Source organism: Leptonychotes weddellii, chromosome 8 (genome assembly GCF_054177405.1).
Source record: "Leptonychotes weddellii isolate Sample4059 chromosome 8, ASM5417740v2, whole genome shotgun sequence".
Lineage (NCBI taxonomy): Eukaryota > Metazoa > Chordata > Mammalia > Carnivora > Phocidae > Leptonychotes > Leptonychotes weddellii.
Window position 1 is genome coordinate 17,044,235 of NC_138376.1, and position 72,089 is coordinate 17,116,323.

Consider the following 72,089-nt stretch of genomic DNA (forward strand, 5'->3'; position numbering starts at 1 on the left):
TTATTAGGTAGACATGTTTATTCGTAGTGAGCCAGTTTTCCTAATATCAGTTACCTAAAAATTCCATCCTTTCCCCACAGATTTATAATGCTTCCCATATATCTCTACCATAGAATAAATTCCTACATTTACTTGGATTTGTTTCTGGGCTTCCTATTCCATTCCATTGATGTCTTTGTCTTTTCTGATGCCAATACCACCCCTCCCCCTGGCTTTTTTTCTTTTTAATTACTTCATCTTTGAGGTATCTTAATTTCTGGTTGGGCAATTTTCCTTGCTTTGTTCTTCTAGACACCTTTTTAAATAAGTTTATCAAGGTCATACAAAATCCTACTGGAATTTTGATTGGAATTGCATTTGATTTATAGATCAATTTGGGGAGAATTGTTTTGTTAAAACAAACTCTTTGAGAAAAGAGACAAAGAACTCTTTGTTGAAAGTGTATAAAGAGTAGCTTCTGAGGTCAACATATTGGAGCAAACTTCTTTGGGTTAAATTAGATACTCTTTCCTAATTGTCTGGAATAAGCCTGGGATCTCTCAATGTGTTCAGTTTGTATTATCATGATAGGAACAAAACCATAAAGAGGACATGTATGTATTTTGGAATTCAATTAGTTGTAGGTGACAATCATTTCTTAACCATAAGACTTACCCTCTTTTCTTTATAGTATCTGACCATAAGTAGTAGTGCTTAACTTCTTCAGTGATTTGTTTAGTTCTTTAAGGGATACTACCACTTCTAGCTTTATAGTTACGATTCCTGGAGCTGTTTATATCTCTTCAAACTTGCCCAATGTTGCATTTGTTCAGCTAGGTAACCTAATTATCACACTATGTTAATGAGACCAAGCTCATTAGAACTGTCTCTTTCTGAGTCTTTCAGCATCCTAACCCTGGTAAACCATCTTGCAAATGTATGCTATTGAAAACAAGGGAAACCTAGAGAGTGTGCTTAAGAAAGTTCAAACCCTTCACCACTCCTGGAAAACACCTCGAGAGTCACAAGCTTACTAATAGCCTAATTTTCATATAGAAAGGACAGACCTGATCATTATTTGTAGCTCATTTAGGGTAGTTAATGAGGAGTAACCTAATGAAGAGGCTAGAAAAATATAGCACAAGGATTGTCTTGAATTGGCTTACTCCTCTTTGTCCAGTGAAAGTCTATTTATCTTTTTAACCCTCCAAAAGGGAGTCTAAAGGGGTGACTCATTTGAATATTTAGCAACATCTTAAATACAGTTTAGATTCAGTATTGTACTTAAAAAAAACACTGTTTAATGAGCGCATTTCTAACATATAACTCACTGAGAGGATAAACATGCCTTTTCAGTGTGCTATTTAAGACAGAAATGTATTAAATGAGCCCAGAATTGTTAAACTTAGCTCTATATATGTACAGCAATTTTCTACTTTTCCCTTGCTTTGTCTGCATATCTCCCTTTTCTTTCCAACCTCAGCTGAGTTCTTTTTAAAGCTACTGTCTTCTAAATCATGTAATTTTCAGTAACAAGACAGCTAGGTGACATATTGCAATATCGGAATTGTTGAGTCAGGGCTCCGTCATAATTTCACAACTGTTAAAATCCCCACATTGGAAAATATGACTAATTTCTTCTAATTCTCAAAAGTCTTCTCCAGAGAAAAATCGCGTTTTGTGCTACTCGAATGTCATAAAAACAGCTCCCTCATGGCTCCTAACTTAGTTCATTGGGGGCTAACCTAATAGTAAGTTGATGTTCATAACCAATTGCATTAAAAGCTCTCCTCATAATTCTGTTTAAGAAATGAACAGGGCAGAAACCACCGTACAAACCCAAGGTTGAATTTTATCTAAAAAAAAAGTTTTGTGTCCAGTTCAAACACGTGTGTTCATGCTTTTGAAGGTGCTTTTAAAATTCCTCATAGATGTTGCCCAAGTTCTTCTTGCCTTGCTGGGACCTGTACTTTCTAGGTAACTCCAAATGCATTCTCCGAATTACTGAGAGACAAGAGAACTCTGAGATATTTGGGTACATGGAAGGTCACCACATTTCTTTTGGCAAAATAACCAGAGCCACAGGCCCAGGTGAAATTGCTGTTATAATTGCTTATAAATAATTGTAACAGCTGGTATTTCTCAGTGTTTAATATGCACTCCTCCTGAATTGTCCAATCCTTACAACCCACTGAGGCAGGTGTGATTACATTCCGCATTTTATAAAAAGACACCAGGTGTGCAGGGTAGTTAAATGACCTCATTCTGTATATGAGGAATTTAAGTCTCTCTAATTGCAGTTGTTGCTCCTTATAGCCGACAATGTAAATGCTTTGCTCAGATCACCTGATCTTTTCTTTATGCCATTGTCGTGTGCCTATTGGTTTTGGAGTGCTTTCCTTTTCCACAGCCTCAGGGCACTGAAGCACTCCTGGCCTGCACAATCTGGAAGCGGGAGGTGCCACGGGAATTGGTGCCACTTATCCACTGGATAATGGCTACAGAAGTATGAAAGCTCCAGCCCCTTGTCTTGCAGAACGCACCTTATGCACCTTGCACTCCTAAGCTCCCTGCTGACTCAGGCTAAGGCTCCTTCTGCAGGATTCTGCTTCCATCTGCCTTCTGGCTTGGCCTCTTTCCTTTGCTGTCCTGTTCGTCCACTCTGCTACTGGTTTTCCCCTTTCCTCAGAAAGTTGTTTGCTCATGAATCCTCATCTCAGGATCTGTTTCTGGGGAGCCCAAACAAGGTGCTAACTCCTCTCTCCTAGAGTTCCACAGCACAGACTTCTCTTGGAACATGAAAGGGAGATTTACATTAATATGCTCAAACTCACTTGCAGAAGCTGTGAGTCTTGGAACTTAAAAAAAAAAAAAAGGAAGAAAACTAAATCACATCTTTAGATGCCTTTTCTGCAGTGTGCACCTTACGGGGATACCTGAGGGTTTTGTTTAACCTTCCACTGCATCCTTCCAAGGACTAGCCATGTACCTTGTGGTTCTCATGAATTGTTCTGGGAAGACAAGTCAGATCTTTTTTATGCTTAGGGCATCCTTTTTCTTTAATCTAGTCAACTCATTCTTAATAGTCTGTCCTCAAACCACATTCCATCTTTTTAGTTGTGATATTTCTCTCTGATGTAAAAGGCCCATCTACCATTGAAAGCAGGATGAAACCTGTTATAATATAGAGTTTTCTCAAAGAGGAATACTTATCCTGAGGCAAGAAGTGATTAGTACTAAGTATTAGGAGAAATACTCAGCTCCTGAGTATCTGGGGACATGGAGGTTGGGGAACGTGGTGGGGGGGGTGGTCTTGGGGGAAGTATGTGCATTTGTGTCATCAAAGAAACATGTGACTCGAGAATCATACCCTTATGAGCTCATCAGTGTGACATGGAGTGGGGAGAGAGAGAAGGGAGTCCTTTCTCCTCTTCCTCCCAACACTGGGAAGTAGCAATGATGGTGTTTTCTCGTGGCCAGGGACAGGGCCTGCCAGGGCCAGGGACAGGTGTTTAATGGCAGTATATACCCTTGTGTTCAGTGCAACACAGATCCTAGGAGTGAGGAAATAGTACAATGAGAGCAAATACTCTGCCTCTCAAGAGTGACCCCATGTGGCACCAACAGCTGCCCCGAAGAACAGGATGCTACTCAGCACACTTCTGTGGATGCTGAGGGAGTATAATTAAATTTTATGTTTGGAGTTAGAACAAGTTGGGGTTTCTCATTCTTTCTGTAACCTTTGTATTGCTCTCTACTGTTGTGTAGGGTCTCCGATTTCTTTGATATCTTAGAATGTGCTCAGGAAGATAAAACTGAAATCTAATGAAACAAGGCAGTGCTTTCCCTGAGGACTTTGGGATGTTTCTTCTGACACTGGACCTGGGGAAACAGCCTTTCTGTCAGGACTAAGCTTTTAGTGGTTACACATTATCTGGTTGTTGGTCGCACCAAGTCTTTGCTGCCATCCTGAGCTCCGAGAGGTTCGCATGTCCTGTTCCCTGAATTCCTCCTGTTCATGGCCCAGCAATTCTTTCCATGCCTTGGGGAAGCTTGGTTTCTCTTTGCTAGTTCAACTCTAATTCTATGCCCAGTCCAGGCAACCCACCGTACGTTATCCTGAGTCTTTAGCTGTCATCTGATCCATTCTCTCTCCCAGTGATGAAATGAAAACAGTAAAAAAGACTTGAAGGTGGCTATTTCAGAGAGGGACCTCTGATCCATACTAGGTGGGTGGCTTGGAACACTCTCTGAGCCTGTTTTTCTTCTCTAATTTGTCTTAAGAATCAAATGTGTTAATGTATCCAAAAACACTTTAAGTTTAAAGTACTTATTATAGAAATAGTAGACATTATTATGTGTCATTATATACAGCTCAGAGTCAATAGTCCCCACCATGTCTAAATTTTAGGATTCTGCAAGTAATAGATCTAGTCACAGCTTCAAAAAAACCCCACCCACTATTATCTGCCTCATACTAAGAAACTTATCTATTGATTTCTTCCTAAGTATATGAACTCATTTAAAAGCATATACAAGCACAGTCATTTAAAAATACTTTGTCATTATAGAAGTGTGTTAATTATTGTCTTAGATTTCAGAAGTTTGGAAAATGAGACAAGAGAAAGAAATGCAATCAAATCACTACATGAAAGGCCACATCCTGTCAGATCCCAAGGTACATTCATGCAGGAAGAGAAGGGTGGGATGGGGTTGTGAAGGAATCAGAGTAGTTCCAAAGGGCATTCAACAACTGATTGGGATGTGAGACAATGCACTTTTCCATACTTCTTGAACAATTTAGGAACCCACTGCTTGTTTAGAGTAGGAAAAAGCAAGGGATCTTATGTTTCCAGCTGCAGAGAGCCTCATGCATAATAGAGGCCCTCTAACTATGTGTTGCATTCATAAATGTCTTGTCAGTTTGGTCTTTCAAAACTCTGGGTCTGACTAGAGGAATAAATTGTTTTCAGAAACTGAAGAGCAGATATTCCCAAGTTAAGAACCATTATTCTCAGAGTGTCTTGAAATGCCTTGGAATGAGAATTCATGTAAGGAAAGACAGAAGATGGAAGAATCTTCCAGAATGCAGCCTGAGGAGACTCCTGAGGACAGAAGTCATTGAGCATGGCTTGTTCTTACTGTTGGTGTCTATGCTATAAGGAAACTTGGCAGGGGAGTCTGAGAAAACAGCTGAGCAGAAGGAGTGTGTGTGTGTGTGTGTGTGTGTGTGTGTAGTGGGGAAAGAAGGATCTGCACTGTGTTAAATGTTTTATGCGATTTTATTTTCTCCTACCAACCCCATGAGGTAGGTATTACTATCCCTTTTTCTTCATTCATTTAAAAAATTGTGATAAAAATATATAAAATTTTCCATCTTTACCATTTTTAAGTGTACCGTTCAGTTATATTAATTGTATTTACATCATTGTGCAACTCTTACCTCCATCCATCTCCAGAACCCTTTCCATATTGCAAAACTGACTCTCTGTACCCATTAAACAACTCCCCATTCTCTCCTCCCTCCAGCCCCTGGAAACCATCCTTTTACTTCCTATCTCTGTGAAATTGATGGCTCTAGGGACCTCCTACAAGTAGAATCATACATACATACATGCTTTTTGTGACTAGCTCATTTCCCTTGGCATAACATTGTCAAGGTTCATCATGTTGCAGCATGCAAAAGAATTTCCTTCCTTTTTAAGGCTGAAGGATGTTCCATTGTGGATTACTGTCCCTTTTTGTAGGTGAGGAAACAGACAGTGAAGTTCAAATATTTCCCTGAGGAAAATCAGCAGAGCAATTAGAATTCAAACCCTCTTTGTGGGTGGCCCTCTTTCCTGATAACTCTACATCAGCCCTTCAGTTTCTTGCACAGCCCTTCTAAAGCTTGCAATCATTTTATGGGGTACCTGGGTGGCTCAGTTGGTTGAATGTCCGACTCTTGGTTTCAGCTTGGGTCATGATCTCAGGGTCATGGGATCAAGCCCTGAATGGGGCTCCATGCTCAGCAGAGAGTCTGCTCGAGATTTCTCTTCCTCTGCCCCTCCCCTTCCCCCATGCTTGCTTTCTCTCTCTCTCTCTCAAATAAATAAATAAATCTTTTAAAAAAATTCAAAACTTGCAATAATTTTACGTATTCATCCTGTTTCTGCTTTTGCTGTCTCCCTCCCTGGGTAGAAGGTAGCTGAGGAGCTATGCCCATCTTGCCCATTATTATACACTTCGGTGGGTGGGATCACTAGTTCCCCTTCAGAAATGAGAGGACAGGTTCAGAGGGGTTGGAGAGCTGAGACTTGATCTTCCCACTTGCTGCCCAAATTATTCACTCTGTGTCTCCCAAGGTTTTTAAAAGAAGAGGGCTGTGGGCTAGAAAAGAAATCTGTTTAGGTGTGTGCCTGATGTTGGCTCTCAGCTTTGTGGGTTTTGATGTTTGGTTTTTTTGCTGGAGGTTAGAGAAGAGAATTGCTTCCTGAGCTAGTCTCTCTGTGATGTAGATGTTTTCCTATTATTCCCTGGGAAATGTACACCTTGGCTCCCCAGGTTTTGGAGAGGGCGTGAAGGAAAAGGAAGCCCCTTTCTCTGGCAGGCAGCATTGGGGAATCTAATGTTCTGACCTGGATGCTGTGTGCTCTCCTTAATTAATGCAGGGACCACCGTGTCTCCCCAAGGGGAGCTCATGGTACCAGAGTTTGCACTTGTCTAGAGCTTAAACACTAAAGGACTTAGTTTCAAAGAGGTGGCACTCTGGTAAAACTGATAAGACCAATTTTGCAGAACTAAAGTGTAGCATCATCCCAGGCTGTGAAGTTTCTCAGTCATTTTTGATCCAAAATTTTTCTGCTAAAGACACCCATTTTATGTGAAGTTTTTATGCGATGTGATATTACAAATAAATATCACAGTGAAAACAAATGACAATTTTAGAACATTTTTTTTTTTTTTCCCGATCAGCAAGCCCTCACCCCCATTCTTATAGGCCTTGCCAGGAAATTCCTGCAACTGTTGAAAATCACTTGGTATTTCTTACAGAGCAAGGATGGAATGCCCCAAGGCAGTGGATTCCTGAAGAAAGGGTCGTGAGTGAGCTGCGCCAGATAGCTGGTGAGATTGTTGAAAATCAGATTCCTGAGCTCCACTTCCTGAAGAGTTGGTCTGGTTGGTCTGGTTGGACCGTCATCTGTACAACCACAGAGCCACCCAAAGGTGATTCACCCAGATTTGGAAGCCAGTGGTGCAGGTAAGGCAGAGGGTTCTGGTGGAAGCATTAACTGCACACACAGCCTCCTTGGGTCCTTTCCTCCCATCACCTCCTGCAAGACCAAACCCACACTTCTAGGTCCACTGTAGAAAATCCCTTCAAGTCAGCAGTGTTCCTTCACCCAGCTGAGTTCCTACTAGTGAAGTAAAATGTAGCACTTAAAACAAAAGTTCGTTTGCAGAAGCCCAACGGAAGGGAATTCAATTAATGTGAAAGCACTTTCGTGTAACTCTCCACCATTCTACTAAGCGGCTTTCAGACCCGTCGTCCAGAGTGAGAAGAGCTTCGGTGAGCCAGATAGAAACTGGGTCACAAAGTGTGTGAAATTGGAGGCTTTTCCCCAATACCTCTTAGCTCAGATGTCCAGGGAGGGGGACACCCATTGACTACTGGGATTCAGCAGAGCTCATTAGCCTTCAAGGGGCCACACAGAGTCTTGGATGAGCTGTCTTCATCCTCACAGGCTCCCTGGGTTAGGGTCTGCCATGGCTAGATTCACAAATACACTGGTTAGAAGGTAGCGCTCTGGCTCAATTTCATCCTCAGTTCCCTGCTGTTTTTTCCTAGCTCATCTTTCTCACTGGGGAATCATGTAGATGGAATCTCTGGCCCTCGTGCCTTTCAAGTGCCCTACATATGAATTTCTCATCACCTGCTGGACATTCCTCAAGTCAGAACACATTATCTGCTACCCCAAATAGCTCTTCCCTCTAGACTTGCTCTGCCCCCCACACTTCCTTCCTAGGCTCCCTTCCTCCCCAACTCCCCTTCCACCACCTCTAGTTTTATCGCTGGTTGCCAGGCCTCTGCAAATCCTCCCACCACTGGTGATGTTCCCCCTTCGGCTCTCTCATTACCATCCTCACAGACAGAATCCTAGCTCTCTCATTACGTTTTTTTTCCTCAACTGCTGATATGATTGATCACTGGTTGTTGCTGCCCCAAGCCCGTCCCCGTCCCTTCTCACACTTGTCATTCCCAGTAAGGCTTCACTTTGCATGTCGCTCATTCCCCTGTTCACAAACGTGGCCCTTGCAGATGTCCAAATGTCCTCCCTATTTCTCAAGCTTTATTTCCCTCTCTTCTCCTACCCATACTCTATGTATGCCCCAGCTAACACTACACACTCCCTGTAATTCCCCACCTCTAGGCCGTGGGAAGTGCTGTCTTTCTTTTAGACTGTCTATCTTCCAATCTTTGCAGAAATCCACCAAGTGCCACTGAAGTTTCCTGGTTGTCCTTTCTTTATCTGGATAAGGGATGGCTGCCTCTTTGGTTAAATGTGACAAACAGAACTTAGGGGGAAATGTGACGAACTATTTCCAGAGTTACACACAAGCCCACAGATGTACCAATGTAATCGACACACAAATGCACACGGCAATGCCATTTTTCAAATCCACACTTGTCTTTGATTCCTGGGATGAGGTGGCAGAGATGTAGCGATGATCTGTTAGCTGGTATCAAGCACAAGAACATGTGAAATAGATAATAGGGTAGAGGAAGGGGGTGGCGGAACAAACATTTCCAGATTTAATCTTGGGTTCGTTGCCGTAACAACTTGATGTAGATTTCAAAGAGGTGGCCTTTTTTCTTAATAATCCTTTTGGAAGCCAGACTTGTCATAACAATAACACTGAAAATAGCCAGCCCTCTGACAAATGGCCTTAACCACTGATTTTTCTCTTCAAAAAAGGCCTGTAGAACACTGGGATCAACACCCAACATACAGAAAGAGAACAGGTATTTTGTGCTGAATGCCAAGGACTTGTACCCTGTGTCTGTGATGGCTAATTCCAAGCCCCAGACGCTGAGACTGATGAATGCTGTTCCCACTTCCTCAATCTGTCCCATCAGCAGCTTTTCATGATGAGGCAATGTCTTAGATGCATTTTTAAATTTATACAACATGCTTAAACAAAAGGTTAAACTATATGGAAACTTTTTTTTTTCTTAAAAGAAAATTTAGAGACTTCTGTTTCTCAGCCACCGGCCCATGGCCTAGACTAGTCTGATTAACTTGGCATCCTGCTTACCTTTGTCTCTCTTCCCAGCTCTAGCATTCCCTTTTTGGCTTTTCTTTCTCTTTTCTTTGCTCCCATGGTCTCCAGCAAGGAATTTACATGGTCACAAGAGTGCAAGTATGATTGGTTAGCAATCTGCCTCTCTAGATTATGAATGCTTCCTGATCCACGTGTTTCTCTTTCTTTTGCCCTGCCCCTTATACAGAAACTCTTAGCCCATTTGGACTGTTATAACAAAATGCCACAGATGGGGTGGTTGAAAAACACAGAAATTTATTGCTCACAGTTCTGGAGGCTGAAAGTCTGAGATCACGGTGCCAGCAGGGTTGGGTGAGTGCCCTTTTCTGGGCTGCAGACTTCTCATTACATCCCTACATGGCAGAAAGGCAAGGTATCTCTCTGGAGCCTTTTTGACAAGAGCATTAATCCTGTTCATGAGGGCTCCACCCTCAGGACCTAGTCACCTCCCAAAGACCTTGCCTCCTAATACCATCACGTTAGGGGTTAGAACATGAACGTATGTTCTCTAGGGGCACACAAACATTCAGACCATCGCATGCTCGATTGAGGCAGAACAAATATTTATTGACTGGGGTGTCTGCAGGGTGCGTTCAATTGCATGACATGTCCAAGCTGATCACTTTCCCTGCAAGGGCAAGCCTCTTAGGTAGGATATCACCCCCGGGAAACAGTGATGGAATATTTTCTGCCCTGTCCCTGTCATTCAGCCTATGTTGACTTGGACCGCATTTCACTGATGTTAAGTCAAATGGCTAGTGTGTGGAAAACCTTTTGTATAGCCTTCATGTAGTTCAAGTCCTTCCAAACAGAAGTGGAAGGTGTTGAAGTAGGAAGAAATGGAGAGTGTGTTCCACTGGGCTATGGGCATTGCACCAGGTAAGGAGGATGGTGTCTAAACCATTAGCTATCTCCTTAAAGTGATAGCAAAGTTGGGGTGCCTGAGTGGCTCAGTTGGTTAAGCAGCTGACTCTGGATTTCAGCTTAAGTCATGATCTCAGGGTCGTGACATTGAGGCCTGCATTGGGCACCGTGTTGGGCATAGAGCCTGCTTAAGATTCTCTCTCTCTCTTCCTCTGCCCCTTCCCCACCTCTTAAAAATAAATAAATAAATAAATAAAATAAAAGTGTGAGCAAAGCTCAGCCTGCTGCATCCTCCCACCTGTGCATTCTGACATTCATGTGGGTTGTGACTATATAGAGAGAAACGTGTGCATTAAGAAGCCCCCATGAATCTTCTCTGTTTCTCAGATTCCCCTTGGGAGCCATTGTTGGTCATTTCATCTTTTTAATGCAAGTTTTAAGATTCTTGGGGAAGAAAAAAAGAAATGGTTTTCTGGTTCCTTCCCGCTGGGATACCTTACAAAGAAATAGTGGGGCTGAAAAATGCAGAGTGGGACATAAATTCTAAAACACCCCAGAACGCGTTGAGTTCAGAGTCAGTGCTGGAAAAATTTATTCTAAATCATAATTCCTCCAAAAGGGGAAAACACCCCAATCATACAAAAAACACAAATAAAATATAAATTTTTGCACACATTCAAATTTATAGTTCTTAAATGATTTTCTTGGAATGCTGTTACATGATATATATCATCAATATTTCTGGTTTCCAGATGGGAAGAGGGAAATGGTATGCTAATGAATTGTAGGTTTGATTCAAAGTAAAAAAAAAAAAAAAAAGATGTTTTTTAGTCAGTTTTCTTTAGTTTTGTTTATTTTAAATCCAATTATTGTCCTGCTCTGTCACAAAATGTAACATTTGTCATTGTTTTATAGGTTTGGTTTTGCAGGGCCAGTGCTCAGGAGGCTGTTTATTTCCTCCTACCTACCTTGCCTGCAATTAGGATATGTGGACAACAAGTGGATCATAGTGTCTTATAGCCGGCAATATAAAACATTGTTAACAAAGAGAAAACAGGAATGTTTTCAATTAGATTTTGCTTTTAAATTACCATTCCCCCCCAAGTAGCTTATCACAAAAATTGCAACACGATAACCTTCTCTAATACTACTAGTCACCATGCTGTAAACTGGTGAATTTTCTAGGATGACATAATACAGAATACAAAATTCCTAATGGGAATTCGTTCTTATTGTCCTTGCCTTTGTTTCCCTCTTTGTGCTACTACTTTATTGAGGAGTAAACAATCTCACAGAGCAAGAGTGAGGTTGCAGGGGCAGGAGCAAGAAAGAAGGGAGGGTCAGTAGTAGATCCCTCAGTGAGCTGGCCACAGCTCTGTGTGGCCGGTTGCTCCATCTCATGTGGCTGTCCTCTAAGAAGCCATATAATTATGGCTGGACAACCCGTCTAGAAGGGGAAGAGGGTATTGTCTACCTCTTCCTGTATCCCATTTGTCCAAGGTGAGCCTCATGAGGGTTAATCTGCACTTCTGGATTGTACATGTTGTTCTCATATTTCTGGCCAATGTGTTCCCTGATGAACCTTGGCTATTGGGCTATTGCCAGTGACCTACGCATCTAGCCTGCTACTTGGAAAATGACAGACTGTCAGATTAAAGACACCCCTCATGGACTATGGAAAGCAATGTCAGCTGCTGGTCAAGAGATCTAAGTCACTTATGCAGAAGTCCTCTTGATTCACATACCTCATAATGCAGCTGCCTGAGAAAGGGACTATTTCTTGGTGCTTCCTAAGTAATGATCAGGATGAAAGGGAAAGGTTAATTAAGTCAACAGGAATATTTGGGATTCCATTCTACTATTCCTAGGTGTGATCCTTTCTTTCCCCTAACAGCAACTCCAGGCTGGACTGGTTGGTACACCAAGTCAAAAGGGGCCTGGGAATACAATTTATTTCTGGTTCGGCTACCTGAGTTCTCTAGTGGGATTGCCATGATCCTAGATGATAAGGATAATGACCATAAAGATATCCTTATTGTCCAGGATATCCAGGATAAGGATAATGACCATTTGGTTGAGTATACTGCTGAGTCCCTGTACAGTGGCCACACTAGATCTTTGTAAGTTTTATGAAACATCCTTGTGCTTTTTGCATCTGAACTTTCTGGATGAAAGGTCTGGATGCAAGTAGGGAACGATTGTATAAAAGATGAAGTTATACCTACTGGAATGGGAAATTTCAAGTTCATTATGGTAGAGTATCTTTTATATCTTTAATTTTTCTCCTTATCATGCTCATGTTTTCTTTGCCTCCTTGAACATATGGAATACATTTATAGCAGGTATTTTAATGTCCTTGTCTGCTCTTCTATAACCTTTGTCATTTCTGGGTCTGTTTCTATTGATTGATTTTTCTTCTGATTATGGCCCATATTTTCTTGCTTCTTTGAAATCCTAATGCTTTGCATTGGATGCTAGAAATTTTGAATTTCATGTTTATTGGTGCTTGTTTTTTTTGGGGGGGGAGGGGGTGAGAAGGAGTTATTCTTTTAAGTACTTTTGTTGTTGTTCTGGAGTACAGTTCGTTTACTTGGAAACTGCCTGATTCTTGAGAGGTTTACTTTTAAGTTTTGCTAAGCATGTGTTATGGACTGAAAGTTTGTGTCCCCTCCAGATTCATGTAGGAAGTCTTACTCCCCTGATGAGATAATACTTCAAGGTGGAGGGTTTGGGTGGTAAGTAGGTTTAGATGAGGTCATGCAGGTGGGGCTCCCGAGATGGGATTAGTGTCCTTATAAGAAGAGGAAGAAATACCGGACTGCTCTCTTTCCACATCAGCAAGTCAGGAAGAGAACTCTCACCAGCCACTGACAGTTGGCAACTTGGCCTTGGATTTTTCAGCCTCTAGAATTGTGAGAAATAAACGTCTGTTGGTTAAGCCACTGATTCTATGGTATTTTGCTGTAGCAGTTCAAGCTGACTAAGACAACAGGTCCAGAATGGACTTTACACTTTGCTGCACTTCTGAGGCAATTACCTGCTGAGGACTCTACTCAATACTCTCTGTACCCAGAGGTCTTTCTACTTCAGCAAACAATTTTTGTCTCTGGGGATAGTTCCATCTGCTCCTTTTTTAGTGTTTTCACTCTTGGTATGGTAGTTCCTTCCCATGCATGCACACATCAATGGTTAGTTAAGCACTTAAGATGAATTTTTTGAAGATTTCCTAAGTTCTCTCTGTTCAGTTCTCTTTCCTCTAGTACCCTACCCTGAGAAGTTTAGCAACTCTGGCCTATTCAAATATTAACCTTGAGTCCTCATCTCAAAGATTCCACTGGAGTCTGTCTGAGTTTCCTCTCCCTGCTGCACTGTGGCTTGCAAATTCCAATTATCAAGGTGAACAATCACCTTATTTGCCTCCCTTCTCTCAGAGATTGCTGTCCTGGGATGCTGTGTATCTGATGACTGAAGACTATTGTTTTGAACATTTTGTCCAATCTTTTAGTTACTTAAGGTAGAAGGGTAAAGCAGGTTTCTGTTAACCTGCTATGGGTAGACATAGAAGTGAGCATCTCAGCCTGAAGGTAGTGCTGGGGGAAGCTGCTGGTTTCTGTGTACTGCAGGAGCTAGACACTGGAGAAGCTATAATTGCTGCAAGAATCTGGTCCTGGCCAACCTGCCCACATTGCAAGATCTGGGCACTGGTGAAGCCAATTATGCCACAGGAGCTGGGTGCTGGGATAGCCATGCACATTGCAGGAGTCTGGTAAGCAAGCACGCCAAAACCAGGAAGCAAAATCCTTTCTTCTTATAATGTCTTTCCAGTGCCCTCTACTGACAAAGTTTAGTATCATGCCATCTAGCAGAGGAATACTATTTAAGGGGCCCATATCCATTTTCCCAGAGCAGGTAATGAAGTATGAATTTAGAGCCAAGAGGCAATAGATTGATAACTGAGTATACATGGTGGAGGATTGCTGCCTACTGGTATTTCAAAATTATGTGGCCATCTGGTAAGTTCAGATCTATAACATCAATTAAATGCTTTTCTTGAACAATTTTCAGTTTGAGTTTTAAATGACTAAGATTTATTTAGTTCTAAGAACAGGATAGTGGCTTCATCTATTCCTAGCAAAGAACAAAAAACTTTAAAATAGCATGCTGTATTCTTCTCCATTTTTCCTCATTATTTGGTAGAAGAGAAAAAGAGGAGAGGAAGGAAAGTGATGTTACTGAGCTACTTCTATGTGCCAGGTGCTTTGCATATATAATTATTTGAAACTCCCAAAACCACCCTATGAAGAAGGTTGGTCATCTGCCACTTTACAGATGAACAGATAAGGTTGAGGCAATTAGCATGGACAAGAATCTCCTGGGAAGTTTGTTACAATGAAGATGACTTGACCAGTCCCACAGTTCCTAGTTTAGTACTTGAGGGATGAGGTTTAGGAATGCACATTTTAAACAAACACCTAAGAGCTTCTGGGTCAGGTAGTCTATGAGCCACATCACCTGAAATACTTATTTTGATAGCATGTTCAAGTTCATAAGGTTCAGAGGCATGCTTCAAATTGAATAGAGGACTATTTGTCCCTAACCACATCCAAGCTTTCCTCCCTGCTACACCAGATTGTGCATTAGTAGTGAGAATGGAACAATTATTGGGCATCAACTGGCCCACCCAAGAACTATGTATGAGGGAAGTAATCAGTTAATGGACAAAGAGCTGTTTAAAAATAAGCCCAGAGCTAACAGACTGTTTCAGAAACAACATTTTATTGGAACAACACTGGCTGAGCTGGTTGACTCTTGTGATCATGAAATAGTCCCTTCCTTTAATCTCAGCTCCTTGATGGACTCTCAGTATGACCTTGGAAAAATCAGCTAATGATCAGTAAGGGGTCTCCTTTTAGGTCTAGGGAGTTGATGGTACCTGATTATAAATTACACTATTAAATCATCAGATAATGTGACAATTATATAATGGAAATATTCAATAATAAAAATCTCCAGGATCATCAGTTGTCAAAGACATTTGATAGCTTTCAAAGCTAATTATCAAATGTTAATCGGTAATGCCTATTTTCTTGAGTGGTTCCAAATGAGATAATTTTAGATGTTTTCTTGTTGCGTGATGCATCATGCAGTATCTGGGATGAAGGAATGGAACTAAGTTGTGTTTTGGGTTGGGCAAGAACACCTAACTAATTTTAGAGCATTTGGAGATCAATGCATTATTAAATAGATGCATTCCACATGCGAGTCACTCATTTAGTCGGTTCTGCCCTTGTTGTGCAAATGTGACATTTAGAGAAGCCTTATTTAAGTTATTGAGTATCTTTTTCTGCAAAAATAGAAACAGAGCATCTAAGGCAAAGCAAGGTTTTGTGTCAATCAAATAAATGGGCCTGTAGATTCTGAATAAAACTTTGTATTAAGATTCTGACATTCCTGGCACATAAAGATTAATTTTTGTTTATCTCATTCAAAAAGGAACTCTACTAGGAAAGACCATAGTCTTTTCATGGGTAGAAAAGGTTAACTTCATAAAGATTTTCTCACATGAATCCATAAATGTTATGCAACTCCAACAATTATTTAACCAGATAAATTGATTGTAAGCATCATGTGAGGAAAAAAATAAGCCAGAATGGCCAGGAACATTAAAAAAGAGGGAGAGGGAGAACTATATCAGATATCAAAACATATTCTAAAGCTACAAAAATTAAAACAATGTGATATTGCTGCATGCATAAATAAAACAGAATAAGAGTCCAGAAACATACCCAAATGCACATAGGAATTTATAAATAATATAGGTGTAATTTTAATACAGTAGGTGAAAATAGGGACTATGGAAGTAATCATTTTGGATCACCTTGAAAATTATCTGGGAAAAATTTGGATTCCCATCTTATATATTATATACAAAGAAATCTAGAGATTAATTAAAATTTAGATGTTAAAAGGGGGAATTATAAGAATTAGAAAAATATATGAGATTTTAAAAATTTAAGTAAGGGACTCCTTCCTAAGAATGAATAAAACCATCAAAGAAAAGACTGATAGATTCAAATCAGTAAGAAAACCAACAACCCAGTAGGAAAATGGATAAAAGATATGAAAGAACAATTGCATAATAAGGGAAATACAAATAGTTCTCAAACAAAATTATATTCAACCTTACATATAATAAGGAAAATAGTAATTAAAACTATAATGACATCATTTTTTGTCTTACCTATTACATAGTAGTACATGTTGCATTGGCTAGAGACTAGGAAACAGGCTCTCTCATAACATTGCTGGTGGGAAGGTAATTTGGTACAGTCTATATGGAGTGCAATTAGCAATACCTTTAAAAATGTAAAATGCTGATACCCTTTGACCTATGTATTTATCTTAAATGTACTCACACATGTGAAATGACTTACATATAAGGCTATCCACCAGAGCATTGTGTGTTGGAAACAACTTACAATCCTGCTAACAGACAATAGATACCGTATATCCATATTATGGAATACCATGCAGTTGTTAAAAAGAATGGGGCAGCTCTTTAATATATTGCATATGGGAAATACATTGTTAGTTTTTAAGAATATGAGAATATGCATAACCATGAATGTAACATGTTGCTATTTGGGTAAACACAAACACACATGTATGTGTACATGTATGCATGTGTATGTGTATAAGTATGCATGTTAGTGCCTATGTATACACAGACTAACATATAGAATGTCTCCGGAAGATACACAAGGAACTGGTTACATTGGTTGCTTCAAATAAGGTAAACCAGGAGATTGGAGGAGACCAGAGAGAGGGAGTCTTACTTTTGACGGTATCTTCTTTGATACCTTGCATTCTGTGCCATGAGAATGTATCAACCACTTTTTTAATATGGTTTTTTTAAAATGGCCATGGTTAATAATAATTTTGTGAGAACTTCTAAGATGACCTGATCTCAAGATGGTTTCCACAGAACTGGTTATCTCCTTTGTCAATGGGTAGCAAGACTACAATTGAAATGAGTATATATTTGCTGTTCTTTGTGTTGGTTCCTATTTTAAAGGACGACTATAAGTATTTAGGAACAATCCTTACATTTATGCAAAGTACATTCTCATATAGCATCCTGTTTTGGCCTCAGCGCAGTGTTGAGGTAGGTACTAACCAGACACAGAGCCCAGGGTGCTATCCGAAGTCTCACCATTAGTCATAACAGAAATCCTCATTAGAACATAGATTTTCTGCCTCTTAACCAATGGTTTTCCTTCCTGTTCTTGCCAATATTATGGGTATTATGCTAATAAGAACTACAATTTGATTATCTGCTATATACCAGCCACTTAAATGTGCCATGTCACTCATTCTACCTGTTTTACTATCTTTATCTGTTTTATCATCTTTAATTTTTCAAATGAGAAATCTGAGCATCAGAGTTAAATTGTGCAAATTCATGTAATACAAATATAGAGCAGGCATTTGAACCCCAGCTTTCTTAACTTTGTGCCTTTTTCCTTTTCTGCTGTATTTTGCATCACTCTTTTCAAATGAACACCTGGTGGTATATATGTGTACCTCTCCCCTAAGTGAACTATTTTATTCAATATCTACTGATTGAGTGCCTCTTCTTGAGCCAGGTGCTGTGCACAGAGCTGGGTTATGGCATCTGTCCTCTTCATCAGAGTACAGATGAAAGTGGGTGCCATCACCTGCAAGATACGATGATCTTTTCACCTCCCCTTTCTGGCCTGGATTGCACTACATACCGAAGGCTCCACATTGTCAGCCGCGGCTCAGGCAGGCCGTACCCTAGAGCTTCTTGGTCACTATGTGATTTATTTTTGTTTTTTCAAAATGAAAATGGCTTCATTTTTAAAAAAATTTTTTAGATTTTTTAAATTTTTTAATTTTAATTTTAAATTAAAAAATTTTTAATTTTAAAAATAATATGCTTTCTTAAGGTGTTAGAAATTCAGACAACAGAGAGTGATAAAATGGAGAAAATTAAAATAACCCGAAAGTCCATTGCTACGACCTAAGTACTATTGCCATTTTAACAAATATATGATCACACTTCCTCCTATGGATAGAGGAACATATAGGCGGGCATCGTGTATATGGACTGAATCATTTTGGGGTGTTCTACTTTTTCCTACTTAATAAATCACAGTCATCTTATGTCCTTAAATATAGGCTGCATCATGATCAACTTTAAAAGTGTATGGTGTGGAGCACCTGGGTGGCTCCGTCAGTCGTTAAGCATCTGCCTTCGGCTCAGGTCATGATCACAGGGTCCTGGGCTCGAGCCCCACATCGGGCTCCCTGCTCAGCGGGAAGCCTGCTTCTCCCTCTCCCACTCCCCCTGCTTGTGTTCCCTCTCTCACTGTGTCTCTCTCTGTCAAATAAATAAATAAAATCTTTAAAAAAATGTGTATAGGGGCGCCTAGGTCGTTCAGTCAGTTAAGCGTCAGACTCGATCTCAAAGTCGTGAGTTCAAACCCTGTATAGCCTACTTTAAAATAAATAAATAAAATAAAATAAAATAAAATAAAATAAAAAAGTGTATGGTGTTTTGCCATGTGGTTAAACTATGCTTTAACTAATTTACTCCCCAGTTTTTGCTACTATAAAAGTACTACAATGCAACCTTTTTTACATACTATACACACTTTTCCCATTACTTTCTTTTTTTTTTGTTTTAAGATTGATTTATTTATTTTAGAGAAAGAGAGAGAGAGCATGAGCAGGAGGGACAGAGAGAGAGAGAGAGAATCTTTGGCAGACTCCATGCTGAGTGCAGAGCCCGAAGCCGGGCTCGATCTCATGACTGAGATCACAACCTGAGTTCAAACCAAGAGTTGGATGCTCCACCAAATGAGCCACCCAGGTGTCCCTGCCCATTATTTCTGAAGGAGAGACTTCTGTGAGTGGAATTGCTGGATCACATGTAGCTTTTCTGAATGAACTTAGAAACAGAAACTTGAGATTGAGGTTCCATTATAGATGCCATTAATAAAAAAGGATCTCCTGACTTTTCCAAATACTTCTGCTTAATTTTCATAGTACTGTGTGTTCTGCCTTCAAACATCCACACTTTCATTGTGGTTTTTCTTACCTTGCCTCTATCTCTGCACTGTCACTTCTACCGTTTCCTTTATATAACATTTACCTCTTGGGGAAAAAAACAACAGTAGTTACTTTGGAATTTGTTTTATCATAATTTTTCTTTTCAAATGGATTTCCATTTGTTGTGTCTGATTTTTCTTAGTGGAGACGGCAGAGGTCTGCTCAGAGCAGCTTAACGAAGCCATCTGTGTGTACGGAAAAGCAGAGACAATTAAAACCTGTTGACAACTTTGGGCAAAGCTGTGGGCCTCATGTTCTGTAATTTATGTGAAAAGCTGAAGAACAATCAGTTCAAGCTGGTTCTTCAAAAAGGCACAGCCTGTAACATGCTTTTGGCAGTTCAGCATCTTTGCACCATAGCAAAGGGGTATCTGAGTCCAATGAATTCTGAGATGTGCAATAGGAGCTCATGAACCGGGCCCACGAAAACAAACACACATGTTGCCATGAAGAGAAAATGGAAGCTGCTGCTGTTTTTTTTTTTTCTTTCAGTTTTTCATGTAGTTCCATTTCTCCAACAGACGAGCATATGCATAATGCTTCCTTCCTATTGCTTAGTGCTATTTTATGTCAGAGTATAAAGAGCCCATTCTGATACCTGCTGTGGGGCATGTCATCAGGCTTAAGGACACAGAAGGTGGCAAGGGTGGCTGGGGAGGCAGTGGGTGTAGAAAGGACTTTATTTTTTTTTTTAAGATTTTATTTATTTATTTGACAGTGAGAGACACAGCGAGAGAGGGAACACAAGCAGGGGGAGTGGGAGAGGGAGAAGCAGGTTTCCCGCGGAGAGGGGAGCCCGATGCGGGACTCGATCCCAGGACCCTGGGATCATGACCTGAACTGAAGGCAGGTGCTTAACGACTGAGCCACCCAGGCACCCCGAAAAGACTTTATGTTTAAATCTCAGCTCTGCTCCCTCCCAGCTGAGCACCTTGGGCAACTCTCTGTTTTCTACTTTTTTTAAAGAGGAGAAAAATCAGACCTGGCTACAGAATATTTGATGTTTGGAGGTAATATATATGAAGTTGCTTATATTTCCATCTTTCCTTTCTCATCTCCCCATTACCTTCCACATTCTGTTACATGGTTCCCACTGAGCCATTGAAATTATGCTGGCCAGGTAAGCAGCACCACCTTTGTTATTAAATCAGTTTTGTCTAGGTGTTTCTCAGGACCACTAATCAATTCCACCTTGTTGAAGAATTTCCTTCCCTTAACTTCCAAGAATCACACTTAGATTGCTTCCTTCTTTCTCTGTGGGCACTTCTCAGTTTCCAGTGTCTTCATCTCTTCCTCTCCCATATTTTATTCCAAAGTTGGTGGTACTCAGTTTCTGTTCTGCATCTCCTTGTTCTTGTTTACACTTTTGCTGCAGAGTCCCATTTACATCTATGACATCAGCTGCCATCAATATATTGGAGTCTCCACTACAGAATTTAGGTTCAAACAACATATCCCAGTCAGTTCCCAGATGACCATCCTTGGGGACCACATGCTGGTGCAGGAAATGCTGAGGTCATCTCATTCACCATGCCCCACTTCCCTAGTCCATCCTCAGCTCCCTTCCCCTTTACGTGTCCAGGAGTCTCAGAGAACTGGCAGCCTCCCCCCTCTCCCTGCCAAGAGGGAAGAGTCTAGTCCAGCCTGGCCCTATCTTGCTTCTATGGGCTTGGTGAATGCTGCATGCTGAGCAGAGGCTAGATTTGGTGAGTTGATAAGTGTGAACAACAGACCAAATCCTCATCTCCACAGTAATCACTAGTGATTGAGTAAAGTCTTGTGCTGATGAAAGTGATGATTTGAGAGTAGGTTTCTCATTTCCCAGGGTTCCTGTCAAGGAAGGGGACTCACCCAAATTGGGCAAAGCCTGATAGATTAAAAATCATTCCATTTGCTCCACCAGGTACTTCGTCAAGGCAGCAGGGTCAAAGCAATGGGAGATGATTTAGTGTTAGTCACCTAATATCCTGAGATTGCATCTAATGGCCAGAGCAGCTAGACATTGAAGCATCTTTAATGACACAAGGCCATACAGAACACAGATAAACAGGCATTTGAGTCTTCCCTTGAGAGGAGATGAAGCTCTTCAGGAATGTGGTGGCAACTGAGCCTCAGTAGAAGGTGGGACTACATAGAGAAAAGTGTTGCCTATGCTAGGAAAGCTGAACTGGTAGGTTGGTTCCAAATCATGATGCCAGCAGCTGTTACCATGGGTGTTGCTGAGAGTTCTTTTCCAGCAGATCTTGAAGTGCAAGCAATTCCTAGGCTGCTCCCATGAGATCTGGATTGGGATAGGCTCCAGGCTCATAGTCCCCTTTGTGGTAGTCATTAATACCATTTACCCAAAATTTCCAGCTTTCCACCTCCCAGGTATAGGATGCAATAGCACTTTATGACCCTCTTTTGATTTAGTGGGGCCACATGATTAGTTATGACCAATGACTTGTAAGCAGATGTGATGTGGGCCAGTTTTAGGCAAGAGCATATTGTGGCTGCTCCTAGATCCTCCAGAGCTCTCTTTTCCCTCTGGTAGATAGTGGCAAGGTTAGAAATATAGTTTCTCTGTCATTATGGGTACTTGAGAGACCACAATGAGCAGAACCCTCTTCTGAACTACAATGGACACAGAAAAAGGGAGAAATGGAACCTTTGCTCTTATAAGCTAGTGGCATTGTTCATGTTATTTGTTACCACTGCAGAACCTGGCTTATCCTGACTGATACATACTCTTTCCCACTCAAGCACATACTCTCTTGAATGTCATAAGCAGCTTTTAAAACACATTTAAAACACAAGGACTTATTATACCCCTCTGGTAAGACAGTGAGATCCACGCTTATCTAACTAAAGGGGGAACTAACCAAGATGATCTTCATTAAACAAGGAAGATCTGCATTAAGACGTTTCTTTGTTTGTCCCAGGACCATGAAGTTACTGGCAACTTTTCTCAATAAGGAAAAGAAAAATCTCTGGTAGGAAATGTTGTTAGGATACCTCTCTACCTTATTTCGGCTCAGACCTCTCTTGGGCTTCAGACATATCTTTAACTGCCTAGTACTTATTTTCACTTGGATATCTCACTGGCATCTCAAACTCAACATGTTCAATGGTAAGCTCATTACTTTCACCCCAAAATATGCTTCTCTTAGTGTGTTCTCTGTCACAGTGAATGTTTTCATGCCCATACAATTGAAGTATCCTTGACTGCTTTGTCTTCCTTTGCCATCGCACTAAATCTTTTGCCCAAACTGATGGTTTCTACCTCCTTGTGTCCCCACTACTGTACCCTACACTGGCCACCTTTCTCTCTTTCCTGGATCAATATAAGCCTTCTCGAGGGTCTCCTTGTCCCCAGCTTCTCCTCTTTTCTGTGCATGCTTTATATTGCAGCCAGAGTGATATTTCTACAACAGACCTGGTCAAAATGTGCCTTTGTTGAAAGTCCTTTCATGGTTCCTCATTGCTCTTAGAAGAAAGATGAAGTTTTAAAATGTTGTCTTCAAATCCCTGATTTGGTTCCTGCTTCCCTCCCTGGTTGCACTTTGACTCATGCTCCACATTCACCCACACTGAACATAATTGAAAGTTGCATACTTTAGAAAACTCTCTTGGCCTTGTTCCCTCCAGCTGGAACAACCTTCTCCTCCGGTTTCTCAGCTAACAATCCTACTCGTTTATCAGTCTTTAGCTTAGATCTTACTACCTCTGGGATACCTTCTTTAACCTACCCAGGCAGGAATAGGTGACCTCTTGTGGACTCCTTTTCTAACTTATTCTCATGCTTATTGCTCTATAACTCTGTCATAATTACCTGTTCCTGCATATTACCCCTCACTGAAATAATACATGCCAAGTGTTTACATGTATGTCATTTAAACCTCACAATAATCCCCTGAGATAAATAATATTCCCATTCCAGACAAGGACACTGGGAATAGAGAATTAAGGTAAGTGGTTTAAAGTCAGTCAGCCAGTTAATGGCGATGTGGGACTTGAACCTATAGGAGTCTGCATCCCAGTCTCTTAGACTTAACTGCCATCCTGTCCTAGACAACTGCAATGTTTACAGGGATCAATCAATGTTGTTCATTGCTGTATTCCCAGTGCTGGGCACATGACAAATACTCAGTAAACTTAGTTGAATAAGTGAATAAAAGAAACAATGGAAAGGTGCCTGGCAAATGATGGGGTCATAGGAAAAACTAGCTATTATTTTTTTTACAACATTTTTGCACAGCAAAGCAGGAAAAAAAGGGAAGAAAAATAAAATAGTACTAGCTCAGTTTCTAGATAGAGTATGGGAAACATACCAAGGGCACAGGAAACAGTGTCTGTACTACTTTTGAAATGGGGAGGCAGTTTTCCACAGAGCAACCTTGCTGGGCTCTGTGCCCTGTTCCTGGCCATTCAGGTTCTCACTCTATCTTGATAAACTGCTGTGTCACAAAAGAACCTTCCCAGTTTCAGCACCATATATTTCTTTCAGGACAACAGGCTATTACAAAAGTTCTCCTGAAAAAAAAAGAAAATCAGTGCTTACGGGGAAAAAAAAATGTTTTCAGTAAGTTCAATACCAACTTGCATTTGGCTAATGTTTAAATATAAGAAAACTAAATTTTTTAAGTAGAAATTTGTGTAGGGCAGGTGATGCTGGTAGGGTTTTTGGTATTTCTGAGTCCTTATCATGGTAAAAATGTTTTAGGGTGAATTTTTAAATTATAAATTGAGGACTTCATCCAAGTAACACATGCATGTGTCAAATAAAATCATATGCAGGATTATAATGAAGAGCTCTAGTCTCCTGACACCTCCATTATCACTCCAATCCCACTATGTAGAGGCAATCTTGTACCCATTTCTTTTTGTTTTTCTGGTGGACTAATGCCCTATTCCTAAATGTTACACTTACTACTGCCATATTTCTCCATGCACATATTACTCAATTTCTTGCTTTGTCACACTGAGTGTGATGGGCACTTGCTAGGTTCCTGACATTCTACATCAATGAATACCTTTTTTTCTGTTTCTATTCCTCTGTGGGAGATTTCCACTGTTATGGGTTCCACCTCCCCAAGGTAGAACCCAAAACTCATTCTCCAGCCTCCCTTGCTTGAAAGAATCAAGTTTGTGGCAGTGACCAAATCTACCAGCATAGGCTGTGACCGAACAGGGAGCAGAATGAGGAAATGGGTATTAGGAGGTCCACTTTCTTTGCTGAGTGTGGTAGCAGGGCTTCAAGCTGGTGGGGGCAATAGGGGCAGAACATCTGTCATCCAAGCCTGAGTGGCACTGGGAGGGGCTATGGAGTCTATGCCAGTAGCTGGGGTAGAGGTGGGGAGATTTCCTAAAGAGCAGCCCCATACAAAACCACTCATTGCAGGGGTGCCTGGGTCGCTCAGTTGGTTGAGCCTCTGGACTCTTGGTTTTGGCTCAGGTCAAGATCTTAGGGTCATGAGATTGAGCCCCATCTCAGGCTCTGTGCTGGGCATGGGGCCTGCTTAAGATATTCTCTCTCCCTCTGCTCCTTCCCCCAGTGCTCAAGCCTGCTCTCTCTCTTTCTCTAAAACCAAACCAAACCAAACCAAACCAAACCAAACCAAACCAAACAAAATAAAACAAAACAAAAAACACTCACTGCAGAGCTATTAAGGGGCTAACGTTTGCTTTTCCTTCTCTATGGGTTTAATGTTAGGGCTCCTGTGCCCCGTCCTGCAATGTAGCTGGCCTCCCCATTGTGTGAAACTGTGTAACTAGTTCTATGAGCCTTTAAGGGGACTCTGATTCCAATACCCTGTAAGGAACTTATTTTCTTTTTAAACTAGTCATCCTGACTTCTGCTGCTTGCAGTAGAGAACTAACTGATCCTTTTGACCAGAATATTGACCACTGCAGTAGGAGATGAGGGTTTATTTTGTTGTTCATACTCACCTTCCTTTCTCCTTTCTTTTCAATTTTTGGTGATTATATTTTACCTTTATGGCAATAAATATTAATAATAAATCTCCATTTATTATTCCATAAACTTTACCTCTTTTGTCCAGCTTTATTAAAATATAATTGACATATAGGCTTAAGGTATACATGTTGATACACTTATAAGTGCAAAATGATCACCGCTATAGAGCTAGCTATCACCTCTATCTCATCACATAATTACCATTTCTGTGGAGAAAACATTTAAGATCTACTTTCTTAGCAACTTTCAATATATATAGTACTGTATTATTAAGTATAATCAGCATGCTGTACATTAAATCCCCAGAACTTATTCATCTTATAAATGCAAAGTTTTGTACCCTTTGACCAACATTTCCCGACCCCAGCCCCTGGTAACTGCTGCTCTGCACTCATAAATTCTATCTCTTGATTCGACACTCCTGGGACCATGATCCCCCACCCTTGCCTCCATCTCCCACTGCCCTCCCACCTCCCATCCTCTGGCAACTGTAGCTCTGCTTTCCACTTTGTCAAAGTTGAGAACATTTCTATTCTACTCTACGGTGATAATTAAATCTTCTGTGCTTTATCTCTCTGTGGATTCTAGAACTGGAAAACTAATAAGCAGCATTGACATTGTTAAGACTATATAAATGTTGACTTCAGAGACAAAGAAGGAGCTGAGGATTATATGTCCTGTTCAACAGGTCTAATGTCATGATTCCTGTGCACTCAAAGCAAGATGTTTCTCGCCTTCAGATCACATGGATTTTTCTGTTCTTACATTTTATCGGTCACTCAAAACTAAGTCATATTTTTTTCCCTTCATTTTTGGAACCTGACTTTTTTTCTTTATGTTTACCAGGTACTTCTAATTGGAATTCTTTTTTCTTACCTAAAGAAGAACCATAGGTCTCCATCACAACCTCATATATATCCAGCCTTTCGATCCTGCTAATTACTATTACGTAGAATCCCTTTATTCCCTCATGGCCCCCCACAATATGGTCCCTCCCAGAATGTTCTAATCTGGACTTGCTGTCTACGTCTGCTGCACAGCCATCATCCTTGGGCTTCTCTTCAGTGGCTTCCTGGATTCAAGGCCAGTCCTACATTCCATGTCAACTTTTGGGTCTTCTCCTTGGTTTTACTGGGATATATACTCAGAATACCTCCTAAGACAGAAAATATGACACAAAAACTGGGTTTCTGTATGTCTGAAAATATCTTTGTTTTACTCTACACAAGGCAAGTTTGACTGGGTATGGAATTATGCATTCAAAATATTTTTTTCCCCCATAGAACTTTGAAAACATTGGTTTGTTATCTTCTGATTTTAATGTGACGAATGAAAAGTTGGGTGGTTCCTTGCATTTTTCTCTGGAAATCTTTGTGATTTTTTTTCAATCTTTGGTGTTCTGAAATTTCAAAAGGATGTGCTAGCTGTGTAGCTATTTTCATTCATCCTGCTCAGTACTCAATGCATTCATCAAATGTGAGGATTTGCCTTTCTTCCATTTGAGGAAATATCCTATTATTTCTTTAAAAAATTCTCCCATACACATTCTCTATTCTCTTTTTTTTTATAATTCCTCTTATCCAACTGGTGGATTTCTGCAATTCCTATGTTAATCCTCTATACATTTTATCTTTATCCCTCAAGTTTGCTCTTTGCTTTTTTTAGAATTTATTGATTTTTTTAAGATTTTATTTATTTATTTGAGAGAGAGAGAATGAGAGAGAGAGAGAGCACAAGAGGGGGAGGGTCAGAGAGAGAAGCAGACTCCCCACTGAGCAGGGAACCCGAGGGGGGACTCGATCCCTGGACTCCAGGATCATGACCTGAGCCGAAGGCAGTAGCTTAACGAACTGAGCCACCCAGGCACCCTCTTTGCTATTTGCTTTTTAACCCTAGGAGAGATTTTTGGCTTTATATTTTAGCTCTTCTGTTGAATTTCATATTTTAGGTACTATATATTTAATTTATAAATAGTCTTCTAATTGTTCTCCTTTCAATCATACTATTCTTGTTTTAGGAATACAAGGTCTTCTCAAATATCTTTGAAAATATTCATTAAATACTTTAAAAATATCTTTCTAGTTCCTGAATTATTTCTGTTTCCTTGAGACTTTGTGCATTTTGGCCTTTTCATTTCCTTCTGGTAATTTTCCTCAAATATCTAGTGATCTTGTTTGTACACTCATATTTATAAATGAAGGATTTCTTAATGATCACTATCCATTGTTGCTTTCTTCTGAATTAGGATTGATATGCTTTTTGATAGGATTGTCTGGTGAATCGGAAGGGAGATAAGAAACTCTATATGAATGCACAAGGATAGCTAACAGGCAGATTTTGCTTTAGGATGTATACATGGGGAACTGGGCTTTAGTTAGACATTCTGTTTCATCTCCTCCCACCAAATGTCAGAACAAGGAGTGCTTTACTCTTAGACCAACACTCACACTAAAATACAGATCCCTCTTCAGCCAGTTCATTCATTACTTTAGAGAAGAAACTCCCGTTATTTTTCCTCTCACTTCTGGAAGTAAAAACCTGGTTCCCTTTGTTCTATCCATGTGTATGGGGGGTGGGGGGAAGAGGGGACTACTAACCCTTCACCTGGACATCCACTGGCATTTTGCCAGGATAATTGGCAGATGCTTCCCCTGAAATTCCCCTCATACTCACATTTGGACTTTGGCTTCTTCTACTCTGTCTCATCCATTGACATATTGCCATCTGCTTTCATATTCAAGAAATGTGTTGAAGTCTTTCATCTACAATCGACCTTCCTTCCCAATTTCTTCATTGTTACAGATTTATTTCTTCTTGCACTCCAACACTGTCATTTTAGTGAAATCTCTGGCAAGAAGGGTATTATACTCACATGCCCAATCAACCATCTTGCACCAGACACTTCCTCACCCCATGGTGGTGTTTTTAAAATGAATTTCTTTGTTGAAAGTCTACTCATCTCTTATCGGTATTTCTACTGCTTAACATGTTATTTCTGGAGACAACAAATAGGATCTTGTTAGGAAGAAGAAAGCAAGAAAGAAGAAAGTCTTAAAAGGAAGCAAACAAATGAAATAAATTTAGATAACAAGCAATTTGAACCCTTTCTTAACCATTTGTGATAAGCAGTTACAAACAGCCTATGTTATTAATCTCACTAAAGGACCTTTGTCTCACCAACCAATTTACCATGTGCCACAAAGATTATCAAGTGAGCAACTTCCAAGAGAAACCTGATCCTTCATACAGGAGGCAAGTGTACTTGCCAGCAGTGTTTCCAGAATACAGAAAACACATGCTGCAGAGAGTCTGTAGGAAAACACAGATAAACCAATCCCACTAAAGAACCTACTTGGTTACAAGACTGCAGAACACTGAAAGAGCAACCGTAAGGCTCAGTTTTGAAAAGTGTACCTTATACTTTACTTAATTCCTTTCCTTGAACTTAATTCTGATCGAAAACTCTATTGCAATTAGGACAGCAGAAAACGTGATCTCAGTTGCTACTGTAGTCTTTTGTCTTACTAGGCCTACAACAGAATCATGGTGCCCAGATATGGAAAGAAGCCAGTCCACCCACCTCATGGATGCTGGTGTCTTCATTGCCCTGGAAGTCCAATAGACCTTAGTTACGGTGTTGGTCCAGAAAGGAAATTCAGCACTTTAGGTACTGTCTCCCTTTGAGGTCTAGTTAGCTCTTGGAAGCCTTTCCTTGGAGTGGTATGGGGTCTCTCCTTCTTAAGAGACCTGTAGACCTTTTATCTCTCTCTAGAACACTCTTTCTATTGAAATGTGTTGATGTAATTTACTTAATTCACTGGGGTTTTAGGAAATACAAAAGTTAACTCAGTAGACCATTTCTGACTTTTGTACTTCCTTGAGGCAATGAATCCAGAATATGGGTATGGGGAGTGAGGGGGAGCAGGAGATACAAGGGAGAAAGAAGGCAAATACCATAAGGGAAAAATCAGTCAATGTTTCAAAAATATCCTCATGCCACAATATGTACATTCAAACATATAAGTATACTAGGTGGGTTTTGTGGAGGAATACAGAATGGTGTCCAGCCCAAAATGGATTTGGAGGGTTAGGGGAGGGCAGGGATGGGAGACGAATAGGAAAGATATTTTTGAAGACAGCTCCACAGAAATTACAACAGAATCTCTTGAAGAATTTGAGTATAAGATGGAAATAGCCTCCAGTTGTAGTGGGTTGGTTGTTAGCCATGCTTCCTCTCAAAGGGCTTTGTTAAAGGACTTTTGCCAAAGGTGTGTCACACCACATTCAGGAGAAATCCTGAGCCCATGACTAATGTTCCTGGAGACTATGTGAATATGCAGAATGGTCATGTTGTGTGAAAATTTCTCTAATCATTATAGAGGAAGAACAAACAGTCCTGGAAAATTTTGTGGTTACAAAAAACCAGTGTCTATAGCATTCATGCCATTTGCTACAGGACAGCCTTGGGGGGCTGTCAGCCAATTTCACCCAGTATTCCAAGGAATCTCTAAATTTTAAGAGGGTCCAGTGTGATCCCATTTAGATCCTACAATGATATCTATTCACTTAAGAACTATAAAGATTCATTTTGTTCAAGGAAAAAACATTGAAGGTGATTATGAATACTTAATAAAACATGTTCTCAAACCAAGCACATGGATCTCTTCTCACACACACTGGATCCTCTGCATGCTTATGGTTCAACATGGCCAGCAGCCTCAAGTCTACAAGACTTTTTCTTGGCTCCTGATAGTAACTGACCCAATCACTCAGTGTGCTGAATCCAACTTTTCACGAAAGAGAATCTGATTGACCAGGGTTGAGTTGTGTCCACCATTGCCTATGGTGCTGCTTCCCATATTAGTTTATTGGTAAAAACAGTGACCGGGTCATATCCCTTAACCAAAGCTATAGATATGGGCAGAACTTTTGTAAGAGCATGAAATCAGCTAGGCAATGACTAGCCTTTTCAATACTCTGTTCATCCACAGCTAGTCCCTTGATGTTGTTTGTGTAGATACTAAGACAATTATCTTATTTTAGTGCATCCTGCCTTTGATTTAGAAATATTCAATATTTTCTATTTCTGATTCCATACGTGGTCCCACATTCATTGATGGGATGAATAGAAGATTGTCTTAAAGAATTATTTTAGGAAGTTCTACAAGATTTTCAATAACTAAGGAACCCCTTGATGGTATTATTGCTTCATTAAATTAAAGGGTGAGTGGTCACACACATGCCTGCATCAAAATTAAATCAAGGGCTATTATTCATCAGAGGCCTATTTAATTTCTATTTGAACCTCTTTTCCCAAAGGCAATAATTATTGAATAACTTTATTGCCCTGTCGAGAAAGGCATTCCAGGGCCTCAGGGCTCACCAAAGTGAATGTGGTTTCTATAAAGTCTAGCAGTTCTTGACTCCTACTTCTCCATGCCAAGACATGTCAATAAATACAGACCACCATTTTCTCTGTGCTATTTTCACTGCTACCAGTTTTGTGTTTCAGCACAAGAGCTGTTCTTAGCCAGAAAATGCCAGATGGCACTGAGGAATCATTCGTACTATTCCGGAGCAATGTCATCTGCAAAAGAGAGCCAATAGCTAATTGACAAAGATACCCTTGCTGTTTTTATAGAAGTCAAGATGTCCTACTTCTATCACTAGGACTTTCCTTTTGCAATTGGCTTGAGTTTCAAACTCTCTTTGGAACTTTATTGTAGGCATAATCCTCCCCAAACCCTCTCTTCAGATGCTGCTCTGCAGTGCCTTCTCCTTCAGATGATTTCTCTTTACTTTGCCAGCTTTAGATGTCCATTCTCCTCTCCCTTCAAGTTACTTCAGCATTCCTTACCTGCATTCTTTGATAATTATCATTTGTTATTTGGAATTTTTAGCTATCTTTTTAAAAAATAGATCTACTTCTTATCTTCATAACCAGCTGATGAGATCCTTCTAGAAGACAACTAAACATTTTGTTTCTTTCTTCCTCTGTTGCAGCCTCCATAGTGATTCTTGCTTAATAGGTACCTAATTAATATTTGTTGATTGAGAGGTTGTTACTCTGAGGTTTGCTATATCCAGATCAGAAAGTTCAGAAGAACAGAGTCCTATAGTGTGTGATGAAGTCAGGAATTAAATAGTAAAGTTTATCAAAATTACAGAGTAGATTTCCCCAGAAAATTGTTTTATTTAGTCAATCATTCAGCTAAGTCACAGAAAACAGCAGCCAGGAAATTACTCTTTACATCTCATTCCCAAATTTACCTGTGAGTATGGCTCAAATCCAGTGATTTCCGATTGTCTGAATGGATTTGCTACAATAGAATCACACATGAAATTTGCTGCAATAGAATCACGTCCATGTTTCTGAATCAGAATATCATAGTGGTATTTAGAAATTTAGCAAACACCAGAGGTGATACTGATGACAGTTTGGAAAATATTGTTCTAGAACAGTGGTTCTCAAAATGTGGGCCCAGGGTAGCAGCATCGCCATCACTTAGGAGCTTGTTAGAAATATAAATCCTGGGGTCCCAGACTGCTAATCAGAAACTCCAGTGGCCCAGCAATTGTATTATGTTCCTGATGATTCTGAAACATACTACAGTGTAAGAATCAATAGTATAGGGACTTATGATTATAATAATCTAATATTTCTAGGAAGACACCTGGATAAAAAATTGGTTTGATTGCTTAAAATATGTGACACTATTAACAATTTGCCATTTGTTTATTTAACACATTTTTGCTAAGTGGCTCTTACGTGTTAGGTACTATGCTGGAAATAAGAAGATGAATAAGAAATAGTTTTTGCCCCAAGGAATTCTCAGACTCAAAAGAAATATGCATATATAAACAAATAATTGTGATTCAGTGTGTTCAGATTAATTTTGTAAAAGATTACTTTTGTTGTGTAAAAGATTAATTATGTTTTGAGGGATGTGGTTCATGGAGGACTTCTGAATTCTAAACCAGTTTTGAACACTGAGGGATATACAGATTTCTTTTTTTTTTAAGATTTATTTATTTATTTTAGAGAAAGAGAGAGAGTGCACATGAGTGGGGGAGGGGCAGGGGAGGGAGAGAGAGAAAATCTCAAGCAGACTCCACGCTGAACACAGAGCCTGATTCAGGACCCAATCTCACGACCTTGAGATCATGACCTGGGCTGAAACCAAGAGTTGTATGCCCAACCAACTGAGCCACCCAGGCTCCCTGGCTATATAGATTTCTATGCATAGAAATCAGATAGGTATCAAAACAGTCATTTATGACTTTATGTGAGGATCTGTGGGTTGCAGCAAGAGGATAACTAAGTTTGAAGTGTATTCACCTAGTCAGAAATGTGACCACAGCCAGTCTCCTCTAATATCAAGTACAACTAAAGCAAGAGTCCAAAAGAAGGAAGTCACAAGAAAGTCTGAGCTTTAGTATTAACTGTATCCACTGGAGATAGATGGATTTACTAATGCTATATTTTTACATGATACCTCAGAAGCACTAAATGAGGGAGGAGAGAATACCTGGAATTATGGCTCTTATATTATTCCTTTCTGGGAATGAAGTGTAAGGTTTGTTTTGTTTTGTTTTCTCTAATAAGAACATATGGGACTGAGTTGTCAAGTACCCTTCACCAAAAACCAGGAGTTTGTAGTCAGATGAACAGAAGGAAGGGAGCATTTAAGATGGAGGAAATAGTACATGCAAAGGTGCTAGGGCCTAAAATAACATGGGAAGTTTGTATAAGCATGGCATGGAATTTGGTTGTTTAGTTTTTTGGGTTTTCTTTCACTTAGGGTCAGGAGACTAAATTTATTTTTTCCAGTTTTATTGAAAAATAATGGGCACATATCACTGTACAAGTTTTAGGCATACAGCGTGATGGTTTTATTTACATATATTGTGAAATGATTACCACAATAGGTTCAACTAACATCCAGTTTTCATATTGATACAATAAAAAGAAAATAAAGAAGAAAAACATTAAAGGAAAAAAATTCTCCTTGTGAGAACTCTTAGGATTTACTCTTTTAACATCTTTCCTATAGATCATGTAGCAGTTTTAGTTATAATCATCATGTTGTACACTATACCTCTACTACTTATTTATCTTATAACTGGAAGTTTGTGTCTTTTGACCACCTTCCCCCAATTCCCCCTCTCCCTCCCGTCTGCTTCTGGTAACCACAAGTCTGATCTCTCTTTCTATGAGTTTGGTATTTTCTTGTTTTAGATTCCACATATAAGTAAGATCATAAAATATTTGTCTTTCTCGGTCTGACCTATTTCACTTAGCATAATGCCTTTAAGACCCATCCATGTTATTGTAAATGGCAGGATTTCCTTTTTTTAAATAGCTGAATAATATCCATATATTATATACATATGTATATACACATACATATACCACATCTTCTTTATCCATTCATCCACACCTACATTGTTTCCATGTCTGGGCTAATGTAAATAATGTTGCTATGAACAAGGGAGTGCAAATATCTTTTTCGAGTTAGTGTTTTCACTACCTTTGGGTATATTCCCCAAAGTGGAATTGCTGAATCATATGGTAGTTTTATTTATAATTTTTCTGAGAAGCCTTCATATTACTTTCCATATTGGCTGTACTAAGTTACAAACCTTAAATTTATTTTATTTTTTTAAGATTTTATTTATTTGAGAGAGAGAGCATGAATGGGGAGGGGCAGATGGAGAGGGAGAAGCAGACCCCCTGCTGAATAGGGGGCCTGATGCGGGGCTCGGTCCATCATGACCCGGGCCAAAGGCAGACGCTTAACCAATTGAGCCACCAGGTGCCCCCAAAATTTATTTTAAATATTAGAAAGAGAACTTTGTTGGTTTTATAATGGAGATATCTGAGAAGTTTACCATGAGTAATAAGAGGAGACTGATAAACTATGATAAAGATGAAATAAAATGCATTCATATTGTACTTTATATTTATTTTCTTTATATTTCACATTATTTATTTATATTCACAGGTTAGTTATATTTAAATCTTATTTCTTTCTTTCTTTTATTGATATGAGAACCAGAAAACTATGGGAAGGCATTCCCCAATGTTAACAGTGAATACTTTATAATGTGAAATTAGTGACTATTTTCATTTTGTTTTGCTGTGTGATTTTCCCTGTTTTTTTCAGCTTTTGGCAGTGGGCATGTATCGCTTTTAAGAGGTAGAGTTTCCCACTTTTCTGAAGAAAGGGTGTAGGTGATCTGTCATTCTGTCTTAATTGTCAGCCTGGATGATGACCCTGGCCATCAATATTAACCATGGACTGGGCACAGCAGTTATAATTTGAGGAGGTTCCTTTGCTGAACATAGAACCAATCGCAATCTTTATTTTTCACCATTTTATCTGTTTTCTGTAAATTCAGGGTTTTTAAAAAATTAAATAGATTCAATTCAAAAATAAATTCCTAACAAAGTTGTTGTAACAACTCTTTCTAAACCTTTTTGAATTTGGGGATTTGGGAATTGTTAAAAGGAGCATATTTCTTTCTTAAAGATTCTTTGGTGAGAAAGTAGATTGGATTCTTTCTTTAACCTCCTTTTATGGGTCTATTTACTTTTATATAGTTCATGAAAGAGATATTAGTGTTTCTTTTCCTTTTTGTTTTGCTGAAATGAATCTTAAAAGTGAAGTCTCCAGTAGCAAATCTTAAGAATTTTTCCCTTCTATTCTGCCTTTGTTCACATTTTCTGAATTAATTTCTCTTTTTTCAGAAATCTTGGGGATGCATGTGACTTCTCCCTTACTTGTGAAATGACAACTTTGCATTTTTTCCAGACTGGCCTTAGTGTACCCATATTCTGTCATGCATTGCTATGTCCACGGAAGCACAATTCTTAAGGGCTGAGGAATGAACAGGGTCTTATTTAGAACTAGTTTTCTGGTTTATTGCTCACGGCCATGTCACGCAGGCTTTTCAATCAGGATGGAAACACCCAGCAGCTGGGTGTCCATCTGCCAATTCATCAATTTGAGAAGCGAATCTGTTTCCGTCCAAGTCATTGTGTGCAAGGCATGGGGGCCGGTTCTGTGCCCACAGTGACTTCCTCCACAGTTTCTTTTCCAACCACCCCACCCTGTCCCATAGTTGGTGAGAAAGAGCTGTCCTTGTCACTGTCTTCTCAGGCATATCTTACAGCCAGCAGAACAAACCAGAAACCCCATGATGGGTGGGATCTCCTCCAAGAGAATGGAAGCAACAGGGTGGGAACAGAGTCCCAGCATAAGAGATGATAGACTTGACACTGGAATTTTGGTGACTGTGGACAGGTCATTTCACCGGTCTGTCTGCCTCAACGACCTCCTCTGGAAATAGCATATCGATCCCACTTGACGTGGAGGCACTGGGGCTTGAGTGAATCCTGATGGGAAAGTGTTTGACACGTGGTAAGGACCACCCAAATATTAGCCAAAAAAAGAGACTGGTTAGCAAGGGCCGTACCCTGAGAGCACGTGGAAACAGATTAGACAGGGTCTGGAATATTTGTAGGAAGCTGAATGAAGAGATGAAGAAAAGGCACATAAGAAATGCTCTGTTAGTTCACTTCAGCTTCCTCATAATCCTACAAGGTATGTGGTCTTATTTCACAGATGAGTTAACTGGGACTCACAGAGACTAAATAACTTGGATGAACAGAGCAATCCAATGGCATAACTGCTAATTTAGGGGTGTCTGATTCTGAAGCCATATTCTTCCTATGATATAGATAGACTATGTGCATGTGTGTATATGTGTGTGCATGTGTGTGTGTGTGTTTAACACTTACAGCTAGGCAAAGTATTAAATGTGCAAATCAAGATTAATATTGATAACTGTATCAGAGGTGTAAGTGGAAAGAGTTTATTGGAGGTGCTGTTTACAGATGTGGGGACAGAATTGAGGGAGCCACAGGGAGAGACTGGCACTCAGGGACAAGCACCAGCAGAAAGCAGTCTGCAGCCCCAAGCCTGAAGGACCAGCTGATCTCTAGCCTTGCAAGTGGGGCTCCAGCAGGAGCTGTGGCTGCAGAGACAGAGGCCTGGAAGGGAGGGTGATCAGAGGGGAATCAATACCCTGATCTGACCAGTCTCTCCTCCTACCCTCCGGTTTCCTGGCAGTACCTCCCCTACTTAACCAGAAGCTAGGACAAGAAGTCCTGGCTGATGCAAGCCATTGAGGCTGATGCCTTGGGGCCCAGGAGAAGGGCAGAGAGTGATGGGGAGAGGAAAATGGAAAACACTAGCACAGTAATCAACCACAAGTGTGGCCAACTTGGAGTCAAATCATAACTGCGGTGATGAAAGAAACAGTGCAACTTAAGAACATAAGAAGGGAAAATAAAGTGGACTTGGAAGCCACAACTTCATCAGCAGGGAAAGAAGTGGGCAGTGAAAGGGAGACAAGAATCATCACCAGGGCCATGGGAAATATACTGGGATGTTAGAGACTAAAAATATTCCCGGCCAAGTGGTCTTACGCTAGGATTCCACCCTGGATGGATGGATGACCGAGGCCTGAGACTACTTACACTCCTGCAAAGATGAAGCATAGTATCATCTTAATAGGGCCCTGCTTGAGAGAGATGCTGGTGATATAAACATCTCTGCAGTGCTGGATACCAATCTCCTGTTGGGTGTAATTAGTCAGTGACTTTCGCTGGAATGAGCGGTTTGGAAATGGAATGCCAGGTTTGATTAGCAGGTATGTCAATCTCGGTCTGCTAGTTCCATATTCTGAACCCTGTGCTCATTCTACATGAATTGCGCTGGTTGCAAAATTTAAAACAGGAAGCATGAAGTGCTGGGTCTTCACTCTGAGGCAAGACCACGATGTAAGCATGGTGGTACCTCCATGGTTTTACAGGGCAGCAGATCCAGCAGGATGACTTGTTCGAGCAACCATATTTGTTGAGCTCCTGCTGTATAGACTATGCTAAACTATGTATAAACTTTGATGTGTGCACTGGTTTCTTAGAGCTGCTGTAACATATTACTACAAACTGAGTGGCTTAAAACAATGGAAATTTGTTCCATCACAATTCTGGAGGCTAGAAATCTGAGATCAAGATGTTGGCAGGGCCATGCTCCCTTCAGTGGTTCTAGAGGAGACTCCTTCCTTGCCTCCTCCAGCTTCTTGCATCTCTGGATGGTCCTTGTCTTGGGAAAGCCTCTCTCCAATCTTTGCCCCCACCTTCACGTGGCCACATGTCCATTTGATTCTCTTTATGTCCAAATCTCCCTCTCCTTTCTCTTACAAGGATACCAGTGATCGGATTTAGGGCTCACCCTAAATCTAGGAAGATTTCATCTTGAGATCCTTCACTAATTACATCCACAAAGGTCCTATTTCTAGGGACACATTCTGAGGTTTCAAGTGGACATGGATTTTGCGGGGGGACACTATCTAACACACTATGACATCATTTAATTTGGGTGTTGCTGTTATGAACTTCAGTGTTATTCCCCCATATATTCCTTCTTTGTTCCCATTTTTCTTAGTTATGGGCAAAGTATTTTGTGCGTGTATGTGTGTGTGTTTTCATTCACTTTGGAATAAAATGAGTGCTCTGTCCACCCCTCTGTCTTTCCTAAATTGTCTGATTTCATCACAGAATTTTCATATTCTTGCTTGTACTTTCTTTATTTCTTATAATGAAAAAAAAATCTTTTTAGCAGTTAACCTTCAGCTTCCACGCTTATCCACCCCCCAGGGACATTCTCAATGGCCCGTTTTCACTGAAGGTCTGCAGACCACTCACAACATCATTAAATTGGAAATGGAGAACCTTTTTCTTGAGTTCAAAATGGTTTCATTTTGTGGCAAATTGATTTCTTGCTTCTTTCGGCAGTCTGGCCTTGTTGGGAGGGGTGGGTTCATCCATCAGGTAGGGAGTTTCCTGCAAATTTACAAAGTCTCCACCTCTAACCCTCTGCCCAAACAGACATCAGACTCACCAGGAAATCTCAAACATATAGAACATTAAGGGTGTCACTCAAGGCCCTGAAGTAACCATATTAAGAGAAGAACAATATGCATGTTTGAATTTTCAAATCTAGAGTATTTCTGCCTATTATTTCATGCCCTTTGGAGAGGTGAAATTCTGGGGTCCTTCTCAAACCCAGGGCAAGCCTGGTGGTTCTGTTGTGAAGAAGAGCAAAGGTAGAACAATAGCTACTAACAGTGGTTAAAAAGAGAGTGCTGAGTACTTTTGATATGGTAACAAACAGCTTTAAGCAAATTTTCTTAGTCACTTCTTTTAACCACCCTGTGAGGAGGCCACATATTCACAGGTGGGGAACCCAGAGGCTTAGAAGGTTAAGTACCTTTGCATATTAATGATTTCTCAGGTTCCCATTTTTTCCTCCTGTCAGTCAGGGTCCCTATAGGAAACAGCGGCTCACTCAACTTTAGGTAATTCCAGGAAGGTTTATTTGGAAAAGGACTATTTATTAAGGTGTGGAGAGTAGAGAAGAACCACAAGGGATAGGCTTAGTGGCAGCTGAGCTGTTGCCACCCAAGGCCCCAGAGACATGGAGCCATTACCCGAGACTGTAGGGGAAGACCCGAGAGAAGCCATAACTTTCAGTCAGAGGATAAGCCAGCCTCAAGTGACCTTGGAAGGATAATACATACTTTGACCCCACTCTCCTTTCATGTAAGCTATCAAAGACCTTCAGAAGTGTCTAGGGAGAGTGACCACCAGCTTGTTCAGGTTTGCCCAGCACTTTCCCAGCCTTAGCACTGAAGGTCTCCCATCTCTAGGACCTCCACAGTCCCAGGCAAACCAGATCTATTGCTCATCCTAACTCTCAGGCTCTGAGCCACAGGTAGGTGCTGCCTAGGTTACCCCCGGAGAGACACAGGGGCATGAAGGCTGACCCCACCCATCCATCTATGGGCCTCATTCATTAGCTTAACTAGTATTTACTGTGCCAGATACTGTTCCAGCCTTTGGGGAGTCAGCAATAAATGAGATGCAGGTCCTACCTCATAGATAATGAGGGAGACAGGAACAAGGAATAGAAATAAACAAGGAAATAAATATATAATGTAATTTCAGGCAGTGAAAAATGCCATGAAGAAAACGGAGTTCTCAAGGTGCAGACTGGAAGACTGTGACTCTGAGGGTGCACTCCTTTACACAGGGTGGTCTCTCTGAGGAGATGCCAGCAGGTATATTCCTAAGTGAAGACGTTTTGCCCATTCCAGAATTTGAGCTGGTGGAACTGCTTGTGGATGCTCGTTCCCACTCTCCCATCTTTTGTGGCTTTCCTTCGGCTCTCACTTTCTCCCTCAAGCTTTTTCTCAACTCCCTCTGCTCCTCTCTGCTCTCCTTGAATCCCAAAGATAGAACATGCCTCTGCTTTACCCAGTAATTACAGTATGGGACATAGACAAAAGAGAAGAGAGGATTCAGAAGCCTGAGCCTACAGAAGATAAACTCTCATATCTAAATTTTACTTTCTGGGATTCTAGCTCTTACTTCCCAAAGAGTACATTGTAGCCCCTGGGTTCTGTCCCACCGTCATGAAATCAGAGTCAGCAGACCAGAAAGCATTTTCAGAAGGCGCTCAATGCAGGGATGAAGGCCTCGAGACGTTAAGGACTAGCCCAAGGTTTCCGGGGGAAACCAGTATTACTGGACTTCTTTGAGGGAAAGTTCACATTTGCCCCTAGATCTACCATTTCTATTGCCCAAAGACATACAGGGAGCCATGCTGAAGCTCAGAGATCCCCTGATATTTTGTAGTATCCGTGGAGAAAATATTTATAACTTCATTCTAAAAGGAAGGAAAAACCAACAACCTTGTTTTATCTCAAGATGCTCCCCTCCGTTCAATAACCATGAAGCCAATATGACATTCTCGAATTTCCTTTGCGTCTGGAATTTAAAAGAACGTAACAGGCAGTAATTGCTGGCTTGTTCTTAGACCACAGGAAACCACTTGTCACTATCCATTCACAGCTGCTTTTCAAGAATATTTTCCTTGTCTACATTAAGAAGAAATACATGACAAAGCAAAACTAAAAAGCTACTTGTTATATTCCAGTCAGAGAAACTAAACTAAATTTTCCTGGATGACCACGTACTTGCTTGTGACATATATTCATGTGTTTGCACGTGGCTTGTTTATATATTTATTTATCTGTATATTTATTTATCTATTTATATTTGGTTTGTTGGTTTTGCATTATAGTTACATTAACCCAGATATATTACAGGAGTGCCTAGATTCTGAGTGGTTTCTCCAGGGAGTAGTAGTTACAGTAAAGCATAACCCACTGCCTGCAGGATTTGGTAATGTTCTCTCTCTCCTTTCCTCTCTCTCTCTCTCTGTGTGTCTCTCTCTATACACATATATATGTATATATGCGTACACATACAAAATATATATAATATGTATACATACACATACATATAAAGTATATATAATATACACAGACATATAAAGGATATATAATATATATGTAATATATATGTATGTCAGTGCATAGAGAAGAGAAACTTAACTTTTAAACTTATGGATCTCCTTATTTTTATATATTTTCTTCAAAGAACACCATTTACTTGATAAAATAATTCAACATAAGGAAAACGTTGAATCTGACAACCCACTTTTAACTTACTGGTGGAAACTGGGGACAAGGTGCCAGTCTTGATTTGGAGTTTTCAGCTTCTTGTCAGTCTGTGTCATGGCCCTAAGACCTCTATCTTAAAAAACAGAATTGGCAAAAAATTTCCCTGAATATCCTTTCTTTAGAAAGAAAAAGCTCTCATCGAACCTCACAGAGCTTCCTTCTTTTCCCAATGTGTAGTAACCCGTATATTCCCGAGTGAAGACATTTTGCCCATTCCAGAATTTGGAAATCCACTCAGAACTGGATGCTCAGCCATAACAGCTATTTCCTTAGTTGAATTAGATGTGGCGTAAACCCTCCTGGTTTCCAAAGGTAGGTGGACTCTAATGTATCACATGAGACCACTTAATCTAGGTGTTTTCAGAAAATTTCTCTCTTGAAAAACTCACCAGAGACCCCCATATTCTGATGGGAGGGAATCCAAAACTGTGATGGTCTCCTCTTAGGTGAGGGGGCATGTCACATTATTCAGTTAGTATTCCTATAATTTATGTCAAGTTATTCAGTTAATATTCCTATAATCTCTACAAAGCCAGAAGTTTTGTGTGTCCAAGGCTATTTTTGTCACCGTGTGCACCATCAGAACTTTCTGGAGTGCTTGTTAGAAGTATAGACCCGAGCTCCTTCCCTAACCTTGTGGACTAGACTCTCTGAGGGCAAAGCCAGGGATCTGCATATTTAATAAGTTCTGCACTTGGGTGTTATGCTCTTCAATCTTGAGAACTTCTGGTTTAAACAGGTCACCCCAGGTGGGAGAATTCAATGCATTTTCATCATCTGACACCTTGACAAGTGGGAAAGATTATCCAGGTTTGCTCCCATTTTTACCTTTACAACTAAAGTGTAAAGTGGGAGGTGAACAATATGCATGATTGAGAGTCTAAATGACATGAAATTAGAGTGTTTTAGGAATAGTTTAAACACATATTACTGAGGAATTTTTCTATAGCAAGCTCTGTGCTCAGCAGTGGAGAAATACAGATGAATAAGACATGGTGCCCATCTGCAAGCAACTTACAAATAACAGAGAAGTCAAAAAATTCCTCCATAACACAGTAAATGCAGAGCTGGAGTCCTGAAAAGGACCTGGAGAAGAAAAAGAAGCAGTATTGTACTACTTTGCAACTTTCTGATCAGGGTGCAACTTACACACAGAGAAGCACATATATCTCATATGTGCAGCTCAATAAATTTTCATACATGCACACATCCATTATAACCACCACCTAGATCAAGATACGGAACATTTTCAACATCCCGGAAGGCTGCTTTATGTGCTCTTACTGCCGTAAGTCTCCCTAAAATGTGACCATTACTCTGACTTCTGTCACCATAGATTAATTTTGTCTGGTTTTTCATATAAATTGAATCACACATGTGTTGTACTTCTTTTGTCTGTCTTCATTCATTCAACATTCCCCTGCAACATTTCACTCATTCTGTTCTATTTTCTGGTACTTCTTTCTTTGTCACTCTGTAGTACTCCCTGATTCATTCAACCACTGATGGTCATTTAGATCGTTTCCAGTTTGGGATTAAAATGAATAAAGTTGCTATGAACAATCTTGCATGTCTTTTGGTGGCTCACATCTATTGGGTTTATACCTGTCAGTGAAATTGCTGGATCACAGTGCTGCATATATTCATCTTTAGAGAACTGATAACAGTTTTCCAAAGTGGTTATACCATTTTCCAATCCCAGTGGCCATGTAGAAGTGTCTTTGTGGTTCTTCATTCTTGGAGACATTTAGTGTTTTCAGTCTTTCAAATCTTGGTCATTTTTGTGCACCCACATATGTGTGCATGTGCATAGGGGTGATATTTGCTAATATCTTAATTATGTTTTAATTTGCATTTCTTTTTTTTTAATTTTTTTTTTTTTTTTGACAGAGAGAACACAAGCAGGAAGAGTGGGAGAGGGAGAAGCAGGCTCCCTGCTGAGCAGAGAGCTCAATGCATGGCTTGATCCCAGGACCCTGGGATCATGACCTGAGCTGAAGGCAGATGCTTAACTGACTTAGCCACCCAGGTGCCCCTTAATTTGCATTTCTGTCACTAGTATTGATGTTGAGTAATTTTTCACATGCTTATTTGTCATTTGGATATCTTGTTTTGTGAAGTGTTGTTGCAAGTCTTTTGCTCATATTTTAAAATCTGGTTACTCCTACTGCTTTGTAGGAGTTCAAACATATTCTAGTTTACAAGTCCTTTGTTGGGTATATCTGTTGCAAGTATCCTCTTCCACTGACACTTGCCTTTCTCTCTTTTAATGATGTCATATGAAGTTCTTTATTTTAACAGAATCTAATTTATTGGCATTCAGTTCTAATCCTTTCCCTTATTGTCCCAGCCTCACTGATTTCTTTTCAGCCCCATCCCTGTATCGGGAGCTGCTTTAGTCCTTTTTGCCTTGCTGTTTCCATCTGATAAGAGAGAGGAAGGGTAGTTCTTCATTTTGGATCCCATAAATGCAGTTTATTTATAAAGGTGAATAATGTACAATATTTTAGTTCAGATTCCCATTTCCATTTAGCTGTCATCAAGATCTGGGTGACAACTGTAAAAACACAGAGTGAAACTCATCTCTTTGAACACCATACTGAGCTGCCTACAGCCAGACCCACCCCAGTTGTAATCTGCCCCTCTCTCTGCCCCCCACCCCCAGTGTCCATTCATCCCTGTTGCTATTTGATTTTGCTTTAACCATTGTTGCTTCTCTTGGCAGAGACACCCACCCTCCAGCACTGTTCCACAGCCCTTGAAGTTGGAAAGTACTTTCCCTTCTCATGATTCCAGCGAGCTGTGGGTGACCCAGACTTTCAGTGACCATCACTCTTTTGAGAGGCTCCCTAGCAGGCAGCTTATCTCATTCTTCGAGGTTCCAAGTCTGCCTTGTCAAGCAACTTCAAAAGAGTTTCCCTTGACAAACTAGGAGGCCTCTGAGTTCACTACTCTGGGCCATTCTAAAGAAAATATTTTATTTTGTTTTGTTTTGTTTTGTTTTATTGAGAGAGTGCACACACAAGGCGGTGGTGGGACCGAGGGAGAGGGAGAGAGAGAATCTCAAGCTGGCTCCATGCTCAACGTGAGTCAAAATCAAGAGTCAGACACTTAACCGACTAAGCCACCAGGCACCCTTAGGAAAATATTTTAGAATAGAAAGATGATTGTGCTGGTTTGAATACTTTCCTAAAATGATTTTCTTTTGAATACCTCCGACTTACCCCCATTGGCACATCAGATGGCTTCCCAGGCTCATGTCATTATTCTGTCTCCAACGTGACTGCAGGTAACAATCAGCCCAGGCAGAAAAAAATGTGTCAAAACCAGCAAACAAAACCAGGTTTTGACATCCCCATATTCTCATATTCCCAAAGCTGTACCTCTTGGCCACATGTTCCGGAAGGCACCTGTAAATGAGGACACCAACAATATCTGTTCTAATTGAGTATCTTTCTTCAGCACATTCGTAAAGAAATAGGGCTCGAGTCCTTTTCTTCCTCTTTTCTCTCTCATTTGTAGACATGGAATTGTGACAAAGCATTTTTGTTTGAAAGATTAATTTTCTACTACTCAAGTGGAATGTTTGCCCAATGCACCCCGGTGCCGGCAGCCTCCAGGAGCCCCGTGCTAAGGGCTCATTTTTTTGCTCATTCTCTGGACAATCAAACCAGTGTGTCAGATGTGACAAGAGCACCCGACACCAAGAGAAGGACAGTGATTGCTTTGCTGGAGAAAAAATAAAATGGACTTGTGTTTCATAGGTAGCTTGGCCTCCTGGAATTTATGAAACAACAACTTCTGGTTCATTTCCCTGGATAATTGATGTTTTCTTCCTTTGGCGTTTTAAAAAAAATACAGAAACCTATGTTTGAAAGATAAAATCCTTTTTTTGTTTTCTTTTCCAGGGTGTGAAGATGGGATTTTCCCACCACACCTTTCTTCTTCCCAGGAGCTAATGCCATAGGTTAAGTCTAGGAAATACCTCATCCAAACATTGCAGGCTAAGGGGCAACCAGAGCCCAGAGTCTGGTGGTTTTGTTGGCTGCTGGAGGCTCTGCCACTCCCTTAGGAGATGATGTGTAGTGTGTGGGCAGATTTGGACTTCACGGCTTTAAAAAATCCCCTTAACATGGAGGTTCCTGAAACCCAGGAGATTTTCCATCTGTCTCCTTTGCAGGATTCCTGTTGGGGAGAGGCACATCACACAGGCATTTTGGATGCCCAGAATCACATTTTGAAAACTCTGTTTAATACAACATGGATTTAACTCTCCCAGTGAATTTGTGCTTCTTGTTCATTTCTAAGGGAAATAAAATCCTCAGACTTCTGCTTCACTGGAACCAAAGTCTTAAAGATGTTACTTTCTAAGTATCATATTTTGTAAGAGAGCCATTGTTCAAGAAGACTTCTAAAAGAAAGAAAATTTTAAGAAAAATATCTTAACGAATGGCAACTGGAGGTTCAGTCCACAGTCTGCGACCGTGAATTTGGAGTGCACTCTGAAATTAACTATGGGGTACTACCAGGTTAGTTTGAAGGAGAAAAAATAAACAAAAGGAAAAAAATGTTCAGATAGCCTCTTGGTTCTTTTCAGCCCTTTCATGGGATTCTGATTCCTTTCTAGGTGTAAGCTATTCATGTACCAGTGCTCAAAGGCAGATGGCTCCTGTGGTTTCAAGTGGAACCTCTCCTTTCAGAATATAGTCTCTTTATAATTCTTCCATCTGAACTGTCATTATTGGCTTTATGAGATAGCATATTTGGAAGGACTTAGGCTGGAGAATTCATTTCTTCACCACTTCCCATAGAATCCTAAATTTATAAACTCCTCAAACTCAATCAGATCTTTGCTTTTACCCACCTTTATAATTTGAAAATATGTAGTTAAGTTTTTTTCCTCCAATGACTTCCACAATCTTCCCAATTTTGGCCTGTCTCAGTTCAGTTATAAGGCGTATGCAACTGGCACAGCTCGTTTAACCAAATGAAGGGCTTTTCTTAGAATTGAGCAGACACTCTGATGCAAGTTCTAAAATCTGAAGATCCTGCCTACTCCATCCGAAACCCAAATGATCAGCCAAGCAAAAGGATCCTCTTTAGCCAAAAAGAATCCAAATACTTTTCATCCAGTATGTGGAAAGCACAGACTGAGGAGGCACTGTTTACATGGGTGAGCAATGCCTTACCCCAAATCACCAGGTTAAACTGTGGCTTCCACAATTTACACTTTTTTTTTTTTAAATCATTTCCCTTGTAACGAGATGCAGTTCCTGCAAATGCTGCCAAGGGCCAGGCATGATAGGCATTTACTCTATCTCTTTGTGGACATACATGAAAGCAGTGATCTAATTCTGTACCATAAACCCTATTATCTGCAGCCAGTGTGTCTTGTGGTTCTAGACGCCCAAAGAGTAGATTGGCTGCACCCTTAGTAGTCCTGGAAAAATGGCTACTTTCTTATTCCATGCAAATGTAGGCAGTGAACTTTACTTCTTCTATCTCTAGTCTCTGCTCCATGAGAGCACTGAGTTCCACAGCACAATTTTGCCATTTTCTCCTCTGAGATGTTTTTTTCCAATCTCCTTCCAATTTGAGTTCAGTACCTCTTCCAATCCTCCAGTATGTGCATATTGTAATTGTCAGTTTATACCTCTGTCTCTCTCTCTAGACTGTGAGCTTAGTGTCTTTAACACCTGTAACAGTGCCTAGCACATAAAGGCCCTCCCAAGATTTTGTTGAATGAATGAATACAAGCGTGTCGGATGGCCATGACATCCATAGTGAAGTGTGGCTCTCATCAGCCTTTTGCCTGATGGGATTAGCCCTTTCTCTCCTTGCAGTGAGACACTCAGGCTGCTTGTCCATGATGGCTGGCCCAGGTGTGTTCTCCACTGGCATCCTGATATAATATCTCAAGCAGAGACACCTGAGAGCCCAATCGGGAAACAGCCATAGCTGGGGTCCTAGGGACTGGCCAGTCTGTTCCTGGTCACCAGTGCCTGACTTTGCAATATTAAGTCATGGGCAGAGTTGCATCTTCACCTGTCCTGACTCTGGGGACCAAGAAGACCTCTGTTCTCTGGGTCATTAAAAGGGTGTGAGTAACCATATGACTAAGGGACATAAACCTTTCAGTAGCCAGGCCCAGAAGTCAAAACATGGGAATGTTTGTTTTATAGTCAGTAATAAACTTCAGAGGACCCATGGCCAAGGCAATCTGACTAGCTCAATGGGTCCCAGATTTTGAGCTCTGTGCGCCAACTCAGAGCCACAAAACCATCCTGGTTGCTAACATGCTATGTGGTTATAAACACAATGAAAAGTCTTTTTATTTAAGAAATGGGAGTTAAGAGGGGGTTATTGCAAAGGTTTGGATATATATGAAAATGTTCCTCATTCCCTGAACTGAAGGGCAGTTTGTCCTTTAAATCAATTAGTTTCTCATTTCAACACTTGTCCAAAGGGAAAGCTATTTTTTGGGTACATCAATCTAGGTCAGTCTAGTTTCTGTTGATTTGGTCCTCAACCTAACGATCTTTTTTTTCCTCTTCTGAGTTTCCATTACGTATACCTGAAGAGGTAAAGCTTAATTCACAGCCTCACAAAGTGGAGTCAATGATACTAAGCATCCAGGTTCCCAGTGGGATTCCTAAGAAGCAAAGAAGGAAGGGGCTTCAAACTGTTTCCTTTAGAAAGACATTTTCTTCCATTTTTTTTTTAAAGATTTTACTTCTTTATTTGACAGAGAGAGACACAGCAAGAGAGGGAACACAAACAGGGGGAGTTGGGGAGGGAGAAGCAAGCTTCCCTCTGAGCAGGGAACACGATGTGGGGCTCCATCCCAGGACCCTGGGATCATGACCTGAGCTGAAGGCAGATGCTTAATGACAGCCACCCAGGTGCCCCTAGAAAGACATTTTCTGTTCAAACCACTTATTTAATTTTCTTGTACATGTATTTTTTCATTTGTTTATGCCATGTGTTTACTTAGCTCAGAGGCCTATTCATTTATTCTATAGACATTTGTGTAGTATATACTGATGTCAAACCTGTAATTTAGATTGCAAAACAAGACAAATCCATTGTTTCAGAATTTAATACCAAATGCCAGAGCCTCTGAGAAAACATCTACTTTGTCCTGTCTTAGATTTTAGGAGATCTTTGATCTTAACACCCTTCCCTTTCCCCCTCAGTCCTTCCAAAAAATCCTGCTTGCCTTGTCATTAATATTAGTTTGCATTTTTGATTTTCATACTATCTTTTTTCCCATTAAAAAATAATTTATGCAAATTGTAGAGTCACAAAACCCAAAAAGGTGGGAAAAAAGGAGAAAAAGGAAAAAACACCCAGTTTTTCAAAAAAAGCTTCTTTGAACATTTTGATGTAACTCTTCTCTTTTTTGCTGTTTAAAAATATAGTCAAGAACATATTATACAGACCCCCTTATATCCCAATTTCACTTAACGTTATAACATAAGCATCTCCTCTTGTTATAAATTATTCACGTTACTTTAGTGGAGACCTACTACTTCATTATATAGGTATAACATTGTATACTTAAGTAATCTTTTGTTTAAATTTATTTATTTTCCTTGCTATTATAAACAATGCTGTCATAAACATCTTGTGGATGAAGGCTTTATGTAGTTCAGATTTTTTTTTAAAGAAACAATTCCCCAAAATATAATTACTGAGCCAAACATGTATAGCTATTTTGAGACTATTAACACATACTGTCAAATTACTTTCCAAAAGGATTTTATCAATCTATACTTTTTTTCTAGCAATGTACCAGAATGTCTAGTATAGCTATGTAAGCTCTTTTTTTAAAATTTAATTTTGTTGTGGTAAGAACACAACATGAAGATATAAGATATGTCCTCTGGATGTATTTTTAAGGGTACAATACAGTATTGATAACTATAGGCACAGAGTTGTATAGTAACTACGTTGTCTTCATTTGTGATGGCAAACCTAGAATATCAATACACAGGGTAAACTCAAATATCTCATCATCCACTAAGGAGTTTACATTCATGTGAAATTAACATGTCATGGTCAAGCAGAGTTTATATTATTTAAAGTCACTGAGCCCTACTAAGGACCCTAAACGGAATCACAGGCAGTCTCAGAGTGATCTTCTTAGGTGACATGGGATATCAGTGAGTGACAGAGACCCAGGCCACCTGTTGTGTTCCTACCCACCCTTCCCACCCACCCCCATCCCATCCCCATGAGCTTCTTGATGGGTCTCTGCTCTAATTGGCCATTGGTAACATGGGCTCATTTCCATGTCCACTCCACTGCTAGACTGTAATGATGATTGATTCACATAGCAAATGGCCTAAAGTGGCCCTCACAGCCTTATTATTGCAGATACAATTACCACCAGGCCGAGCTTGCTGCTACAGTGTCTGATAATGGACTCTAATTTGCCAGTGGGGTTTGTGATTCTTTGTTCCCAGGCAGAGATCCATTTCTAAACTGGAGAGTAATTCATAAATATTTTTCTCTAGTCATGGGGGAAGGCCAGATTGAATTGCGTGTTGAAAGATAGTTCTATCTAGAGGCCACTGAGGGAGGATGTGGGCTCAGGCCTGGCGCAGGGCTCGCAGATCCAGGCTGCTCATTTTACAGAAAAGCCTACTGAGGCCCTGAGAGGGGATGTGACTTACTCGAAGTCACACACCTAGCACTTTATGCTCTCCAAGACTGCCTCCCTTGCTCTCTGAGTTGGGGAGTAGCCAAGAGAAAGGTGGTTCTAGCAGCATTTTAGATTTGAGCCAGCTTAACTTCTGCTTACTTGAAGTAATGGTAGGCATTTTTAAAAATAGTATATTTTTTGTTACTATTGTACAATAATGTTGGAAGCTCATTGATGAGAATTAAGAAATATAGAAACATCGAAGAAAAAGAAAAATTCACTATAATTCTTTCACAAAGAGATGACTGCAAGTTAGCATGTTTTATTCATTTATAATTTTTTTATATGTCTATGTATAAATTTTTTATCTTGGACAAATTTGAGGTCATATTGTATATACAGTCCCCCTTTCCCCCAAATCAATACAGGGCTCTCACTCCATCTTTAAAAATCACAAGTAGGTCTTAAGACTCATCTGGCATCTTGTTCTTTCTGTAGCTGGACAGTTCTTAGATCTTATTCATCAGTCTGCTAACTGTTCCTTTTTCAGAGACATAGATGCCATCCAAATATTTTTTCTTATCCTTGTTTGTAACTGTTATGGCTTGCTGAATCAAGACAAGTTTAATGTCATTTCCTTCAAGAATAAACTCATTTTTCTGGACTCGAGTGACGGACAAGTGATGCCTGGCCTCTTCTGAACCCTGCAGATGTATTTTTCACCTGGGAAATTTCAGGTTTCAACAAGAAACCCTTTCTTCTGAACAATGACCTTGACAAGGAAGTGAGAATGCGCAGACCTTGTCTAGTAACAGATGCCCTTATACAGTTTTACGTTCTGTGTTTTTCTGTATATTGCAGCTTGGGTGCTTTCTCATATGATTAAATGTCATGTTCTATCTTCAAAAAACACAACTGCATAATATTAAACAATGCATATGTGAAAGTTATTTAAATTAGATTAACTGTTGTATTTTAACTTGTGCATACATATTTAAGATTACCTCTGATTATTTCTTTATAATAAACACTTAGGAATAGAATTTGAGCCCAAAGAGTATGGATATTTTTAAAAAAATCATAAACAGTGCTTATTACTAAATTACATGTCTTCTGTGATCAGGGTAAAAATTGAAAGTGGGACTTACCGTCAGAAAATCCAGGTTTGAATCTCAAGTTTGTTACTTTACTAGCTTTACGATCACAGGCAAATTCTTTTGTTTCTTAACCTAATGTGTAAAATAACAACAACAGTTAGCTTATTAGATTATTATGAGAATTAAACAAAGTAAATATTAAAATGGTTAGCACAGTGGCTAACAACTTAGCAGATCCTCAATAAATATTCATTGTTGTTATCTTGAACTTTCGCCACCAGTGATAATCCAAGAACCAGAATCTTCTAGTGACAGATCAAGAATTTTAATTTCCCAAATAAGTGGCTATTGATGGGGGGTGGAGGGAATAAAATCTTTCTGTCTGCAAGCGTATAGGTACATTTAGTGGAAAGCCCCTAAGAAAGCTGTTCTCAGTGCTAGTGCATTGAAGATGGAAAGGTCCAGCTCAAAGGACAGAGTCAGATCTGGCACTTTGATGGCGTCAATCTCTTCCTATAGAGGATAATTTGGCAGGTTATATTGCTGTCAGAAAAGTAAGACTCACCGAATATAACAGCCAACTGCACACAAGTTTGGCTGCAGTCTCTCCCTGAGGGAGGAAGAGGAGAGAATGGTTGTGTATGGGATCAAGGGAATAAAGCTCTGACTCTAGATCTTTCCCTAAATCCTCAGGTTCCCAAAGGCTACAAAGGAGGCTGACCTGTGGAAATGTGGGGGAAGTGAGCTAAAATCAAACAAACACAAGCTTTGAATTATCATCAAACTTGGGGACAAATCCAAACTGACATTTGCTAGGTATTCAACCTTGGACATGTCACTTGACGGTGACCTCCCTGTGTCTATTTCTGCTCTCTAAAGGGATGCTAATACAGCCTACTTAGCTAGATTTTTACCACGCCAAAAGGAAATGAATATCAGATAGAAAGTAACCATTATTACTATTATTATCATGTAACACTGGACAACCTATTACCTTACATTAGTCTTATTATCTCCGTTCATAAGATGGGAAAAATAATAATTATACTTAAGCTGCAATATTGTCATGAGGATGACTGAAAAGACTGAGTAATCTCTGCAGCAGTATGGAAAAATCAGGATTGGGAGGGAGAATCCTCACTTGTGAGCATGGGCGAATGAGGACTACAGCTCTTCAAGCTCTCCGGATCTGCGGCTGGGAGCTTCCTCCTGTCCTCAGCCAGCGCCAAGTGTCTTCATTTTGTGTACCATTTGCTTCCACATTGCCATACAGTCATTGTTTCCTGAGTGCCAAGATTATTCAGATGTTTAGTGTTACAAAAATCATGCACATCCGGATTTAGGTACATCCCATGGAGCAAGTTTGGGATAATCATTGTTTGTTTCCCAATGAGGGCTGAGATCCCTATGGTCTGCTTCCAAGGTGAAGGTCTGATATGGTAGTCAGTGAGCACCTTAAAGAGAAGAGGAGAGTGGGCAGTGAGTGTTTCAGTGTATAAGCTATGAACCTCATACCCCAGAGCAGCCTCCCTCTGGCATCTTGCTAGTTACAGATCCATCTGGGAGGATTTGAAGTGTCAGGAAGAAGCAGTGTTTTACATCTAGTGTGCTACCCACCCAGCCACCTGCAACAAGACAATCCCTTCTGTCTGAAGCTGGTCCAGTGTAGCCAACATCATTGTCCCTATGAGATTGGCCAGGGCAGAGGTAGGAGCAGGTAATGTATGAGAAGGCAAATGCCTTTAATGACATGATTTTGAGCTGTTTAAGTTAAACATGAAAAACATATGAAACTAGGGCTTTGGGTATGATTACTGGGACAGATAACTTGGCCCTCCCCTTTGTATATTTGCCTTACATTTGATTCCTGTGTAATGCTCATACCAAGCCCAAATGTATTCAATTCATTATTATTTATAGTAAAAATTAATAAAGCCTGCAGACATTTAGACTTTTCATCATGGAACACTATAAAAAAGAGAATTCAATGGCAACAAAAGATGATTTTACCAAAGTTATTGTTGATTGGGGAGAATGCAAGGGGAGATATAAAATAATTATATTTTACAAAGTTTTCTTTGATGACCTGATCAGAGAGAGATGTGAGTTGGTGAACCACTTGTCCTTGAGAGTCACTCAGCAAATCCTTCTTGGGAACTTGCCATGTGGTTATGATTGCTGGTGGCTGGAGCCCTTCTGGGAGGGGGTGCACAGGGGAGGGAGGGGTTGGCTTTGAAAGGTGGTATGGGGGTATAACAAATGGAAGGATGTGGTCTCGAAGAGATGAGGGAGAAGGAGCCTTGGGTTACTCCTTGGTTGTGGCATGCATGACTGACTAGGTAGCTGGAGGTGATGCTCCCAGGAGGAGGAAATGCAGAAAGAAGAGCAGCTTCACAGGGGCTGTGGAGGGGGACAGTAAGTACTCATCTGGTCTGGGTGTCTGAGTCCTTTTCCTGTGAAACAGGGCACTGAGAGCAGTGGAAGCACAATGGTGTAATTTTATCCAAAATTACAGAGCAGAAAACCAGTAGTTAGAGATTCTTCAGCAGTGCCAGGGATCAAATATAGGACAGAAAGGCTCATATTACAGTGAAAAGCAGAGAATAGGAACCAGAGTATGGGATGTGTATCCATTAGCTATTTTGTATAACAAACCACCCCAAAACTTAGGTTGAAACAACAGCCATTTCTTATTTCTCATGAATCTGTGGGTCACGGGGGCATCTCCACTAATCAGGACCAGGCTTGGCTGATCCTGATTGGACTCATTCCTGTGTCTATAGTTATGTAGGCAGGTTGGATTGGTGGGGGGGAGGTAATTGGTCTGGATAGCTTCAGCTGAGATAATTCAGCCCTGTTCATGTTGTCTCTCATCTTACAGAAGCTCATTCTCATAGTAGATGTTTCAAGAGTGAGTAAAAGAATACACAACCTCTTGAGGTTTAGACTTGCACACTGTCATTTCTGTTGCAATGTTAAGTCTCAAGTCCAGCCCTGATTCAGGGGTGAGGGAGTAAACTCCATTTCTTAATGGGAGGAATTACAAAGTCACATGGCAAAGGGTGTGAACATAGGGAGAGGTGGAGAATTGGAGCCATTTTTGGAAACAATCAACTCCATATGAAGTCCTGAGACCAGAAAAGCTGGGGAGAGCAGAGAAAATATTCACCCTGATAGTGGCTTCGTACAAGGTCCAGTGCAGTTTTGTGGGCATGGACCTGGTTCATTTAAGGGGCTTGAAACTTAGTGAACACTTGGTAAAAGTGGCATAACGTGGAGGCAAAGTTGGCATGAGCATAGAGGAAAAGCCTGCCTCATTTTGTCTTCCAAACACTTCTGTTGCAGGGAGAATTGATTTAGTTGAAAGTTTTGGACCCTGTAAAATGTGACTCACTCAAAGATAGGCAACACTTTCGTGTTGTGAGTTTGAGGAGTTTTGAATCTCTTCTTGAGAATCAGTTTGTCAGTAGAGAATAAGAGGGCAGTTGGCATTTGGCGACAGTCTGGAGGTAAAGCCTCACCCCTATCACTGTTCTGTAAGGCAGCTCACTCTCCTTATGTGAAGCCAATAGAAATGTCATTTGCTGTTTGGTGTCTGCACACTGAATAACTGAATGTGAATCAGCAATGTTGTGCAACTTAGAAAAACCAAGCAGTGTCTGAGGAAGGACTAAAGGGGAGTGAAGAATTTAGCAACCCAAGGCGGACTCTCATGGTTTCCAAATTAGCCAGAAATTACCAGAATATTTTGTTGGCCTCTGGTCATTGCATAACAGTGTCATAGAGATTGTACAGAATCCAGGAAGTGAAGGTGGGAATGAGGTAGGAAAAAAAAGGCTCATAAAGAAACAAACAAGGATTTGAGCAACTAAACTAAAAGAAGAAGGAACTGGAGAGAGACCAATGTTAGGATTTGTGGTACTTAAAAAAAAAAAAAAGGCATTCATGGTGATAAAATGGGCCCCATATCCTTTGAGGAAAACAAAAAGAAAGGAGAATAAGTGTAATACATGATATTAAGTTTGGATTTAAAGGAAGATCGTACTGAGTGACTTTTCTTAAGTACCACTGGATTAGCTCTTAGGAGGAAATAGGCTGACTACAGAATAAGTGTAGCGTGTCAATATTAATGTTGCTTAGCACGAATGTGCTTTAAAATGAGATAACTGCTCTGGAGTGAAGGGCCCAGAGTAGGATTCACTGAGTTTCTTTCCAAGTCCTCCCAATGGAGGACCAACATGTTTTTGTGGGTCCTTGAGGTTTTTAAACTATTCTGCCTTTGCTAATCATGTTTAGCTTTAATCTTGAGGATTTCTTCCCTATTTGAATGCCAGGCAACAAGTGATCTCAACTGGTATTCAGTTGTTCTTTGTGAACTCTTTGTTCTTTTGTGGGGGCAGAGGGAAGGTGGGCATCTAGCTGTGGCCTCGGAAAAAAAATGCACGTACGGTTTTCTGGAATTCTCCACTAGAATGTAGCACTGGTTCCACTGTTAACTCATCTGTGTGATTTTGCTACTCACACACCACTTTGCCAAGGTGGCCTCAGTCAGCTGTGTCAGGAGCAGTGCGACCTGGGGCCATAGGCTTGAAGTAGATCTGACCAAGATGCCCTGAGTTACAAGCATTGGAAGCAAAATCTGACACCAGCAGGGAATGCGGTTTAATTTCCTTATCTATAAGACAAATTGGGGCCCATGCTTGATAGAGTTGGGGGCACACAGACCAGCTAGAATACTAGAAAAGAGCAGTAGTCTGCACAGTGAATGAAGAACGAATATGTGTCAAGTAGATTGCAGCCAAATGAGAGAGAATGTGAGTGTGGGGATGAATCAGATCAATAGAGGCAAACGAAATCAGATGCCATCTATCACTCTCTGAGCTACATGGGCAAAGAAGTCTTAACATGAAGGAGGCTGTAAACAAACAGCTTAATGTTGGAAGGCGAGGAGAAGCCCAATGACCTGCAGGCGGGACCTCAATGACGAGATCGCTTGGGTGTCTGAAATGAGTGATTCACCAGGGAGTTACAGCTGTTTACAGCAGGCCTGTCTGTTAAATATTCATCACCCAGAGCTCTCTTGGGCGTGCAGTGAGATTTGGTCCGGTCCCCTCAAGCAAAGCAGAAGCTTTTCTGTTCTATTAGAAGAGAAGTAAAAAATAAGGAAACATGTTTTTTCCTTCACCTAAATTTCCAGTGTGTCTTTCTGAGATTATTTACAGGGCTTGAGTTAGTCAAAGAAAACTTCTGTTTATTTGACATCATTTTTTTCAGAGTGTATGTGTGGGGAAAGGTAGTGGTAGGGACAAGTAATTTCTGTTGACTGGGTCATATGGTCTGTCTTGGCTCTAGATGCCTGTATGAAGCGCCTACAGAGTTGGTTGCAACTATTCAATACCTGCTTTACTTGGTACGTTCACAGGTGGTGTTATGTTTGTTAATGGATAAGAGATACAATACTATTATAAGTTGACCAAAATAAATCGTCAGAGCTGATGGTTGCCTTTTTGGGTTTATCTGAAAAATACAGAGAAAAACTACATTCCACACCCTTGTGGGGATGGGTGAAATAAGTGATGGGGATTAAAGAGTACACTTAACACAATGAGCATGGAGTAATGTATAGAATTGTTGAACATATTGTATGCCTAGAAACTAACGTAACACCGTATGTTAGCAACACTGGAATTTAAAAAATAACAAATTAAAATAAATAAAATAAAATGTACAACAGAAGTAATTCAAGTCACGAAGGTTGAAAATAGAAATGAAAGTGTTGTGGTTTTTTTCCCCCTCAAAATCATTTATGGTATGCACATTTTAAAAAGTCAAGCAGGGGGGCGCCTGGGTGGCTCAGTTGGTTAGGCGACTGCCTTCGGCTCAGGTCATGATCCTGGAGTCCCGGGATCGAGTCCCGCATCGGGCTCCCTGCTCCGCAGGGAGTCTGCTTCTTCCTCTGACCCTCCCCCCTCTCATGTACTTGCTCTCTCTCATTCTCTCTCTCTCAAATAAATAAATAAAATCTTTAAAAAAAAAAAGTCAAGCAGGATGTTGAGGGATCCTAGGATGGAATTCATTCTGACAAATTAATCTAATTGTATTACATAAATATAACACAACCCCATTAAAGGTATAGGTAAAAAAGGAACTTATTTTAAAAACAGTATTTTGACTAAATAAGGCCAAAGGCAAAAACAGCTATACATAAACCCTATTTATAAATTTATAAAATAAATTTATGTATATAAATATACAAATTCTATTTGGTAAATTTGTTTCTCATAGAGGTAAGTATTAGAAGTTTTAAAACTAATTTATCTGTATACTCGGTATTTGTATTCATTTGCCAGGGCTGCCATAACAAAGTACCAAACTGGGTGGCTTAAGCAACAGAAATTTACTGTTTCACAGTTCTGGAGACTAGAAACTGAAATCAAGGTTTTGGTAGAGTTGGTCCCTCCTGAGTGCTGTGAGGAAAGGATCTATTCCAGGCCTTTCTCTTTGGCTTGTAGATGGCCTTCTTCCACCAGGATCTTCATATCTTTATATTGTGTCCAAATTCCCCCTTTTTATTAGGACACCAGTCACATTGGCCTCATTCTATTTTCTTTTTTGGAATTGAAAGTGTTCTAAGTAGTCATTTGGGGAGATTGTAAAAGTAATTATTTGTGTTAGAATGTATTAACAAAGGATTCATAATCTAATAAAAAAGACTACATTCCACCCTTGGAATATTTGTCACTGATAAATACTTTCATTTGAGCTATTTCAATAGATCCTTTACAATAGTCAGTGATAAAATGTAACATGCATATATGACTTTGAAGTTTATATTTTTTTCACATTTCTATAAGACAGGGATTAATGTCTTTAATAGAGTTTAAGAAACTCAACTGATTTGCTTAAATTCACATAGCTGGAGAATGGTAGGGGTGGGGCTTTTAATGGAGACTTTTTAAATTGTAAGTTCATTGTTCTTTATTTTACATCCTAGCTGAGGAGAAATGTTGAAAAAGGCAAAATAAGGATGCTAAACCAGCAGGTGTTGAGGGACAAAGCTCGAAAGGAGTGGAGGTGAGGGTGGACCTACAAGCAGTTTTTGCCTCTTTTAACCATTTTTGCCTTCTACCAAGCATTGCACAGGAAGCAAGGTGCAGATCTCTGTTGTTCTGGAAGAGGAAGATTTGGAGGCCTCATTGATTGTATGATTTTATTGAGCATCTACTTCATGCCAAGCCCTAATCTCATCACTGAGGATAGATTGGGGAGCAAGGCAGACAGGCCCTAATGGAACTTTGCTATTGGAGATATAATAAGAGGTAAGAGTCACTAATTCTTATGGCTTAAATGCTTTGGTCTACAGTGCCTTCTTTGCCAGATAATGTCAAGACTGAATAGAAAACTCATAACAAGTATAGGTTTACATTTCTACTTTCCCACTTACTTTTCTCCATAGTAAAGTATGACACAATAATAACCAACTTATTGGTTTCTTTGAAAAATTAAGGTAATGTAGGTGATACATTCAGCGCAATGCCTGACATACGGTCAGTATTCTGTAAATGCCTAGTGCTGTTATTATCATTATTACTTTAATATATGATGCCCAATGCAGTAGCATTAGGCTTCCCCAAGGGAAAATGCAAAGAGTTGTGATGAAAAGCCCATGGTGTTGAGTTCAGTTGCTGAATTGTCAATATGAAGACCAACGGAGAAACCTTTCTGGTGAGGGTTATATCTTGCTGCATTAGAGACAGCGGAGTCCCTCTTGTGATATCATCTCATCAGCTGTGGCAGAGGAAGCAAAATGCTCTGGAGTGACCCTGGTGCTGGGTCCCTGTAATATTCAGGAAAGATTTGTTAGAATGCACATGGCATGTTTAGCAATGTGCTGGCTGTTGGAGGTTAAAAGTGAATACAGCTCTTTCCCCACCCCCAGTGATACAACTATGAAATATGTTCTATTTCTTTTAAATAAATATGCCCTGTTTTGTATGGTGGTGAGGCAAGGAGGATTGTTCAGTGAGTGCCTGGAAGTCAACTGCTCACCAAGACCAAGGGCTTCCCATTCTCCAGTGGCAGAGCCTGTGCCCAACTCAGCTTTTCATGGGACCATGCCCCCTCCCTGCCTATGTAGCAGCCTGAATCCAATGCCTCACAATGTCTCCAGGTGCATAAGCTGATGTGCTCAGACAGCTTCGCCTCCAGCTGGCCTATCTGCTTATTCTTCAACCAAGGCTGTTTTTGGTTCTCTTCTCTATAAGAAGGTAGGAGGGCAAGGCCCTCCCCTAGAGCACAGATGTGGAGCCCGACAGCATCATCCCACCCTAGCACAGCTTTCCTGGGATGGTGAGAGAGAGGGAACTAGGTACATGTTCATGCTGATCTTGGCATCTTTGTCCCCCCCACCCCGCCAACCCCCCATACAGCCTGTTCATGTGTCCTGATGCTATTTGCCTTTACGCATCACTCCATTACAGCTCACTAGATAGAATTTGTATAAATGAAAGTCAAAGCAAACACTAAAAAATGTCTATGAAAACTTGTAATAAGAAGCCATTGTGGGGGGGCACCTGGGTGGCTCAGTCGTTAAGCGTCTGCCTTCAGCTCAGGTCATGATCCCAGGGTCCTGGGATCGAGCCCCACATCGGGCTCCCTACTCTGCGGGAAGCCTACTTCTCACTCTCCCACTCCCCCTGCTTGTGTTCCCTCTCTCGCTGTCTCTCTCTCTCTGTCAAATAAAAAATCTTAAAAAAAAAAAGAAGCCATTGTGGGGTGCCTGGGAGGCTCAATCGGTTAAGCATCTGCCTTCCACTCAGGTCATGGTCCCAGGGTCCTGGAATTGCATCCCGCATTGGGCTCCCTGCTAGTCAGGAAGCCTGCTTCTCCCTTTCCCTGTGCCTGCCACTTCTCCTGCTTATGCTCTCTCTCTCTCTCAAATAAATAAAATCTTAAAAAAAAAAAAAAGCCATTGAAACTCCCCCATCTTCTAAGTTCAGCAGGTCCTGATATCATAGGGAAGTAGTAAATTCTGGTAAAAAAAAAATGTGAGACTATTCCAGTCCTACTTTCCAACTTAAATAAATGTAGGCTTGGCACGTAAGAAACACCATTTTAGCCTGTGACTGTGTCTCATTATCAGGCAGGGTTTCCTGCTTCTTATACTAACTGCATCAGATTTGTTTTCCAACTTTGGATTACTGCCAGTATTATTTTTCACTTGTAGATGTTCACTACTCTCAAATTTTGTCATGAGTGTATATTTGATTTCCTTAGTGTAAAAGCATCCCAAGGCCAAGACCGAGGTCTTATTTATGTCGTATCTTTCAACAGTACATATTTAACAACTGATTATTTCTTTTTTAACTGTACTTTTATGGTTAGGATAAAAAGATCTTCCTTGGAACTAAAAACTAAAACTTTAGGGCATGGTGAAAAAATTAGTAAAGCCAAGAACAATATTTCTTCTTACCCATTGATTTGCAAAGCAAATTTGTTAAAAGTATAAATGAGTTATTCTGTGGTTCTTAGTACACTTAGAAAGTCAACAAAGTCCATATTTTTGGCTGATGTGTCCATGCCTCACAGCATTTCATAAATCAGTTCTTTAGGTTCTAATTTGGACGAGATGCTAATAATGCATCCTTTATAACTATTATGATACGGTCTTCCAAATATATTCACTCTCCCTTCTGTATTTTTATTAGGGACAGATTTAAAGTAGGTGCAGATATTAATGAGAACAGGAAATAGTTATGGCTATCTCTTCTCAAGTTTGTGTGAGTACAAGTAGGGGGAAACATCTCTGATCTCTGGCTAGTATCCATTAGACTTTCAAAGTATGTTTGAAACTCTCAGGTTTTACTTTGGCTAAAAAGACAGGCTTATCAAATGTTTTCACATGGTAATACCTCCAACTGAAACAGAAAGCCACCACTACATAAACAAATAGCTCTAGAAATAGAATTGTACCACAAAGCACTTAACCAGCATATTTTTTTTTAATGTTATAAGTATAGGGAAACAATCACCTTATTAAACCTTAAGGAGTTTAAATGACATTCTGAATCAAATATTACTCTGTCAGTTTCCCAGAGATTTTTCCCCCCTTGAATAATTGATTTAACTGAAAAAAAAGTGTGCACACTTATTTTGATTGTATACTTCTTTTTTTTTTAAAATTTTATTTATTTATTTGAGAGAGAGAGAATGAGAGAGAGCACATGAGAGGGGGGAGGGTCAGAGGGAGAAGCAGACTTCCTGCCGAGCAGGGAGCCCGATGCGGGACTCGATCCAGGGACTCCAGGATCATGACCTGAGCCAAAAGCAGTCGCTTAACCAACTGAGCCACCCAGGCGCCCGATTGTATACTTCTTATATCAACTAGTTTTTGGTACCTGAACTATTGTGTTTACGTGGAATCAGAAGCAACCCAAGGTAAGACAATGATGTCATGGTTGGAAAAGCAGGATGGGAAGAAAGACAGGGAAGAGAAATATTGAAAGAGAAGGAGGGAGGACAGTGAGGAAGGGAGGGCAAGAGTTAGTAAGAGTAGGTCGTTGGTGGGCTATAAAAGAATACAGAAGATGGGGAGAGAAAGACTAGTTTGGGGAAACTTCTCTAAGCCTGCTGGAACAAGGCAATTAAATCAATTAGTTCTGATGAGTAGCCCAGAGGTCCTTTGTTAGATGAGCACAGATGGCTTATGTTTTTGTGAACAGAGGTCACACTTCCTTCCCGAGAAACCACTAAGCAAATTTTGCAGGTGATGGTCTCTCTGTAGGACATGCTGCCACAGCTCCACCCACATCCCTTTGGTTCCTTTGCCATTTTCTTGCACCATGGCCCCCATATGCTTTCACTCCCAACAACCTGCATAGGTGTCTGAGGACCACTGGTGTTGCTTAGGGTGTGCGAACACCTTCAACTTTGTTTGATCTGCATACTCTGAAAGCTACAAGTGCCTGGCAACTTACACCCCCCCGACCCCCACCCAAGAGCCCTTGACTGGTGAAGATGGATGCGGCAGTGTGAATATACCAGTTCTCTTGTCCCTGGACTCTGAGGTGTGTTTGCACTGTCTCTACAGCTCCCCCTGCAGGACTGAGCTAAACTGACCCTGTGTAGGACAACTTCCTCCCCTTCCTTTTTCCTTTTCTTGTGCCTCTACTGGTTGTTTTAAATATGCTTCCTAATAAACCTTATGAAATTTTCCTTGGAGTTTGCTTCTGGGATCTTGACTTAAGGATAGTACCCAATTACCTGAATGTCCAAATTATTCCAAAGACCACTGAGGCAACGTTTCATTGTTTGACCCAGCAGGATGCAGGATTTACTCCATGTGTGGGTCTATACTTACAATTAGGGAGGACATTCCCCTAACATACAGTCTCCCTCTGCCCACACTTTTCTCTTCAAGAACTTGGCTTCTGCTGGAACACGCGAGCATCTGTCCTGACACAGATGAACCCCATCCTTGGAGACTCAGCTCTCAGTCTCCCTCCTCCTCCCAGGCTTTGCTGTGGTTGCTGAAGCTCAGCTCCATCTGGAAGCCTGACAGGCATTTTTCTCCAGAGCTGGGAGTTATTGCTGGGTGTGTTTGGGAGTTGGCTCAATTTTAACAACCATCCCATCAACCACTGTCTGCCGATGTCACCTTTCCTTGGGTGGGTTGGAAGCCACAAGGAGCAGAAGGCAGACATAGTCACTCACAGCCTTGTGGTTTTAATAGACATTTATCACCCAACTCAAGATGAGTGTTAGAAGTAGAGTCAGGGGGTGTGTACTAAAATAGCACCTGGGTTTTTTTAATTTTGAGGGAGGCAGTTAAGTTGGTGTTTTCTGGTTCCTTGTGATCCCATAATTGCTCTATGAAGTCATTGTGGCTCACCATATTCAGTGAATCAGTTCTTAGGATTCTAATTTAGAGGGGGCATGTTTTTCTTATTCTGAAATACTATGAAAAAATGTGTCTGAATCTAATCATTTCTTCTCCCACACATATAAAAAGAGGACAGGAAATAACTCCTCTTTTCAAAGTTAGAAAATTGGAAATGGTAATGACTCTTTGTCCTTAGTAGGATTGTTCCAAGTGAATCCAGGCTGGGAAAAGCTCTCTGCTGTTGGAACTACAGAGTAGACAGATCAGAAATCCAGAAGTTTCTGTGATGGATCTCATCAGGAGGCCAATTTGGGGGCATGTGGCAGAGATGGTGCCAGGTTTCTCTTTGAAAAATGCTGTGATGAATATTTGTTGAACATGTACTATATGCCCATTAATACGGGGACCAGTGCTGGTGATGGTGGGGTAAATTAAAATGACTTTCTTTTGCCCTCCAGGAATACATTATATAAATATTATACTACCTTGTAAAACTATGTTAATTTTGACATCTTTGATCCAGAGATTTTATAGTGACATGAGAAATCTCCCTCAGATGGAAAACACAAAAGTTTTTATTTAAAATGCCTCATACTTGAAATCAGCTGTCTGATTGGTGCCAGAGGTCTCCAAGTCAGCAGTCAGCTGCTCCCTTCCCATTCTAGTTGCAGAAAAATTTCAGCAAATCATAATTTTATGGGAGCTGTCGCTCATATGGGAGCTGTGGTATCTTTTCTGTACCTCGTATTTCTTGAAAGTTTCTTGTAGGAAAGACAATTTTCAAAATACTTTAACTGTTTTGGCAATAAATTAATGGAAGGAATAATATACCTGGCAGACATTATAAACTGGAATTCATAACAGTTACATTTTGACCCCTAAGGGTAATTTTTATTAAATAATTATTGCAGAAATCATGAAGCTTGTTAAAAAATCAAACAGTACAAAAGTAAAAAGTAACCCTCCCTCCCAAACTCCACTTCTTAGATTTGATATCAGCAATAGTATGTATATTTAACTAAACATTAAAATGGAAATATTATCTGAAACATTACTATAGGAGATTCGACAAGGAAAGGAGAAGTATCCAAAGGAGGTGGCCAGATAATAGTTGTATAACTCATATACCTCTTACGTTGTATAAAGGGTTAGCTTTTTGGAGTTAAATAAAGAGATTTGGGGAAAAGAGTTTTGGAGAGAGCTATTGGGTTTTGTAAGTTACCCCTTCAAAGTAGGGGTGCTTTACCATTTGCTTTACATCCAAATGGAGGTTTTAAGGAGACCATTCAGAGCTTTAAGATACCCCTGAAGTTTGTGGGCTTGCTGGGCCAGTATTCAGATACTGGACTCAGGTCCAATAAAAAAAGATCTAATAGGTAAGAGATTGGCTGACCAGAAGCTCTGAGTAAAGAAGAGATTGTTATTGGTTGGGAATGGTCTATCCCTCCAGACTTGCAGGGACTAAAGATGGATGAGTGTTTCCCATGGACTGGATATAGGTCATGTGAGAGGGAAAACCCCATGTGGAGTCAACTGAAGTCCAGTTACAAGTTCCAGCTCAGCAGAAAGAGACCAGAGGTGAATGACCAGACTCCAGAGGGTAAAGAAGGAGCTTCCAATGATAAGTAGGAACAGAGATGTGTCTGCTGGTATTACTGGAAGTAGAGGAGAAATTTCTTCAAGGATAGATGAAGAAGTCTGTGAAAAACCCATGCAAGTGTCCACAAGAGGAAAAATCAGCTTAGTCTTTTGTCAAAAGAGAACACTGCATCTACTCACTACAGTGTCAATCAAGTGAGAACATTCTTTGTCTCCCTTTCCTTTGTTCCCCTCCTGGGTTCCAACCCTAGAGGATCAGGGAGCTAAGGGAATGTAATAAGGAACCAGACAACCACCCCTTCCCGATGATGACTTCCCTTCCACAACAGACCTGAGCTGGGGTAAAGGGAGAAATCTCAAATTTAAGTTGAGTTCAGAGCATTGATTATTAGATGAATATTACATTATTACTAAATTGAGACTCTTTACTGTGACTTAAAATGACTGTAGGAATTTTTATTTTGTAAAAGTACCAAAAAGGTCATGCCCTAAGTTTGGTATCCAGAGTCAAAGGAAAAATAACTAACTTCACTAAGTAAACATCTAGGGATAGAATACAGTTCAAGATTCATACTCATTTAATATGAGAATTATATAAATGCATATATGAGAGTCTAAATACATATGTCTTAAAGTCATACTTTTTAATACATGTGCACAAGGACTGAGGATTCATTGGCATCTACTCAAGAATAGCAGTGATTTTAACTGACCCTTCTAAGAGCAGCAATGAGATGTCAAGGAACAAGTAAATGGACACCTAAGTCAATGCAAGAGACCCTCTTGAAATTACATATCATCATATTAATTGTGGTCATTTGCTTAGTCTCCTTATTATTCAGAGTAACTAACAACAGACAAATCTTAAAAACCTCAGTAACTTAACTAATAAAAGTTCATTTCCGGGGTGCCCGGGTGGCTCAGTCATTAAGTGTCTGCCTTCGGCTCAGGTCATGATCCCAGGGTCCTGGGATCGAGCCCCTCATCGGGTTCCCTGCTCAGCGGGAAGCCTGCTTCTCCCTCTCCCACTCCCCTGCTTGTGTTCCTGCTCTTGCTATCTCTCTGTGAAATAAATAAATAAAATATTTAAAATAAATAAATAAGTAAAAGTTCATTTCCTGTCACATCACCATCTGATTATGGTGAAGAGTGCTCCACTACCTTGTAGGCATCTGGAGCAATGGTCTCCATCTTCCCCTTGGTAGAACTCAAATCATATGGCCCCAACCTAATTGCAAGAGGGGCTGGAAAATACAGACAAGTGCATGAATATTTGGTGAGCACCAACTGCCATTTACCATGTGTTCATCAATACTTATTGAGCAAATACTATATAAGTTAGATGCTTTTTGGTAGGGAAATTCACAAACTTTAGAATCAGACACATCCAGGCATTAATTCCTACCACTTACTAGTTATTAATAATTAGCAAGTTCTTAGCTGTGCCTTACTTTTCTGTGATAAAGTTCCTCCATAGGATTGTTATAAATAGTAAATGAGACAAGTCTTTAAAGCTCTTGGTACAACAGTATCAAGCTGGTTCTCTTCTACCATTTTGCTGCAAGTTACTTTGATAGGCTTATATAAGATATAAAGATTTCTTTTTCCTTAACCATCTTTTAAAAAATTTTTTAAATTTTATTTTATTATGTTATGTTAGATATAAAGATTTCTAAGGGATGATCTTCATCCTCAAAGAGCATGCAACTTTGGAGATATCAGTAGCATGAGTACACAAATAAAAGACAGTATGAAAGAGTTGGGGTTGATACAAATGAGAGATTCAGTAAGAATTCAAAGGAAAAGGCATCACTTCTGCTATTGAAGACTTTGTGGGAGAAGTTGTAGTTGAACTTGGTTTTGAAGAATGGGGGGATTTCAAGGTGAGACGATTGGATTTGGAAGTTCTGTGTGGACAGGATAATTTGAGTAAAGGTGAAAATTCAAAATATTTAGAAGACTATTTGGGGGGGATGAAAAAATAGACCAATTTTGGCTGCAAATGGGTGTTTAAAATAGGGACTGATGAAAAATAATTTGAAAAATTAGGCAAGGTGCATAGGTGAGGGAGGGTCTTGAAAGTCAGCTGAAGGGGTTTGAACTTGATCCTTAGATAATGGAGAACCATACAGTGTTTTAAGGAATAGAGTGGTAGTATTGAAGCTGTGCATATAGAAAGACACACAACATGATGACAAATAATAACAAAGGTTCCGCTGCACCACTCCCAAGTACAGGAGGGAGGAGAGTCAAGAGAGAAAGAACCTTAGAGAATGCTTAATCCAACCTTGATAATTTGTGATTGAGAGAATTGAGATGAAGAAATTAAATGACTAGTCTGAGGTTATTTAGTGAAGGAAGAATGGGTACAAGATGTTCTGATGTTACCATTCTGATGCTGTCACTTTAGTGACTTCTTTTTAATATCCTGTTAATATTCTGATAGTCCAATTGGGGATTCTCAGGGTGCCCTCTGTCTTTCCTTGCAGGACGAAACTAGTCTGGATGCCCTTGACATGAATGACTTAGGTTTCTAACATTCCCAGGCATGATTATATTTGAACTTACTCTGTATGTTTTGTTGACCACCCAGTATATGCCAGGCACTGTGCTCATTGTTGTGAGCACTACAAAGATGACAGTGAGATTCTCGTCCTCAAGCATAAGTGATAACTTAGACAAAGCATTTGAAAATTCAGAGAAGGAACAGCATATTTCAGCTAGGGTTTCTGAAGAGCAAACCTAAGGAAAAAATGGCCCAAAGGTCATATATGCCGAGGAATGAATGAATCTCTAAAATTGGATATCCATGCACTGTGAAGAACAGTAGTGTGGAGCAACCTGACACCCTTACAATCACTCTAGTAAGGCTTTATCTACTTCACCTGTCTGTGTGTGCAACCTTCGTACCTGGTGTGCATATGTGGAGGGGTTGTAGGGGTATATGAAGAATACTACACACACACACGCACACACACACACACACATTCTCTCTAATCATTATAAATTCATTGCAATGGAAATCTGTTCTTATTTTCCCTAATTGTCCATCCTCTGATTATCTCTCTTCCTGACCTTTGACTCAGGAAATATTTAATACAAAATTTCAGGGTTGATTTTTTTCCCTTAATCTTGGAAATTTATCAATGACCACATCAATAGTCCTCATTTTAAGGTTGGATAACCATCTAGTTATGTCCCAAGGGTGGGGAGGTAGGAGCAGATTAGACTATGGTAGATAATAGTACCATTTCAATGTTAATTACATTGTGGTTCTATAAGATAATTATTGTTTTTAAGATATAAATCCTGATTTAGCCATAAATGGGCATTATGTCTGCAATGTTTGAACGGCTCAGAAAACATATTACATACATAGTTATAGATATATAGATATATGACATATAGAGAAAGACAGAGAGAGAAAGAAAATGCAGCTAAATGTTAACTTTTGGGGGCACCTGGGTAGCTCAGTCGGTTGGGCGTCCGACTCTTGGTTTCAGCTCAGGTCATGATCTCAGGGTCATGAGTTTGAGCCCTCCACCCCCACCCATTAGGCTCCATGCTCAGTGGGGAGTCTGCTTGAGATGCTCCCTCTCCCTCTGCCCCTCCCCCCCACTCCTGCACACACACTCTCTCTCTCTAAAATAAATAAATCTAAATGTTAACTTTTGGAGAATCTGGGTAAACAATAAAAGATATCTCGGAATTCTTTGACTTTTCCCCTAATTTTCTTTAAATCTGAAATTGGCAAAATAAATATGATAAAAAATAGATTTTAGATCACAATCCAATGAATGTACACATAGGTACATGTCCACATATTTATTCATTCAATTAATTTTTAGTGAGTGCTCATCATATACCATTCTAGGCAATGGATATACATTAGTGATCAAAATGAAAAAAATGTCTTCCCAAGAAGTTTACATGTATATATATATATATATATATACCCACCCACACTCATGTATGTGTATGTGCGTTTGTATATGTATATGTCCATTTACATACACATACATAAAAAGGAAACAAAACTTTTATTTAAATTATACTTACTATTAGTGGTGTATCATGATTTTTAAATTCTATGTCATTTTTAAAAATAAAGCCAATGATGTAAAAAAAAATATTGATTTCACGAACCACTAAGGGATCATATTCTTCAGTTTATAAAGCATAGCCCTGGATCAGAGATACAAAAGCAACAGCCAAAATCCCCTCGAATTTTAAGTGTTCATCCACAGCATCCCACTAAACAAATTTGTGAATCCAACCCAAACCTATCTTCTGGTTTCCATTTCTTCCTTTCCAACTGCAAACTTGCCATAGCCTCAGCCATTTCAGACTTATTCAGTCCAAAATTAAACTCTTGATCTTTCTCTTAAGACTGTTCTTCCTCCAGGTTTCCCATTTGAGGAAATAGCACCTCAACCCACCCATTGCTCATCTTAGAAAGACTGAAGTCATCCTTAACACCTCCTTTTTCTTCACTCCCTACAATGATCAGTAACCAAGTCCTCTTGATTCTCTATCCTAAATATATCTCAAATTCATTTTTTTCTTTTTGTCTGACACTGTTTTAGTCTAAATTCACCAGCATCTTTAACCTAAATTATTGTAATAGTTTCCTACTTGGTCTCCCTATATCCAATCTATTCCCGTTTCAAGCCTTACATGACAAAGTGATATTTTAAATCATAAGGTAATTATGTCATAACTTTTATGATCTTCCCAAGACTTGTAAGAGAGGCTAACACATCCTTAACAATGTATTAATTAAGATTATGTTTAACCATGAAGGACAAAACCCCCAAAATCACAGCAGATTAGCAGGATAGAAATTTCTTTTCCATCACATAAGAGAAATAAGAGATAGGCAGACCAGGGCTGACTTGGTATAACATGGTACCCAAGACCTGGACATTTTCTACCTTATTCTGGTATTGCAACATGCAGCTTTCACTCATGGTCAGGATGGCTGCTTAGTCTCCAGTCATTGTATCTATCCACCTTCTAGCTAATTGAAAGGAGGAAATGGTATAGAAAAATACACTCCCTTCCTTAAAAGACCATTCTGCTTACCTTGTGCTGTCCACAGTGTATCACACAACCACACTTAGCCATAGAAGAGGTAGGATATAGAGGGTTTTTTTTCATTTTTTTTGTTTAAGGTGGACATCTGGTTTTTATTTCTGGGCAATCTTGATACTTCTCATTACATCTCACAATTTGCACGGGAAGGGGAAGGATAGTAGAGAACATGGTCATCCTATATCCCACTGCAGAGGCATGAAAAGTGGTAAGGATAACCTGCTGTGATGAACAGGAATGGCAAGGCAATAAGATGCTTTATGCCTGGGGTAGGATTATGGGCAACAACCTTTTGGCCTGAGTTCACCTCCTCAAGGGGAGGTCTCCATGGAATGAGCATGACTGCCAACATGGCCAGAAAACCTACTGATCCCACTCATGGGGCAGATGATGAGACAGGCTGTGCTCTTCCCTCCCGGGTAACTCAGACAGAAGCAGGGCTGGACAGGTCCACAGAAGGTAGTGTGATTGAAAGCAAAGGTGTGACACCTCTCTGACATGTAAAAGGAGACTTGGGTTTAGAGTCTTATATCCAAGCAGATGATATCCAGCTAAAAAAATGGATATTGATAATTGGCCATTCATAATGAAAAGTCTGAAAATGAATATCACTGAACCACTATCAGTCTCTGGCCTTTAAGGTTCTGCAAAAGTTGGCTGTGCCATGAACTCCAGCCATGATGGGCATCTCCCTTCAGTGAGCAAATTTCTCCTATCTCTAGATCTTTGCACATGTTGTTACCCTCCTAAAATACTTTTTTGTCTGTTTCCTTGGAAAGAACTTCTTTGACCTAAAAGACAAGGCAATAATTGCTCACTTAATTCCTTAAACATTTCCTTCATAGTATTAATTCAGTTACATGTTTATTTATGTAAGCATTTAATTAATATTATTAAACTGTATTTGAAATACTCCAGCATGAGTAGTGAGGTGTGTGTATAAATAGGTTGACCCTAACCCGTATCAACAATTTAGAGCTGACCAATAATCTTATAAATAAGGAAATTTGAACAAATCTATATCAACGGTGTAGGGTTGCCTTTTTACATAAGGAATAATAGAAGTGCTAAAGTTTGGCATATTCACAATATATGAGGGGCACCTGGGTAGCTCAGTTGATTAAGCACCTGACTCTTGATTTAGGCTCAGGTCATGATCTCTGGGTTGTGGGATCGAACCCTGGGTCAGGCTCTGCAGTAAGCAAGGAGTCTGATTGAGGTTCTCTCTCTCCATCTCCTCTGCCCCTCCCCCCTACTCATGCTCTCTCTCTCTCTCTCTCTCTAAAATAAATAAATCTTTAAGAAAAGGATATATGATTGGTTGGGTGGAAGTTGGCAGACCCACTGCCCTTGTAGGAATAAGAATTTTAAAAAAGGTAATCCCATTAGTCTATTCCAGTGGTACTTATGGTCCAGAGTCCAGCTAGGGTATGGCACATAGTAGGCATTCATTTTTTGAGTGAGTAAGTAGGTAAATTAACTTAGTAGTCACTGTAGAGTTAGCTAATATTTAGAATAAAACTAAAAACCCAGTTGAGAGATAAAAATCAATATTTTTTGCTCTATGTTTGAGTTACTTTGCTGTCAAGTAAAATCAGGTGAGCATTTGTATTTGCCATAGATTATTAATACCTTTATTATTATATAACTCACATAACATAAATTTCATCAATTTAAAAGCATATAATTTACTGGATTTTAGTATATTCACAGAGTTGTACAACTTTCACTACAATATGATCTGGAATTATTTAATCATTCTCAAATGAAATCCCATACAGGTTAGTTAATAGTCACTCCCCATCCCCCACTAATTTATTCTGTTCCTGTAGATTTGCCCATTCTGTACATTTCATATAAATAACCGACTTCTTTCATTTAACATGACATTTTCAAAGTTTATTCACACTGTAGCATGCATCACTACTTCATTCTTTTTTATTGCAAATATCATTCCATTGTTTGCAAATACCACATTTTGTTTACCCATTCATCAATTGATGGACATTTGGGTTATTTTCACTTTTTGGTAATTGTGAAAAATGCTGCAAGGACATTTGTATACAAGTTCTTGTGTGGACATATGCTTTCAGTTCTCGTGGGTATTTTATTAGTTTCCTGTCTTTGACTACACAGTGCCTTATTATCTTTAGTTCTGGAGGTCTGAAGTTCAAGAGCAGTCTCACTGAGCTAAAATCAAGTGTTGGCAGGATTGTTATCCTGCTAGAGGCTTCAGGAGAGCCGTTTCCAACTTCCAACCCACATTCCCTGGCTCTTTCCAGCAATGGCATCACTCCCACTTCTGTTTTCAGTATCTCGTCTCCTTCTCTCTCTCTCTTGTTGTTGCTTCTTTAACTCTCCCTACTTCCATCATCACATGGCCTTCTCTGACTCTGGCCATCCTGTCTCCCTCTTGTAAGGACCCCTATGATTACACTGGGCACTCACAGGTAGTCCAGGACAATCTCCCCCTCTTGAGACACTTCACTTAATCACAGGTACAAAGTTCCTTAGGTGTTGGGAATTAAGACGTGGGCATCTTTGAGGGGCCAAAATTCTGTTCACCTAGATATATACCTAGGAGTGCAATCACTAGGTCACATGGTAATTCTATGTTTAACATTTTGAAGAACGGTCAAACTGTTTTTGAAAAGTGGCTGATCCATTTTACATTCCCACCAGCAAAGTATGAGGGTTCCAATTTCCCCACATCCTTACTAATCCTTGTCACTGTCTGTCGTTTTAATTGTAGTCATCCTAGTGAGGGTGAAATGGTACCTCTTTAGTTTTAATTTGCATTTCCCCAATGACTAACGATATTGAGGATTATTTCGGGTACTTATTAGCCATTCTTACATCTTTTTTTTGGAAAAATGT

General features: G+C 40.1%; 3 long non-coding RNA genes across 4 annotated transcripts; 1 reads left to right on the forward strand and 2 right to left on the reverse strand.

Moving 5' to 3' along the window:
- Window positions 1-4,274: 4,274 nt before the first annotated feature.
- LOC145722964 (uncharacterized) lies at window positions 4,275-9,393 on the reverse strand. The gene is made up of 2 exons (XR_014147545.1): window positions 9,277-9,393; window positions 4,275-7,729 (listed from the first exon to the last, which is right to left on the reverse strand). It is a non-coding gene; the product is annotated as an uncharacterized LOC145722964 (long non-coding RNA).
- LOC145722963 (uncharacterized) lies at window positions 7,041-44,299 on the forward strand. 2 transcript variants are annotated; one of them, XR_014147544.1, is made up of 4 exons: window positions 7,041-7,219; window positions 9,470-10,161; window positions 39,315-39,427; window positions 42,785-44,299. It is a non-coding gene; the product is annotated as an uncharacterized LOC145722963 (long non-coding RNA). The 2 variants fall into 2 exon arrangements; XR_014147543.1 differs by lacking the exon at window positions 42,785-44,299 and having other exon boundaries at window positions 39,315-39,614.
- Window positions 26,057-50,842, reverse strand: LOC145722966 (uncharacterized). Its single transcript, XR_014147547.1, has 3 exons — window positions 50,690-50,842; window positions 41,913-41,980; window positions 26,057-26,393 (listed from the first exon to the last, which is right to left on the reverse strand). It is a non-coding gene; the product is annotated as an uncharacterized LOC145722966 (long non-coding RNA).
- Window positions 50,843-72,089: the final 21,247 nt, after the last annotated feature.